We start from the raw sequence: 62,253 nt of genomic DNA on the forward strand, positions 1-62,253 counted from the left end.
ACACTCCCCGGGCTTGGCGCATCTGAATGACGTTGTCATTTAGGCCCGTAGGCACAATGGTGTTCATTTTATGTATCCAGATTTTTTCTGCCCTCTTTCTCTGCCCAATGGTCCAGCGGTCGCTGGTCTCCAAACCTGAGATGACTAAGTTATTGACAGAGTGTAGTTGAAAATGGGTTACCAGATGGGTGGTTAGTTTGCCTTCCCCAATGTTATAAAGATGTTGTTTAAGGCGAGTCAGTAGAGTGTGTTTGGTTTCTCCGATGTAGTGTTTATTGCATGTGGTGCATGTGATAATGTAAATTATGTTGGATGTGTTGAGTGAGAATGTACCAAGTGTTGGAAATGCTGTTGTGCTGTGAGGGTTGAATATGAATTTTCTATTTTTGTAGTGTGTACTATATTGTATTTGAATGGGGGGTCTATTGTCTGTATATTTAGATTTTATAAGAAGGCTATGGAGATTTTTATTTTTTCTATATGCGGAAATTGTGTTATGATTATGGAAAGCCGGATGTAATGTTTGAGTGTGGGAAAAGTTTTGTTTAATGAGGCTATGGAGTCTGGTTGTTTGATGGGAGAATGTGGAAATAAATGGTATAAGTATGGGTTTAATTTCAGGGTTGTTGGTGAGGTGATTGGTTGTGGTCTCGGTGCGGGGTTTAAGGTTAGGGTTGGGGCCTAAGTTAGGTTTAGGGTTAGGGTATGAGTTTAGATTATTGGTTAGGTTAGGGTTAGGGTTAGGGTATGGGTTTAGTTTATTGGTTGGGTTAGGGTTGGGTTTGGGTTTGGATTCAGGGTTCATGATTATGATTTGTTTGCACTGGCCTATTGATCTGTTGAGTAGTGGTGACAAGGTTGGAAGAGCTCCGCTCCCTCTAACGGGGGACCAGGGTATGATCCCCAGGCAGAGCACGTCTGCAAGGACCACGGGACAGAGAAAGGGTAAATAAAGTTGCTGCCTGGGTTGGAGTAATAATGGGCGTCATTCTGTCTGAATAATTTATGGAAGGACAAATAAATAAAAGTAAAATGAAAGACTAGGTGGACGCGGTTAGGGATTAATTTAAACTATGAAAGTGATTTTATTTAATACTGTAATATCATATATTAGTGAATAGAATAGAAAATGGGGATTTATGAAACCAAAAATGTAAAATGAATAGTAGCGTAGTGGCAGAGATGACGCCCCTGGTCCAAAGAACCCTTGATCGATTCCCCCCGAGGCATGTGTGTTAAAGTGGTGCCTTGGGGGGCCTGAGTGGACCCAGGCAGCATGGGTAGCCATAGAGGGGAGAAAAACCAAAAAGGGGGGGGGGAAAACGAACGGGGGAGCTGAGAAGGAAGACTACATGAGCGAGAAATTTGAACGGATTGTCGGGTGGGTGTCCTATGAGTATGATTAGTTATCGTTGAGGCCTGCTGGCGTGATTGTGCCTAACTTAAAAATCCATAATTTTTCGGCCCTCTTTCTCTGCCCAATGGTCCAATGGTCTTCAGATTCCAGACCGGAAATTATGAGGTTATTGACGGAGTGGAGCTGAAAGTGGTTAATGAGGGGGGTGGTCAACTTGCCTTCCCCAATGTTATATATGTGTTGTTTTAGTCGGGTGAGTATGGAATGTTTTGTTTCGCCGATATAATGTTTATTGCAGGTGGTGCATGTAATGATGTAAATGACGTTGGTGGTGTGGAGTGTAAATGTGCCTAATGTGGGAAATGCTGTATTGCTGTGAAGGTTTGAGATAAATTTTCTGTTCTTATAGTATGTGTGGTATTGGGTTTGTGTTGGTGGTTTGTTATCTGAATATTTAGAACGTATTAGTAAACTGTGGAGGTTTTTGTTTTTCCTGTACGCTGATATGGTGATGTGATTTTTGAAAGCCGGCTGTAGGGTTTGAGTATGGATGAAGTTCTGTTTGATGATGTTATGTAGTCCTTTGATTTTGTGTGAGAAGGTAGATATGAATGGTACCGGGACCTGGGGTGGAGCAATACGGGGAATGGAACGAGTAGGAGCGAGAGACGCCAAAGTGCTGGTCTTGATTTGGCGGAGGAAGCGTTTAGAATAGCCCCTAGATCTGAGACTAAAAAACAGGATGGAAATGGAAGAATGCAGGTCTATTACACGGGATGATATTCTATAAAAACGGATGATTTGTGATTTAATAATGCCTTTAAATGTATGTTTCGGATGGTAGCTAGTTTTATGAAGAAGGGCGTGTGTGTCTGTTGTTTTAAAGTAAACCTTGGTAAGTAGTTTTGAGTATGACAAATTATTTGACCGGTCAAAAAAAACAGTTGTATCTAAAAAATTAACTTGTAATGGATCTATGATGTACTTAACCTTAATGGACGGGTGGTGGCTATTCAATGTGTCAATGAAATCAGAAAATAAAGAAATGTCGTGTTGCCATATTCCAAAAATGTCATCTAAAAATCTGAGGTAGGTGAGGGGTTTATGGGTGCACTTGGCTAATGCCTCTCGCTCCCACTCGCTCAGGTAAATATTAGCGTATGACGGGGCGTATCGTTGGCCCATGGCTGTTCCGTGGATTTGCAGGAATTGTTTGTTATTGAATGAAAAGTCGTTATTGTTGAGGCAGATGGTAAGAAGTTGAATAATTGCATTGTCCGGTCTATTGTTGTCGGGGTTGTTATTGAAAGTGGATATGATAGCCTTGATACCGATTTGTGTATTGATATTTGTGTACAAACTGTCTATGTCTATTGTAAATAAATGAGACTGATTTGGAACAACCATGGGCCGGATAGTATCTATAAAATGATAAGTGTCCTTGATGTAGCTTGGATGTTTATTGGAAAGGGGTCCTAGGAAGTGTTCGATGTATTCTGAAATATGGTATGATGTACTATTACAATCTGAGACTATTGGTCTGCCGGGAGGAACCTTATAGGGAATGGTCCATGATGGGGGTTCCTTGTGGATTTTGGGTAAAAGATAGAACTGTCGGGGGCGGGGTTGGTCGGGGCCAAACAGATAGATTTTTTGCTTGTGGTTAATGGTTTTATTGTCATATAAAGATTGTATAATGCTACGAAGAAGTGGTTGAGTTTGACCTTGTAGGTCTGACAGAATGGGTTTATAATGTGTGGTGTTTGAGAGTTGTCTGTTTGCCTCCAGTAAATATTGCTGTCTATCCATGATGACTATTTTTGAACCTTTGTCCGCCGGTTTAATGATGATATTAGGATTTTGGATAAGTTCTTCTAAGGCCCTGCGTTCCGGCCCCGAGAGGTTGTCTACAACGTCCCCTGGGGGCCGGTAGTAACGCAGGGCCTGTTTGTTCTTTTGCACCAGGTTTATTGTGGCTATGTGTGATTGAGCCGTGGTGGGTTCCCAATTAGACTTGTGAATGAAGGGTGTCTGGATGTGGTCCGGTTTATCATAGAAATGACTGATGATTTTTAACCTTCTGTTATATTGGTGTAAGTCCCTATGAAATTCCTCCCAGTCAAACTGCAACGGGCGTGGGATGAATGAAAGACCCCTTTCCAATAACCGGATCTGATCTAAGGTTGGAGTAAATAATGTGGATAAGTTGAGTATATTTGCCGTAGAGCTCCACCCCAAGTCGACTACAGAGTCAGTATGGGGCACAGGGTTTGAAGTGGCGTTTGTGCCCGGTTTGGGTTTGGGTGGTACTATAAATTTAACTGTTTACACCAATAATCGAAAATGAGTTGGGCAGTAGCCGGCTTCCAATGGATGTTGTCCTTTTCTGTTAAAAAGGTGTCATGAGGGATCTCTGCTAAAAACGGGAAGTAGGTGGCTATTGTGTTGTTAATATATTTCAAATTGTATTGTTGTTTAATGCTGAGATTGTCTGAGAAGTTTATGATAGGAAAGTAGATGTCGGCATTAGGGAAGGCAAGTTGAGCTTGTTTGTAAAGGGATTTTAGCTGTTTGCAGGAAGTCTGCCTGGGGTCCTGGTCTTTATTATTGATCCCAATGGAGAGGACCACTATTTTTGTGTTGGGGTTGGGGACAGTTTTCTCACAGATCTTTAAAAAGTGGTACATGTTGGCCCCCGGGTAGCTGTCAAGTTGTAAGTCTGGGTTTTTGTGGGGGGGGATTCTGTTGATGTTTGAATCCCCCAACACCAGGACTGGTCTGCGGCCTTTGAAAGACCAGTCCTGGAGTTTCCGGGTGTGTCGTGCAATGTGTGATGTAGGGTGATAATTACCTGGTGTGGCAATGTATAGTGGTAAGCTGAATGGGGAGGAGGTGGAGGAGGGTCCTGCGGGACTATCGTCGGGGAGTGAAGGTGTGCTGGGTCCCCGAATGGCACCGGTGGGAGGTGGACTTCCGAGGAGGAGTGGTGGTAGGGAGGTCTCAGATACGGTTTCAATGGCATTGTTAGCCTTTAATTGCCCGCTCATCATGTTTGATGACCCTCCCGTTGTGGTTACCGGGGCTCCTCGCTGTTCCATTGCGCCATTCCGGGGACCAGCAACACCTGTGGGTGTAGAAGGGGAAGAGGAAATAGTGTCATGGTTAATTGTGGAGACATTTGAGTTATTCTGAGTGTTTAATGATATGGATTGGAGTTCTAGGGTATTGTTGTGTGTGTCCGGTAATTGATGGATTTGGGCTTCTATTTGTTGTGTCCGTTTTGTAATGGTAGTCGGTGTGTCGGAGGTACTGGAGCTTAGAGGTAGTCGTGTTGTAAGGGAGTTCCGTCTAGTCACTGCCGGTACGATAGGGGAGAGTTTGGGGTATAGTTTTAAGATAGCTCCTGTCTCCTGGGAGACCGGTTCGGGTCCCCAGGAGACTACTTTCTTGCCCCTCACTGTGGGAGGGGTGGAGGTGTTTGGGTCTGGAGGGGTTAGTCTGGAAGTCGGTAGTACAGGTACAGGTGCCCTCGGGGTTTGTCGAGGGCCCTTGTAGTGGTTAGGGTTAGGGTTAGGGTTAGGGTTAGGGTAAGGGTAAGGGTTAGGGTTAGGGTTAGGGTTAGGGTAAGGGTTAGGGTTAGGGTGGGTCGGTAGTCCATTCAGTAGTCTACGTCGTGGTTTGGGTATGGGGTGGTCAGGTAGTGTCGGTTGTAGGGGGGGCCTGGTTTGGGGTACAGGAAGTGTCATCTGTCTGCTGGTCTGGTATGGGCGGTCCTGTCTCAATCGTTGGGGTTGAGGTTGTATGCCATCCAGTGTTGTCTGGCACTGGGTGGGGGTGGGGAGAAGTGGTGTCCGGGCCTGTGGAATTAAATAAGGTTGAATTGTAGGGGGTAACTTACTGCTGACTGGTAGTGGTGGGAATTCGTCTTCATCCGATAGTTCCGGGATGGTGGAGAGGGAGCCCTCCAACCTGGTCTTTGTTGTGGTAGAAGGTTTATTATTGTTATTGCTGTTGTTATGTTGCCTATGCCTGTTCAAAATACCTTCTGTTGTTGTTATGGTATCTGGCCGGAGTCTCTGGCCATAACGTTTCCTCGCCCATCCAGAAGCTATTTGAAAGGCTATGGGGTTGTGTGCTGTATGACCGAGGGTATGTATTGTATTTGTGTAATGTTCCTGTAGTATCACCATGTTAGTTCTCATCCAGTTGTCTGTATTGTTTCGAACCTTATGACGTGTGGTGTCTGATGGTGTAGCCGGTTTAATGAAGTCTGTTAATCTGGTTACTTGGCGCATCATCCCGGGTGGGAAAGTGTTGCTAGAAATTGCATAGTCTGTTACCTGTTTGTGGTGTACAGCCTGTATTAGCTGGAATATTTGTTTTGACGCCGTTCGGGTTGCCGGGTCTGGTGCCTGATGTAATGTGTATGTGGGTGTTGTGTCCATGCCTGTTATCCTGCGTGGATTGCCATGCTTGCATAATGATGCTAAGTGCGTGCCTACAGACATCAGGGGTTGTGGGGATGTGTTTGTGTGTGCATGTGTGAGCTGTGGTCTGTGTCCTAAACCACTCGACGGTACGGGCTTCACTCTGTTAAAAGACATTTTGGAAAATCACTGGAGGGAGCTCTTACCCTGATGTTTAGTAGGTGGAGATCTCCCTGGACCCGTAGATGGCGTGGTAGCTTGATAGCTTGTGCCTAGGCCTCGCCTAGCTGGAGCTGGGCTGTTGTTTGGGCTGTGGTCCAGTAGGGTGAGGTTTGGGTGCCTTGGTGTCCTGTTGCCACGTGGGTCTCCCTGGTGGTGTAGGTGGAGGTCTCCTAGGTCCCGTAGTTCTCTGCTGACTGCTTGTTCCTGGGTCCCCCCTAGGTGGAGCTGGGGTGGCGTTTTTAAGGCAGTAGTCCAGAAGGATGTGGTTTCAGGTGCCTTTGGTGTCCCGCAGCCAGGTGGGTCACCTAATAACAGAAGGGAACTCCGAAAAAAACGTCTCAGTGCAGAGAAGAACGAGAGGGAGGTCTCCAGATAGTTAGTTTTTAAATTTAATCCAGAAACGATTAAAAAGAAAATATAAAAATATGTCTCTGATGTGGGTCCTCGTCCCGGCCGGGAGGAGGAACCCAAGAAAAGAGGTTTGTAATTTTAAGTGCAAAAAAGGAAAAAACCGTCCTTTTTGTTTGTTTGAGGCCAGAGTCTACTGTTGGAAAACAGGAGGACGGCCTAGGTAGTGTTTCCTCAGGTGTTTAAGACTGTTAGTTTTTAGAACAAACAAGACTCCATCTGGTCAAGGCCAGGCTGCTTTGAAACCAGAGTTTTTAGAGAGGGAGTCTACTGTTTGAAAAAACCCGGGGGAAGGCCTAGGCCGATAACTACCAGATGTTTTCCACAAACATTTGTAGCTTTAGTTTGAAAAAACAAGGCTCCCACTGGTTTAGAGCCAGGCTGCTTTAAAACCAGAGTTTTTTAAAAAAAAGGGGAGTCAAATGTTTTAAGACTTAACCAGGCCCATAGTAGCAGCCCCCCAGGACAATCCAAAAATACTAACTTTAATAATTACAAACAAATTTAAAATAGTTTAAAAGCAGGGTTGCTTAAAACCAGAGTTTTTAAAAAGATCAAAAAGTCGAAGCTGACGTACCGTTAAGTAGTGTTAAAATCCTGACGTTTCGCAGGGATTCTGCTTCTTCAGAGGATTGTGTAATAGGACTTACAGCTCGGGTGGTTATAAAGTGTTGGAGGAAGGGAAGTGTGCCCCTCCCCCAAGGCTCAAGCCACCAATCAGTAAATGTATGTGTGGGTGGATCTGATGTGATAGGGCTAGGAGGGTCGGCCATTTTGTAGGGTTTCCCTCCAGTATTTTTGAATTTTGGAGGGAAAGTTGTTGTCCCTGTCGATTGGTTCCCTTAGGGGGCGGTGGCTGGACGGTTTTAGAGAGAAAACTCTGTATTCTGGTTGAATGTTTAAGACCATCTGTGGCCTACCAGGATAGCTCCCGGTCTCTCATGTGGAGGACCCGGGTTCAACCCCCCTAAAAACTCCCCCATTAGAGCTAAAAAATGCCCAGACCCCTGTATTTAGACTGGTTGGGGGATTATTCTTTAGGTTTTTGTATGTACAGTAGTTCTTACATTTATTTTTAAGTAGTTTTAAAACGGATTGTGTGTCCAGATCAATGGCACGGGCTGGGTTAGGGTTGGGTTTGGGTTTGGATTCAGGGTTCATGATTATGATTTGTTTGCACTGGCCTATTGATCTGTTGAGTAGTGGTGACAAGGTTGGAAGAGCTCCGCTCCCTCTAACGGGGGACCAGGGTATGATCCCCAGGCAGAGCACGTCTGCAAGGACCACGGGACAGAGAAAGGGTAAATAAAGTTGCTGCCTGGGTTGGAGTAATAATGGGCGTCATTCTGTCTGAATAATTTATGGAAGGACAAATAAATAAAAGTAAAATGAAAGACTAGGTGGACGCGGTTAGGGATTAATTTAAACTATGAAAGTGATTTTATTTAATACTGTAATATCATATATTAGTGAATAGAATAGAAAATGGGGATTTATGAAACCAAAAATGTAAAATGAATAGTAGCGTAGTGGCAGAGATGACGCCCCTGGTCCAAAGAACCCTTGATCGATTCCCCCCGAGGCATGTGTGTTAAAGTGGTGCCTTGGGGGGCCTGAGTGGACCCAGGCAGCATGGGTAGCCATAGAGGGGAGAAAAACCAAAAAGGGGGGGGGGAAAACGAACCCTAACCCTCCCCTGACCCTAACCCTAACCCTTAGGGTATGAGTTTAGATTATTGGTTAGGTTAGGGTTAGGGTTAGGGTATGGGTTTAGTTTATTGGTTGGGTTAGGGTTAGGGTTGGGTTAGGGTATGGGTTTAGTTTATTGGTTGGGTTAGGGTTAGGGTTGGGGCCTAGGTTAGGGTTAGGGTATGAGTTAAGGTTTTTGGTTGGGTTAGGTTTAGGGTTGGGGCCTAGGTTAGGGTTAGGGTTAGGGTATGAGTTTAGGTTAGGGTTAGGGTTAGGGGAATGGGTGGAATTTATTATTGGGGGTCCTGTGGTTGAGGGCCCCTCCGAGACCGGAGACTGGGGTGGAGCATCTGTGTTGTTGGAGCGAGTGAGGGCGAGGGAGGCCAAAGTATTGTTTTTAATGTGGCGGAGGAACCGTTTTGAATAGCCCCTGTGTCTGAGTGCGGAGAATAGAATTGCAATTGATTTGTGAAGATCTGAGGGTGTGGAAGATAATCTATAGAAACGGATGATTTGTGATTTTATTAAGCCTTTAAATGTATGTTTGGGATGGTAACTTTTTTTATGTAGTAGTGCGTGTGTGTCAGTGGTTTTGAAAAAGACTTTAGTGAGAAGTTTACGAGGAGCCGAATTAATGGGATTGTCAAAAAAAACTGTAGTGTCCAGGAAATTAACATGAGAGGGGTCTATGGTGTATTTTACTTTTATAGATGGGTGGTGGTTATTGAGTGTGTTGATAAAATCAGAAAATAAAGTGATGTCGTGGTGCCAAATATGTCGTCTAGAAATCGGAGATAAAGAAGTGGTTGTCGGGTGCATTTGGCCAATGCCTCTCGCTCCCACTCGCTCATATAGATGTTAGCATATGACGGCGCGTATCTCTGACCCATGGCTGTTCCGTGAATTTGAAGGTATTGTTTGTTATTGAATGTGAAATCATTATTGTTGAGGCAAATGTTGAGGAGTTCGATTATCTGTTTGTCTGGTCTATTGATGTCGGGATATTTATTGAAGATGGATGTTATAGCTTTAATGCCTGTGTTTGTGTTAATGTTAGTGTATAAGCTGTCTATATCTATTGTAAATAAAAATGACTGATTTGGAACAACCATGGGTCGGATGAGGTCTATGAAGTGGTATGTATCTTTTATGTAGGCCGGGTTTTTGTTGGAAAGGGGTCCAAGGAAATATTCTATATATTCTGATATATGGTAAGATGTGCTGTTGCAGTCGGAAACTATTGGTCTACCGGGGGGAACTTCATAGGGTATGGTCCAGGTTTGGGGTTCTTTATGTATTTTTGGAAGTAGATAAAAAAGTCTGGGTCGTGGGTGATCGGGGCCAAATAGATAGTGTTTTTGTTTGTGTGTGATGATTTTTTGGTCATATAGATTTTGGATAATATTTCTGAGGAGGGGTTGAGTTTGATGTTGTTGGTCAGATTGGATGAGTTTGTAATGTGTAGTGTTGGATAATAATCTATTTGCCTCCAGTAAATATTGCTGTCTGTCCATTATAACTGTTTTTGATCCTTTGTCAGCTGGTTTTATAATTATATTTGGATTTTTGATGAGTTGTTCTAAGGCCCTGCGCTCCGGCCCCGAGAGGTTGTCTGCCACGTCCCCAGGGGGCCGGTAATGACGCAGGGCCTGTTTGTTCTTTTGCAACAGGGTTATGGTATTTTTGTGTGACTGTTCTATAGTGGGTTCCCAGCTGGATTTATTGGTGAAGGGTATCTGTATGTGTTGTGGTTTATTGAAAAAGTGGCTGATAATTTTGAGGCGTCTATTGTATTGGTGTAGGTCCCTATGAAGTTCCTCCCAGTCAAAATGTGTAGGGCGTGGAATGAATGAAAGACCCCTTTCCAATATTTGGATTTGTTCTGCGGTTGGGGTGAATAGTGTAGATAGATTGAGGATATTTGATGTGGAGCTCCACCCCAAATCAGGTGCGGGGTCAGTAAGGGGGGTTATGTTGAGATCTAAGTTGGATGGGACTGTATTTAAGCCCGGTTTGGGTTTTGATGTGATTGTAAATTTAATTGTTGCAACCAGTATTCAAAGATGCGTGTGGCAGTGGCCGGTTTCCAGTGTATATTATCTTGCTCTGTAAAAAAAGTGTCGTGAGGTATTTCGGCTAAAAATGGAAAGTAAGTTGCTATGGTATTGTTAATATATTTAAGGTTGTGTTGCTGTTTACTAGTGAGGTTGGCAGAAAAATTAATAATAGGGAAGTAAATGTCAGCATTGGGGAAGGCAAGTTGGGCCTGTTTGTATAATGCTTTGAGCTGTTTACAAGAGGTCTGCCTGGGGTCCTGATCTTTGTTATTGATACCAATTGAGAAGATGACAATTTTGACCTCTGAAGTGGGGATGGATTTCTCACAAAGTTTTAGGAAATGGTACATATTGGCCCCCGGGTAACTGTCAAGTTGTATTGTGGGATGGTTGTGAGGGGGGATTCGATTTATGTTGGAATCCCCCAGTACCAGGACTGGTTTGCGGCCTTTGATGAACCAGTCCTGGATTTTTCGGTGGGGTCTGGAGATGTGATAGGTGGTCTTAAATTTACCTGCTGCGTTGGAGTCGGACTGCAGAGGACTGAAAGGAGAGGAGGTGGCACAGGGTCCTGGGGAGCTGTCGTCGGGGGGTGAAGGTGTGCCGGAGTCCGGAGTGGCACAACCGGGAGGCGGAGTCCCCGGGCGCAGTTGTTGAGAGGAGGTCTCAGATACGGTCTTGTGGGCTATATTAGCCTTTATTACGCCGCTCATCATGTTTGATGACCCTCCTGCTAATGCGGTCGGGGCTCCTTCTTGTCCCATCGTGCCAGTCCGGGCACCTGCAACACCTAGGGGAGAGGAAGGGGGAGATGAAATGATGTCAGGAACCAAGGAAAACGCATCAGATTCTGTAATATTGTTGAGCGGGTCCGGTAGCTGGTGGATTTGGGCCTCTATCTGTTGTGTCTGTCTGTTAGGCCTCGATTGTATATTAGTAGTCGGTAAGTCTGGGGATGGTAGTGTCACTGAAGTGTTGGGTCTGGTGAGTTTTTGTCTGACGGGGGAAAGGTGGGGATCGGATGTCATTACACCCGTCTCCTGAGGGACCTGTTTGGGTCCCCAGGAGACTGTTTTTACCTTTGATAGGGAGGGGGTGGGGATGTTTGAGTCTGCAGGGGTTAGTTTAAGCTCCCTGGTGAGACTGGGGGAAGTCAGTTGTGGGTGAGCCCTCTGTGTCTGTAGAGGGCTCTTCTTGAGTATGAGCGGCTGGGGTAGTACGTTCGGGGGGGTGTTATTCTGTGATCTTGATGTAGATAGATCAAGTCGTGTGTGTTGGTGTGGTGGGGTCCTGATATGGGGGTGGGGGAAAGTCTTGTGTCTGGAGGTCGAATATGGGCCATATTGTATATGTCGGGAAGGTTGTGGTTTTTGGGTGTCCATGGCAGGTACTGTCCGGGGTTGGGTAGGGGTGGGGAGAAGAGGTGTGCGATATTGTTGAGTCCTGTGTGACTGGGGTGTCGGTGAAGACTTACTGTGGGCTGGCAGTGCTGGAAATTCATCCTCGTCGGATAGTTCCGGGATGGTGGAGAGGGAACTCCCCAACCTGCTCTTGTGTATGGAGAAAGGTTTTTGCTTGTTAAACATAATGCGGTGTTGTGTGTGTTTGTTTAGTGCATGTTCAGTAGCTGTAATTGTGTCTGGCCTAAAGCGTTGCCCGTATCTCCTCCTAGCCCAACCAATAGCTATCTGGAGCGCTGTAGTGTTGTGTGTTGTGTGGCTGAGAGTGTGTATGGTGTTGGTGTAGTTTTCCTGCAATATTGTCATGTTTGTCTTCATCCAGTGTGTTGTATTGTTTTGTATCTTGTGTCGTGTGGTGTCAGAGGGTGTGGCTGGTTTAATGAATTCGGATAATCTGTTGACCTGCCGCATCATTCCGGGTGGAAAAGTGTTGGTTGCAAGTGAGTGATCGGTTGTGTGTTTATGGTGTATGGCCTGTATTAATCTGAATAATTGTTTGGCTGCGGCTCGAGTTTCAGGGTCAGGTGCATGATTGAGTATGTGGATGGGTGTTGTGTCTGTGGTCCTGGGGGTAGTGTGGTGTTGAATGTGTGTTAATTGACATCAGTGGTAATGGAGTTGTGTGTGTGAGCTGTGGTCTGAGCCCTTGCCCACTCTACGCTACGGCCTTAACTCTGTTAAAAAACATTTTTAATAGTCACTGGTGGGGGTTCTTACCCTGGCAGCATCGGTAGAGGTCTCCTAGAGGTCCAGCAGTGGGCTGTTTAACCTGCTCCTGGGCCTTCCTTCTCCGAGCTGGGGTGCTGTTGTAGGTGTAGTTTAACAGCTGTGCTCCAGCCAGATGGTATTCGGTTTCTGGTGCCCTGGTGCCTGGCGGGGACACTGATACAAAGGAGGAGCTCCGGTGTGCTCGTCCCAGTGTGAGATAAAATTGTCCGGGAGGTCTCCAGAGGTCTCTTTCAAAGTGTTATCCCACAGAAAAAATGCACAGAAAAACATGGGTCCAGATGTAGTTCCCTGTCACAGTTGGGAGGAGATCTCAAAAAGTTGTTGGTAAAATAAGTAATATCTACCCCCGAAGCAAAAAGGAGGTCCTTTTTGTGATGTAAAACTGTGTATTTAGGGGAATAAAAGGCCTCGGGCAGAAGCCCCCCAGGACGATTAAAATTCTATCTTTAAATAATTAAAAACCAATAATCTCAATAGTTAAAAAGCAAAGCTGCTTTAAAACAAGAGATAAAAGATAAGAGTCTAAGATGACGTACCGTTGAGTGGTTAAAATCCCTGACGTTTCGCAGTAGTTGTAGCTTCTTCAGAGGAAAGGCTGTGTAGGGTTAGGGATGCCCTCCGAGGCCAGGATTTGGGGCGGAGCATTGTGGGGAGTGGAGCGAGTTGGAGCAAGAGATGCCAAAGTGCTGTTTTTTATTTTGCGGAGGAAGCGTTTAGAGTAGCCCCTTTGTCTCAGACTGGAAAATAAAGTGGAGATGGATGTATGGAGGTCTATTGCTTGGGATGATATTCTAAAGAACCGAATAATTTGAGATTTAATTATGCCTTTGAATGTGTGTTTTGGATGATAACTTTTTTTGTGGAGAAGAGCGTGTGTATCTGTTGTTTTAAAATATACCTTCGTTAGTAATTGTGTGTATGGAAAATTATTTGATTGGTCAAAAAGACTGTTGTATCTAGAAAGTTTATTTGCAGTGGATCTATGATGTATTTAACTTTAATCGACGGGTGGTGATTGTTCAATATATAAATGAAGTCAGAAAATAATGCTAGATCATGATGCCAGATGCCAAAGATATCATCTAAAAAACGGAGGTAGGTGAGTGGTTTATGAGTGCACTCGGCTAGTGACTCTCGCTCCCACTCGCTCATGTAAATGTTGGCGTATGAGGGGGCGAATCGCTGGCCCATGGCTGTTCCATGGATCTGGAGAAATTGCTTGTTATTGAATGAAAAATCGTTATTGTTGAGACAGATGGTCAGAAGTTGAATGATTTCTTTGTCCGGTCTATTGTTGTCGGGGTTGTTATTGAAGGTGGATATGATAGACTTGATACCTGTTTCTGTATTGATATTAGTGTACAAACTGTCTATGTCTATTGTAAATAAATATGACTGCTTTGGAACAACCATGGGTCGGATACTGTCTATGAAGTGGTAGGTGTCCTTGATATAACTGGGATGTTTATTGGAAAGGGGTCCCAAGAAGTGTTCAATGTATTCTGAGATGTGATATGAAGTGCTGTTACAATCTGAAACTATAGGTCTGCCGGGGGGAACTTCATAGGGTATCGTCCATGATTGTGGATCTTTATGGATTTTTGGTAGTAGGTAGAATTGTCGGGGTGGAGTTGGTCAGGGCCAAATAGGTAGATTTTTTGTTTATGAGTTATGGTTTTATTGTCATAGAGACTTTGTATGATATTCCGGAGAAGTGGTTGAGTTTGTGTTTGTAAGTCTGAATGAATGGTTTTATAATGTGTAGTGTTTGAAAGTTGTCTATTTGCCTCCAGTAAATACTGCTGCCTATCCAGGATAACTATTTTGGAGCCTTTGTCCGCTGGTTTTATGATGATGTTGGGATTTTGGGTAAGTAGGGCTAAGGCCCTGCGTTCCGGCCCACACATCAAATTTGGGGAATATAGCTGATTGGGTTAGGGTTAGGGCTTGGGTTATGGAGGCAGGTAAGGTTTACTACTGGGGAACCTGTGGGCGGGAGACCCTCCGAGACAGGGTCCCGGGGTGGAGCATTTCGGTTGCTGGAGTGAGTAAGAGCGAGAGAAGCCAAAGTGCTGTTTTTGATCTGGCGGAGGATATATATATATATATATACACACACACACACACACACACACACACATACACAATCAGCAGGATGACAGGAGACAGGCAAGTGAATAGCGTGTATAAAAAAAAAAGGCAGTCAAGCCTCCCCTTCCAGAAAAAGATTATGAGTTATGGTTTCTGTAAGAAGGAATGCACCGGTTCCCAGATCCTCCAAAACTTGACTGATTTGTGGTTAAGTTCATGAGTCAACTTCTCAATAGGAAAAAGAGCAGAAATCTGTGATATCCACATGTCGACTGTAGGGACCTGGGGAGTTGACCACCTCAGCAAAATACATTTTTTACCCAGAAATAAAAGAATTATCAACAAAGATTTGGTGTCCGCATCAAAGAGATTGTCTAGGGTATGACTGAGGAGACAAAAAGAAGAAGTCAGCAAAAATATTTTACCCTTGACCTCCTGAATTACAGATTGTTCCCCCTTCCAGAAAGTCTGGATACGGTCGCATGACCAAAACAAGTGAATAAATGTACCTTTGTGTATTTTACATTTAAAACAAAGGTTAGAGGGGTCAGGGAACATTCTCTGGAGGCGAACAGGTGTGTAATAGGTTCTAAAACAAAAATTCAAGTTCTGTTCATGTATGGAAATTGAGGTACATTTAGGGAAAACCCCACTCAAGATCTTGTCCCAGTCTATAGGTTTAAACGTCCCCTCCAGGTCGCGCTCCCATAACGGCTTCAAAGAGTCATAACCTGAAGATTCAAAATAAAGAAACATAAATCTTTGATATCAGTTTTTTGGTAGACTTAGCCAAAATTATTGTGTTTTCCAACTCTGACAGTCACATGTGAATCTTGCCTGTCCTCAGAAAAATATATAAAGTGACGAATTTGGAGATACTTATAAAAGTCTTTGTGAGGAATATTAAAATCAGCCGTGATTTGCTCAAATGGTTTAACAGAGTCGGAGTCCAACAGGTCCTTAAAGTTAGATAAGCCCTTAGATGCCCACTCCATCAAGACCAATACACCTAATCTGTGCTGGTAAATCTGGATTCAGAGCCAGGGGAGATCGGAAAGAGAAGACAGGAGGAATATTCTGGTATTTCCTCACGTCACGCCAAACTAGTAGTGTGTTATAAACAATTATGTTATTCTTGGGATGATTTAAATGATCTATATTATAATCTTTAATCGTCTGTTGTACTGATGTAGGTCCCTATGAAGTTCCTCCCAGTCATATTGTGTCGGGCGTGGGATGAATGAAAGACCCCTTTCCAATAGATGGATTTGGTGTGTGGCTGGGGTAAATAATTTAGTTAGGTTAAGGATGTTGGATGTAGAGCTTGTCACACCCAGGGTAGAAATGACATAAAAGAGCGGACAGAGTAGGTTTTACCATGTACAACAATGGTTTTATTGTAGATTTCGAGCGGTGCAATTATCCAACCAAAACACGTAAACAAAACGTCTGCATCAAATCCAAATGACAACGCACAAAGCCAAAACAAATGATCAGCACAACACGCCGATGCTGGCCAAGACCCGCGGCTTAGGCAGTGTCTGCTGCAGGTCGAATCCCCTGAAGAAGGAGGAGCCAGAGCTTTTAACGAGTCAGGTGAACCTGCGTGCCAGGTGCACACGATTAAGGCTCATCACCTCCAATCAGCCAAACTGCCCACAGAGACCAGAGGGCACCAACAGACGGTTAGATACAGGGCATGGAACAGCACAGGCCAGCAGGCCATCACACCCTCCCCCTAAAAAGATGGAAACCCCCAGGTTTTCACCTGTCCCAACAACTACCCCTCACCAGATGTGTACACAATAGACATAAACAAAATTCAGTCAAAAATATAAACACTACATACATCGACTAAAGTGGATTTAATTACACCGTCAATTTATTTAGCCTGTAAAAGTGAAAAAAAAACTACTACCCTGACAAAGTTTGTCAGCGTAGTAGTTTTTTTTGCGCGAGGAGCAGTCGCAAGCGCTCCAGATGTGATGACCAGGTATTACTTAGAGTAACCACATCATCCAAATAAACAGTTACCCCTTACAGCCCAGCCACAACACGATTCATTAATCTCTGAAATGTCGCTGGGGCATTACGCAATCCAAATGACATGAAACGATATGAAAAAATACCCATGTGTCAGTGGCAAATAAAGGTGGCAGCGATTTGGAAGCTCACGTACACTCTGCAAAACACAAAACTGCAGCAAGAGGAGAGAGCTCGTCGAGTAAAGTGATAGACTTTTTTGTGAGTAAAACCGACACTTCTGTTACGGCTGCAGAGGGTACCCTCGCTTTTCACACAATAAAGCATCACAACAGCTACAGATCAATGGACTGCACATCTGGTTTGCTAAGAAAGATTTCCCCAGATTCGGTGACAGCTCAAAAAATCTCAAGTGCTCGCACCAAGACAGAAGCCATTGTTAATGCCGTGATAGCCCCACATTCTGTCGAAGTTGCTCTGAAAGCACTCGAAGAAATCCCCTACTGTGGCGTGTCTACTGATGGCAGCAATCATGGAGCTGAGAAAATATTCCCTCTGCTCATTCAATATTTTGATTGGAAGAATGGTGGTCTGCAAAGTAAATTAATTGAAATTAAAAGCACCCCAAATGAATCAGCTGACACCATTACAGAATACATCCGAGAAACACTGGAGAAAAAAGGGATATTTTCGAAATGTATTGCATTTACAGGAGACAACTGCAATACCAACTTTGGGGGAATCCGGCGTCCTGAGGAAGGGAGGAATGTTTTTGCCAACTTAAAAAAGTCCTTGCAGAACAAATCTTTAATTGGTGTGGGCTGTCCAGCACACATTCTCAACAATTGTGTTCACCATGGAGCAGACACACTGGATGTTGACATTGAGAACATCATATTTAAAATGTATCAACATTTTCATATCTATACTGTGCGCACAGAGAACCTGAAGGAGTACTGTGAGTTTGCTGATGTGGAGTACAGAACTCTCCTCTCTCACAGCAAGACACGGTGGCTTTCATTATTCCCAGGTATCGAGAGATTGCTGCAGATGTATCCAGCCTTGAAAGCCTTCTTTTTGTCTCAGGAAAAACCACCCATGCTGCTCAAAAAGTTTTTTGAAGATGAGTTCAGCGAGATTTACCTATGGCAAATGCATTCTCTCATGTGTATATTTCAGACGCACATTCAGGAGACGGAGAGGGAGAACAATTCAGTTGTGGAAATTAAAAAAATTCTTGACAAGGTCCACACCATGCTTCATGAACGGAAGACAAACAACGTCATGCCTCTTAAAGTCAAGGGCATGCTGGCACAAAAGCAAAAGAATGGATTTGGTCAAAGGTGTGACCATTTCAGTGCTGAAGTACAGGGCCTGTACAGTGCGTGTCTTGGTTACTTGGAGAGATGGATGGCGCCCATGGAGGAGTTCTCCACTTTCATGTGGATGGATCTGAGTGAGATACCTGACTGGAATGATGTTGAGGGCTGTATCAGGCACCTAGCTGAAAACGGGGGGTGGCAATTGATGATGCAAAGTGCTTCGATCAGGTCACCAATCTTAAGAGATTCATTGAGAGAAGTAACAGCGATGAAGAATTCAGTGAACTTCAAGCACACCAGAGGTGGACCAAATTCTTGGAAAAATCCCAAAGTGTAGATTTTTATTCAGAGCTGCTCAAGATTGCACAGTTTTTTTTTGCAATACCTGCTCACAATGCAAATGTCGAGCAAATTTTTTCACTGATGCAAGCCCAATGGACCAAGGAGAGGAATCAGTTGTCTGTTGAATCACTGAAGGGGATTCTGTGCACCCAGTACAATTTCAAAAACATGACCTGCAAGGACTAACATACCTATTTGATAGGCAATCGCCAACTCCTGGGTAAGATTCAGTCTTCAGAGAAATATGGCCAACCACATGAGGAGGACTGAAAAGTGTCTTAATTTTCTTATTTTAATATGTGGCCATATAAGTAATTTTTTATTTGGAATATTGTATTTGTTATCATTATTGCTTTAATATATGAGGAGGACTGAAAAGTTTCTTAATTTTCTTATTTTAAAATGTGGCCAGATAAAGAATTTATTATTTAGAATGTTTTATTTGTTATCATTATTGACACATTTAAATGCCACAAAAAAGATTTGTTTTACATTTGCACTTTGCAATTTTGTTAAAGTTCAATAAATAGATGTTCATATAGTCATTTGTGTCATTTTTGTCATTTCATTTGTGACATTTGTATGCATTCACATGGTGCGGCATGCTATACACTACACCTCCCCACGCCAACAACCCCCCCCCCCCCGCGACGAAGTGTCCTCTTTTTTACAAACTCAAATCTGGTCACCCTACGTTAGCCCGCTGCTGCTAACCGTAGCGGGACACACACAGGGGACACACAGGCTGGAGATTTGTCACAGATCGATAATGATCAATGATGAAAATGAGACATACCCTGCAGACGTCGGGAACCTTGAGCCGGTGAGACGTGTCCGGCTCTCAGGTGTGTGAAGTCAGCGGGACCATCGCCAGCCTCGCAGTGAGCTGCCGGGGACCAACCTGTCACCAAGCAGCCGGCTGCGGCTGCCGACGACGCCGGCCGGCAAGCCGGGCACTGATTGCTATGAGGCTAACGCCACCTAGCTTAAATGTCACTTACCGAAACAAAACAACAAGGGTTGTGTGGCTTGGTCCTTGGTCCTACCGGGTTGGAGCTGGGAAGCTGTTGTTTTCACTTGGAAGCTCCGGGCCCGCACAACAGATGTTTTTGTGTCGTTCCTGGTGCCTGGTGGGGATAATTGTGGACATGGAGCTCCAAGAGCCCCGTTTGAGTTTAATAAAAAGCACACAGAGAAGAAAAATAATCTGTCCAAAGTGTTAGTTTTCCGTCGTATAAAAAAAACAAATCACACAAGAGTTAGCCAAAAAAAAAGGGGAAGAACGGGGGGGGGGGGGGGGGGGGGGGATTTAACTCTTTTTAGTCTTACAACTAAAACCCAGAGTTTTAGTTGTAAGACACACAGAGAGTCCTTCCGGTTTTAAAACAAGTTGTTTAGAAAAAATGAAGGCCTCAGGCAGATAACCCCCTGGACGATTAAAAATACAACTTTTAATGATTAAAAAAACCCCATAAAACTCCAAGTTGGTTAAAAAAACAGCTATAAGCCTATTTAATTCTCTCGGCTGCTGAAACGCAAAGGTAAGTGGACCACATTTTCATTTCCTTTGTCACATGTGTCAGATCCAGTAGAACATTACGTGCTGGTTTTTAAATGTTTCAGTAGCACTTCCTGTGCCGTGTGGTCTGGAACACACTCTGATGCTGCTTACTTTAGTCCTGCCACAAAAGATTTGCTTTGCAAGTCAGGAGATGGGGAAGATGGTCGGCGGCATCAAGTCTGCACTTTCCATGCACTGCATATACGAAGGGGGAAATTAAATTGGTGAACCTTACCTACTTCATGAGCAGTAACCGGTCATTCTTGAGGTTGAGTCCTTGTGATACAAAACTGTTTGTTGGGCTGTTTGTGCCGCTTACACCACAGCTTGATTCACAATGTTATGATCATAGTTTGCGTCACGTAATTGTAAATATGTATATGCTTTATTTTAAGACTTTTCATCCACATACAAAAGTTTGTATGCCATTTGCATATCTTTATGATCATAAAGCTTACCTGGGTGATATGGCTTCATATCATATGTTATTATATTAACATAAACAGTACTGGTAGCACATTGACATATAGTACCATTACATTTCATTTGGCTGACGCGTTCATCCAAAGCGACTTGCAATAAGTGCTTTCAACCATGAGGGTACAAACCCAGAACAACAAGTCCAATTTCTTCAAAAAAAAGCTAAACTACAAAGTGCTATAAGTAAGTACCATTTAAGTGCCACTAAATTGTTAGTTCAAAATTTTATTCAAGGTATGGTCGGAAGAGGTGCGTTTTTAGTTTGCGGCGGAAGATCTGTATACTTTCTGACGACCAGATGTCGATGGGGAGCTTATTCCACCATTTAGGAGCTATGACAGCCAACAGTCGTGATTTTGAGTGTTTGGCCGAAGCAGAGCAGAGTGAATGGGCTGGGGGTGTAAGAGTTGACCATGTCCTGGATGTAGACTGAACCTTACCCTTACCCTAACCCTTCACAATTTGGCTTTTTCCCTTCCGAAGGTCGTAGAAGCTAGGGGATGGTACCATACGATCGGGAGTGCCCGCAGTAGTGGGGGTAGAGCCTACTTGCAAGTCTCTACAACCTTATTTTATCATTAACCCTAAACCTCACCCTTCACAAATGGGTTTTTCCCTTCCGAAGGTAGAGGAGGTTGGGTATGGTACCAATCGATTGGGAGTGCTTGCATTAGTGGGGGTAGAGCCCACTTGCAATTCTCTACAACCTTCTATTATCACTAACCCTAACATTTATTTCCTTTATTTTCATATCTCTGACTTCAATGTGTTTAGGAAAATAAATAACTTTAGATTTTTTTTAAATATTTGACAATCTTTTTTTCCTGCCAAGAGTTGTTTGGAGGTTTATCTGTGATCCCAGCAACCTCCAGAAATCAGCAGAACACATTATCTCCATGGTTGTTGGTTCATATTAAATATGGTGGTTAAGATAATGGAATGACTGCGTCTTTGCTAAATGACTTGGAATGGCAGCTGAATGAGGACATCTCTGTTGAAACAAGTAAATAACTATTTCATGGTCAAATTGAATTGTTACTGACCCATCCATCCATTAGCCTGACCTGAGCCTTTTGCTCCTGTCACAAATACTATAGCTATTAGATGGGCTTTTTATTAAAATATAAATATAGATCATTTTGGGCCACTAGCTCAGTATCTGAGTCTGCTCTTGGTCAGACCATCTTTGCAGTCATCCTTTCCCTCATTTCTTTTCACCATCATCAGCGGAGCCGGTATTGTCTTCACCTTGTAAGTTTTGTAAGTTTGTATCTTAAGCTGTTTTTAGACAACTCTGCAGAAGGCCAAACAATGAGGTCTGGACTTTCCCTTTGACATATAAACAGCACAGCAGGAGATTCACCGCTCAGAGACACACGATATATTAACAATATTTCACTTCAGAGATCACATGTTTACGTTTATAGCACATCGATATTAAGATTAAGATTAAGATACATTTATTTATCCAAAACACATGCACAGGCACACTCATGCAATTTTAGGGAAATTTAACCTCTGCTTTTAACCCATCTGGTGCAGGACACACAGAGCAGTGAGCAACCATGTACGGTGCCCGGGGAGCAGATGTTGGGGGAGTAAGGTGCCTTGCTCAGGGGCACTAGACATGGTAGGGACAATCCTCTTGGATTTTTGGACAGATCAATCCAGGTTCGTCTTTTTTTTTTTTCTCCATGGAGTTGAACCAGAGACGAACCAGAGACCTTTTCTGCCCATAGTCCAAGTTTCTGCCACTAGTGTTGGCTCCCACCAAAACCTCTCTTGACATACTTGTCAGGGTCTTCTCCATGTAAGGCTCATCTTCATCCTGAGATATTTCTATTCATTTTTGTTTTTTCCTGTTTTGCATCATGTTGTGTGTCAAAAACAAGGAGAAATCTCATCTATATATCCACTTAAGCTGTTGTTGCATGATGTGAATAATATGCTTCCTATGGTGTTGTACTGCCTCGTTCCGGTAATTTGGCAAGTGGTGACTTTGTAAACGTGGTATTACTGCTGACGATTGGAATCTTTGTAATGACTCTTATTGTACCCATGTTTGTCAAAATGAAATATCTAAACGGGCAAGTGCTATAAGTGTGGGTGGAGATGACTCCCCCACAGTTTATAATGCAGCGGTGTGTATTAGGTCCAGAAATACATTCTGTGATAACTGGTATTAGGGAAGCAAAGTTGCTCTCTTCTTTGGTCATGGTTCTAATGACTTGAAGTGCAGTGCTGTGGACCATGCTTCATAAACATGTCTGTATTACACATGTGTTCTGGCATTTACAGTCCTGTCTGTCAGTATTAGTGGCAGCTCAAAGAGCTGGAGTGCTGGTTACTCCTCCTCCTCCCCCTGTATTTACACATCCAGTCTCCTCATTCCTCTGTGTTACACTGACAGAAATGTGGGAGTGGTATTTATGAAGCAAGAAATAGATGCAGCCTGTGGCCGGATCCACACCACAAAACTATTGAAAAAATCGAAAAAGTACATCTCAGCTTGTCTTACAATATTATTTATATATATGCCCCTGCAAAAAAGTTGAATTAAATAATTACATACATAACCAATAAATGAATGTGAAAATGTGTGAGTTCCAAATCTCGGCTCATCAAGAAAAACAACATATTGGCTTCACTCCTCTAGCTTCAAAGAGTTATTTCTATTAATATGTTCGGAATTATGAAAGCAATACATAATGCAGCCAACGGAGGAGAGCAAATCTGGACCAAGTATTGAACCTTGTTGCACACCAGGTTGTTGACTGAAAGCTTAATGATAGCAGAAGAGAACGCCTGCCAGTAACAGCCAGTTACAATGGTCAGGAAAAGAAAGGAACAAAACTAAATCAATCAAATGCAGGTAAATTACGTTCATGTTGGTAACCGCCGCTGCCGCCACGTATCGTATTTTTTGTGGTCCGGGTGTATGTGGTACAAGGTATCATGCGTATATGTATATATATAAATATAAATGTGCATATGTGTACATTTTGTTTGTGCTATGGCTGTTATTATTACTTTTGTGTATTGATATTGTTAGTGATTAGAAACGGGGACATTTCTTTTGTTAGGGGGGGTATGTAAGCTATTTTATTTAGTGACTTTTATTTTGAAGAGGGGGTTTACCGGAAGGATGTTCTGTGAGGAGTGTTGTTGAAATGTGACGGGTAATAAACGGGTGCTATGTCCCGAGTTGATGACCCTCTCCTGTTTTCTTTTGGCTTATTCGATACAACTAAACGCTCGGCTACACTGTATTTATCTGCAACACCTTGAAGGCCGGTCCGTGAAAATAATGCCTACATTAAACCGGTCTGTGGAGCAAAAAAGGTTGGGGACCACTGGTCTGAGGGACAGCTGGCAGGTCAGGAGTAAGTTTGGTGCCACCTAGTGTTCAAACTAAGAAGTTCAATACAGTGGGCCATAGTCCATTATATTTTTAGACTTTGATACGGGCCAATTAAAAGTGGATGGTTGGTCGAAGTCGAAGATGGACACCCCTGGTTTAGACCAAAGAGTGTTAACTAAGGTTCTTCAAAAACAAAAGAGTTGGACGTATCAAGAATGACAGTTGATCCATTAAACCACTGCAGAGGAAAAGGGCCCAACTAGATAATATATTTAACAAGTAGCTCTGCCAAGGATATAGAATATGTTTTCATTTGTGTGAGTTGTTTGTCTCAGTGTTGGCCCTATGTAAAGCTGCCGACTTGTCCAGGGTGTAATCCCACCTTCTTCCCAATGTCATCAGGGTCTGGCTCCAGCCCCTCCCGCTACCACCGAAGGATGAGCTGGATGGATTGACTTCCGTCACATTGGCTGATTAAATAACACTAATAATAAAGTGCTTACAAGTGTATGTTTACCAAAGTATGTGTCAATGTACATAAATTAATCATTACTGGCTCCATTTAAGCAGAACGTGTTGCAGTGCTGTTGTGTTATATCTTCATATTGTTTATGTATGAACATGCTACCAGCTTTTTGTCATTGCTTGAAGAACCCACACATAAATAACACTATCTGAGATATGTCTTGTGTGTTCCTGTGTTGATGCCTCCTTGACGCATTAATACATTTTTATAAGAGTACCTGACAAAAACATACAGGCCTTACAATAAGATAATATGCTATGACACGATGATGGCTCTAACTATGGAAACTCGTAATGAGAATATAGCCGCGAGTTGTATATTATAGCCCAGGCATGCAACATGAAATGTGTTTTTGTTGAAAGAGGATGCTTTGCTCTTCTGACACATAAGCAGGTGGATATCCACAAATCACACAAGCTTTCCTCTGAGCTTTGACATCTGCTTTTAAGTTCTGATGCTGAAGGATTTACTTGAAGAGACCTGGAAAGTACTGGGAGTAATTTCCTTTTTCACATCTTCCCCTGACATGTGCTATGAAGTGAATACAGGGGAGTGAACCACTGCTGTAGGCAGAGCCGGATTAAATAAATGGACTACACTAGGCAGACTGTATTTTTTGGGCCCCCCTCCATTGATGTTATTTATGAATTGAAATCTGAAACTTACCCAAGTTACTAATAAGAAGTTAATTCACATTTTACATAGCGTAGTCTTTGGATGTGTCGTACATTAAACAGACTATTTTTTGATTTTTATGATTTATACGTTATTACATGGCTCTATTAAATGCTATTAAATTATCCTTGTCCTATCCATTGCGAGTGTCATTGTTAAGGCAGTAGTACCAGTAAATCACCAATAGGTGTCAGCATTGCTATGTAAACAGAGCAAATCAGATAAATGTTGTAAGCTATTGCATTTTGCAGGGTATATTTTCTTCAGCTTTTCTGTGGCTGCATGGATTTGTTCAATGTCCATTGATTTCGTTTTAGTAAGGAAACCAAATTTCTCCTCCACATTTTTGTATGCGTCTTTGCGTCGTTTCAATTCTTGTGACAAGCAGTCACAGATGACATAATGTGAGTCAATCAGGAATGCTTCACGGCCTGAGCGCTGCACCTCTGGACCTGCAGACTCACCGAACAAAACTTTCTTCACTCGTCTTCTTTGGCTATCTGCTTTGTATCCCTCTGTTGCTGTGAAGGTTTTGGCCTCTGCTTCATAGACATCAAAATCATTTCTGGCTTGTCCTATGAACTCTATGAGTGAACTGTACAGAATAGGAACAGTACATACATCAATTTGTACCTGCTGCAATGCATTGCTGGTTAAATTGATTCTTCTCAGCAGGTCATCCCACACTACTGTCATAACTGCAGTTTCAAGGGTGTCCATCACTGTTATTAATTGACACGCCTCATATTGAGCAGCTCTGGGGGTTCCATGGTCAACTTTGATTTCATTCAAAGCATCTTGAATAGCTTTGTAGCCAAATCTCAGAGCTTTTGTTGCATCAGCTCTCGCAGACCACCTTGTGCCGGAAAGGCTCTTCAGTGTCAGACCTCGCTCGCATTTTGTGAGGTGGGCTGTTAAAATCTCCCACCGCCGAGTTGAAGCTGAGAAAAAGTTGTAGAGATTTTGAATGAAGCCAAAAAATGAAACTGCTTCTAGGCAACATTCTGCTGCACATGCACCAACTAAATTAAGAGAATGTGCAGAACATGGTATGAAGTCAGCATTAGGATTTTTATTTTTTATTCTTGCCTGCAGTCCAGAATATTTCCCTGCCATATTACTTGCATTGTCATAGCTCTGCCCACGACAGTCCATCAAATCAATGTCCAGTTCTTTTAACTCAGATTTGAGTGTTTCCTCCATGTGTTCTGCAGTATGACCATGTAGTGGTATGAACTCCAAAAATCTCTCGACAGGCTCCCCACTTTTCTTCAGGACATAGCGAATGATCAAAGAGAGCTGATCAACATGTGTGATGTCAGGTGTTGAGTCCACAATGATGGAGAAATACTTGCCATCTTTAACTTCTTTTACAATAGCATGCAGAACCTTCTCAGCCATCAGCTGAATAAACTCATCACAAACTGTAGAGGACAGGTAACTGGTATTTCCCCTGCCCTTGTTTCCGTATCTGGCTAGATGTTCTGACAGTAGTGGATCAAAGCGACTAATTAACTCCAAGCAGCCCAAAAAGTTCCCATTGTGGGGTGATCCTACTACCTCATCGTCCCCACGGAAGGGCAGTCCTCGCGAAGAAAGAAACTGAATAGTTGCCACTATACGTTTCAGAATGTTGAGCCAGTATGCTCTCTCAGACTCCTGTTGCTGTACTATGTTTGAATCTATGCGAGCATTTTTATTTCCAAGTGATGATAGACTCAGCACAGCAGTGCGATGATCCATACCATTCTCATGTTCATGCAAGCGATTAGCACAGTTTTTCCAGTCATTAAATCCAGTGACAAATTGATTGTCTCTTATACTGAACAACTTGCAGCAGTAACAGAATACAGTGCCAGTAGACGGTGAGTACACTAACCATCTTCTTGACAGGGTTTCTCCATTTAGCTTTTTTCTAAAGAAATGTTCCTTAGTTAAGCTTCGGTTAATGTCTCCATATTTTCTCTGTGATGCAGAGAAATCTCCAATATTTTGACAGGGATGGTTTAGTGCAAAGTACTCACGCATCCGCATCCTGTCGTCAATTTGGTCCCACTTTGCAGGATCAGATGGATAGCTTGTCAATACCCTTTCCGGGTCTAGAGGCTCCGTCAAAACTATATTGGGCTCACTTTTTCTGGCCGGCTGCTGTTCTTCCATCATTTTGTCATTCTCCTGTGATGGCGCTGATGTTGAAGGCGCCGAAGCGTCTTCCGCTGCGTCTTCCGCTGCGTCTTCGGGCTCGGCCTCTGGCTCTGCTAACACTAGCAGGTTTACAGCTGTCGGGCGGCTGCCCGACAGAAACTTCTGTATAGCCCCCCGCTGTCTCTTCTTTTGTTCCTCTTCATTTTTCTTCTTTTTACGTTTTGCTGCACCTGAAAGCATCTTGAATGTTAGCCTACTCAAAAAACGACCTGGCTGCCTGCCTGCTAGCTTAATTGTCCCGCTTAGTCCTGACCGGCGGACCTCCGCACTGGACTTAACTGACTGGCGTTAATGTGACGTCACGTAACGTAACGTTAAGAGATAAACAACGTCACTATTTTTAGTTAATTAATAAATATTGATATATTAAAACTGAAATAAATTGTAGATAGGATATTTGTATATTTTTATTTTATTTTATTTTATTTTATTTTTTTTGGTCCCTCTGTCTGCCCCTCCCTGCCAATCAGGCCCTAGGCACGTGCCTAGTTTGCCTTTGCGTTAATCCGGCTCTGGCTGTAGGAGGAAAAATGTATGCAGGTCTATAAAAAATTGATCAGACTCAGGTGTTCTCCGTGATCATTGTATCACTATAGTGAATGAAAAAACAACAGAGGCATTATAAATATTTCCTCTTTAATGAATAGTTAGTTATATTCTAAATATGTATGCACTTGGCAGTCAAAACATTTTTTAGTTTTCAGAGTAAATGCACAGGCCTCAATAATCCTATCTCAGGCCCTCACACAAGTCTTCATAGAAGTAAAGATGACAGTTTGTGTAAACAGTTTTCATCATGACAACATGCCAGCATACTTTCAGTGACTTGTTTCAGCCACATTCTTTACTGTGATCCTGACAGCTCACTGAATTATGTTCAGGCAGATATGTTTTGGAGTAGAATATGCAGATGACGTCATCGATGAACGGAGATGTGTTTTATCTGCTTTGTTGTAGTAAAGAGTCCTTTATAGCTTTACTATATATCTACTTTTTTAAACTTTGTTATTGTTATATGATTTACACACCACGCACTTTAATAGTTTTCAACTCGATTCTCAACCACAGTAGCTGGATTCCTGCTGAGAATCATGTTTAATACATTCAGTGTGTGTGTGTGTTTCTCAGTGAATGAGAATCTTTATCATTTGTTTACCAGGGCCAGGGTCTATAATTGCATTACTAATAAAGAATGTGCTCCCATAACCTCCGCCATAAGGGTAAATAAGTGGTAGAGAAAGCAGACTAAAGTCTTTTAAAAAGAGATGATTAAACTTGGTTCTGGAGATCAACGTGTATTGAGACGCCTCTCTATTCACAGCACAGGCAGAAAATTACTCAGCACAGTGAAAATCCAACTGGAGTCGCGTTTTGTTTACTTTCGTCAGGTATTTCGATTGCGCCGTGGACGACGAAGTAAGTCGTCCACAGAGTGGGAAATTATAGTCTATGACAGAGGTTAAGACTCGCTCCATGCAGAGCCATGTCAGAAATGTCATCTGCTACTCACAGTGCTCTCACTTGAAAAATTCAATCAGAAGTTTGTGGTCATCAAGCTCAGAAGTTTCAGCAAGAACAAAGTCAGAGGGAAGCAATCACATATCCTGAATGGAGGAAAAGTCATCAGCAGAGGTAATGATTTTTGGATGTGCAGTATGTGGTGCCATTAGTTGCTTATATATTGGAGGTCTGCTCCCTCACTCAACCTACCCGAGAAGTCACACCATGTCGGAGGCTTTAACGGAAACGCCCCTCATTCACTATGAATTGAGTAACCGTATGCATTGACGAACTGCAATGTGGTTTCGTTGACTCACTTTGCCTGCGTTCAATCATATCAATTTGTGTTTATGCCGATAAGGGACCTTTCTGATATTAGACATCTCTCTTTTTCTGTGTTTCCATTAAGCATTGCATGGACAGCTTACACAGTATGAAAAGCAGTGATGTGTGTACAAAGCAAGGCTAATGATTTTGGGCTGTACAGTATGTAGTGCCATTAGTGCTTATATGTTGATGGTCTGCTCCCTCACTAAATCTTACGCTGCACTTTTCTGTGCGACGGCTACAATGTACATTGAACAACTGCGTTGGCAAGTAAATAGCCATAATGTTTGTTTACGTAATGTTTTTTACATGCTGGGAACTATGTTCACATCGTGCAAAACACCACCAAGACGGCGAGGTGAGAGGGCTACTCAGTTTCTGACACATTTTTGATGTCGAAAACCAGAAAGGCAAACCCTTTATCTGGGGGGATATGTCAAACTTTTATTAGCTCAGACCTGTGCCCTGTGTCTTAGAGAACCAAGCAGAGGAGCAGTTGGAGTTGAGGCTGAATTTGCCAAGTGGGAAGCCTCCGTTGTAGCTGTCCTAAAAGTGTCTGTGTCATGTATGCATTTTTGTGGTGACTGCAGATTGACAGTAAATAAGGTGGGAGAGCAATACCCATGGCTTCAGGTTGAAGTGCAACCCATTTCTGGGGTAAGACATTCAGAGTCCGGCGCTGTACCAACCAGTAGACAGAATAAGTGATCCCAAACACTCACACAACGATTTGTTTATTTAGAACTTCCTGGTGTTAGGGGCGTCTTCCAGAGTAGTGTGGATAATGTGCTGCAGGGCATCCATCTGTACAACAAAATACGATACAAACAACTTCATCAATCCCACGGGGGGCAATTTGTCTGGAGCAGCTTGTTGCACACACAACTCAAAAATATCATAACACAATCACATCAATAATACAACATTAGGTAGTATGGAATGTAAGAAAAGACCAGGGGAAGACAGTGACGTTGTCAGCATTTAGTATTCAACCTGCAGGATAGAACGATTTAGAAAAGCAGGTTAAACATAAAGATACAGCAGTGTGGGTCAGGGAGCGGGGAACTTCATTGAGAACTCAAATCCAAATACGTTCTGGAGAGTTTTTTATTTGCAAAAAGAATGAATATGACTTGAATAAAAGAAGCCTCAATAACAGTTTGACAGAAAAGAAAAGTGGGTTTGCAGAGAAGAGGTTCACTTTCAACTCAAGGTGATCATTGAAAAACAGTTCCCAGCTCAGCTTTATTTCCAAATGATCAATACATCCATAGTTTGAAACATAATGTGACGCCTGCAAAGGTATTTGAACGAGAACCATCTACTCTGCTTGTTGCTTTTGACTGGAGCGGTGGACATTAAGGGATTAAGGGACATTGAGGATGCCCTGCATGTCGACACTAATACAGACAAACTGTATCCTCTGTGTTTGGGCCTCACGTCAACACACAAATGGTGCTTTAAGTCAAAACCTCTTGTCTTGGATTTTTTAGCTTTTTGACGTTACTACTATTAAAGAAGTAAAAGCTCACTGAGCATGCTCCGGATATAGACTTTATCACTGCATACTTGCCCAGCATGATTGTTTAATGGTCCTCGTCTGGACGGTAATTTTCTGTCATGTGAACAGAGCGGTTTCTTGTGATATCGGCTGCTGCTTGTCCTATCATGGCCACATGGGTGAATGGAAGAGGTGGGATGACAACAGCAGGAGGTGCGACTGTGACAGCCACTTGACTAGGTCTGATTGAGATCATGATTAAATGAAGTATGAAAGATAAACTAAAAACTTGACTTAATTTTGAAACTTGGATCTACAGAGGTTCTGAGGTTTGTTTCAGGCACCAGGTGTAACGTATAGTACCCGCATCGTAACACTCTGGACATTGTTAAGCATTGTAAACTTTTATAGGAATTTCATATCTGACCTTTTTTCCTGCTCTGGTCTCTCTTTCCTACGAGCCTAGAGTGGTTATTCTCAGGGACATTAGGAAGGTCTGGCTGTAGTGTTTGCTGTCAGACGTCTTCATCAGTATCTCTATGGGTGCCCGTTTACCATCTGCACACACTACAAACTTCTGATAAGTTTGCTGTTGCACTACTGGCCTCAGGTAGAAGACGGGCTCTCCTGCTGTCGGCCTAATGGCCCATCCATTGCAGAGCATGTGAAGACCATGCATTGATATAACCTGAGTCCATCCCCCTGCCAGACATGCCAGCTGCAACATATGTGTCATGGCATGTTGAACAGATTGTCACGTAAGCATTTACAGACAAAGCAGATCAGACAGTGATCTGAGAACCAGTGACTGAGAACCATTATTGACTCAGGTAAATGGTTTCCTCTCTTCAGACACTGAGGAACTAAAGTTAAAAACATCCAAGCTGGATGTACCCTGCAGGGTTTGCTGTGCCACCCTGTTGTCTTTATTTCCTGATCGTGCTGCATGATTCCCAACCAAGTACCTCTACGTCTCCAAATCATGTCTGGTGCCCTGATATAAATCTTGAGTTGGAAAATAAGGTGATATCCAGCTTAAATTGCCAGACTGACACAGAGAGACAGATCGGACACATTTAAACTGGAAGATGGGTGCATCTAGGTCATATAATTGGCCTCTGTGTAAAGTGTGGCTCCTTTAAGGACCCAGATTTACAAAATTCCCAGATCCGCCACTGGTTTCACCATCCATTGACTCCAAGACACTGAGTTCAATTAAGTGAAATATAACTATTACTTCTGAGGCAAGTAACTGCCAACGGCAACCGTGACGTCAATAGTTGGTTCGTGTTAATGCTGAATTCCAGGCACCTCGGATTTGTCGGATATTCCCACTTGAAATTATTTTTTTCTTTATTATTACTATTACTATTATTCAGGGAAATTATTTGGCTTTTTGAGGGCTTTAACATGCTCAAACTCTTACCAAAATCTGCAGAATTTGTTAATTGTCTCAATGGTGCCCCCCCGAGACCCCTGGAACGTGTTTACATTAACCGATCTTCACAAAAATAGATACACAGGTGTATCATGACCAGACAAACAAAAAAGTCTTTAGATGCAATTGGAAAAACACAATAGGAAGCCTGTTTTTTGCATTAAGTGGCCATTTTGGCCATATTCCACATTTTTACTTTGATATACTTGTATCAGGGGTTTCATCTGATCAACTTCACATTGAGATCAGTGTCATCACAACAAGATAGAGATAAAAAGTTATTAAAAGATCGATTATTCGTCAAACGGTGTGACCGTGGCGTGGCACCAAATTTTGATTACACGCCCCCATATTCACAAATCACAATTCGTCTCATAGGGCTTTAACATTGGTGTGACATCCTCTGTCCTTAACCCTAAACAAGAGTAAGGAAAAACTACTAAAAACCCTTTTAACAGGGCAAAAATACGTAGAAACCTCAGAGAGAGCCACATGTGAGGGATCCCTCTCCCAGGACGGACAGAAGTGCAGTAGATGTCAGGTGTGGAGGAGAACATCATCAAGATTCAAGTTTTTAGCAGCATTGATGAGGGTAAACATTTTGAAGGATAACTTCAATACTATATATAAAGCAGTCCTGCTGCAATAATAGTCTATGGTCAGCAGCCAGCAAGATCATGATCCGCCATCCACTGCCGCTTATTGTGAGGACATTATAATTTGTCAGGACATTTTGAAATCAAATTGTTTGGGATCAGGGAGGACATTGGAGAGAACCTCTTCCTAAGTGAGCTCAGTTCTGGAGACATAAGGTTAATGTCTTTGGAAGACATCATCAGCAGTAACCCTGAACTTCTCCAGATTTTCAAGGATAACATTGTTCATCTCCTTCTCCTCCTGGAGATAGCTGTTGAACTTCTCCCGGTTGGTTTCATGACTTTGATAGACCTCGTGATAAGAAGCTTTGACCTTCTCCAGCTCTTCTTGGAAATCTTTCTTCTTCTTCTTCTCCTCCTTGAACTTCTCCTGGTTGGTTGCAACACTTTGGCAGACCTCGTGGTGGGAAGCTTTGAGCTTCTCCAGCTGTTCTTGGAAATCATTCTTTTTCCTCTTCTCCTCCTGGAGCTCGGTGTTGAACTTCTTCTGGTTGGTTGTGTGACTTTGGCAGACTTCATGATAACAAGCTTTGATATTCTCAAGCTCTTCTTTGAGAGAGTTCCGCATCCTCTTCTCCTCCTGGAGCTCAGTTTTGAACTTCTCCCTGTTTGCATTGCTGTACTTTTGTAACTGCTCCAGCTCTTGCTCTCATAAATGGCCGCGGGTTGGAGTCTAACAGGCTTTCCTCTTCGGGTCAGCAGCTCTACCAGCTGGCTAAACGCCACCCCAAACAGTTCTCTTCTTCCGGAACATTCCATTTATTCCTTGATTTCTTTATTAGGGCCCGAGCACCGAAATCGGTGGGAGGCCCTATTGAAATTGAAATGATTATAATTTTTTTTTTTTTCGTCAAATGAATTGGCTTTTTGAGGGCTTTAACATGCTCAAAAAGTTTCTAAAGTGTGCAGTAAATTAGAAATGTGTGTAAATTTATGTATTCTGAAGTATTTGGAAATGGGCGTGTCAAAATAGCTCAATAGCGCCACCTACGGAAAAGCCCCTCATTTAGCATTCAGCGATCCTCACGAAAATGAGGATAGTTGTGTATCATGACCAGATGCACAAAAAAGCCTCAAGGAGCATTATGAAAAACGCAACTGGAAGCCCGCCATCTTGGATTTAGTGGCCATTTTGGTCATATTCCATATTTTTACTTTGATGTACTTGTCGTAGAGCTTTCATCAGATCCACAACAAAATGGAGATCTAAAGTTATCAAAAAAAACACTTTTCGTCATACCGTCTGACCGTGGCATGGCGCCAAAGTTTGATGAAACGCCATCAAAACACGAGCTTCTGTATCTCAGACATATTTGGTCCAATCAACTCCAAACTAGACATGTAAGACAAGAGTCACGACCTGAAGCGATCTACACAGAAATCGTGACTTAAAATCACAGTGCCCCCTGGTGGCAGCAGGAAATGTCTTGTTTTTGGTACGTCTTACACTTTGATGTACTTGTCGTAGGGCCTTCGTCAGATCAACTTAAAAATTAGATGAGTCTCTTCACAACAAGATGAAGATCTAAAGTTATAAAAAAAAAAAATTTCGTCATACTGTGTGACCGTGGCGAGGCATCAAAGTTCATCAGCTCGCCATGACACACGAAATCGCTGTAACTTCGATGTTCATGGGTCCATCTCCCTCAAACTATGTGTGTCAATCTACAACCCCCGCTTGAAGATATTCAGATTGGTGTCAGGAAAGGGTGTGGCAAAAAAACTGACTAGCGCCCCCTAAAGGGAAGCCCTGGCACTACGATTGGTCTACATCTACAAAAATCTAGAGGGACATGTGTCTTTTCATGACAAAGAAATAAGTCTCTTGAACAGATATGCTAAACCATACAGGAAGCCTGCCATTTTGGATTTGGTGGCCATATTCCACACTTTTACTTTGATGTACTTATTGTAGAGCTTTCATCAGATCAACCTAAAATTAAGTGCAGTGTCATCACAACAACATGGAGATAAAAATGTATTAAAAGATTGACGTCCACTCACACGGTGTGACCTGCTGGCTACAGGAAGTGAAGCGTTTATCCTTGCAGCAGTGCGCAAATGCATGCAATGCAGAGACAAGCGCTTGGTCATTGAACGTTCTCTCTTCACCGACCGCAACAGACTTGAAATTGCCTGTGCTCGGGCCCGTTAGTGCTACAACGTAGCCCTAGTTTTTACATGTTTCCTTTCAATAGTCATATTTCATCACAAAATGCAAAAATCTAGATTAATAATCGTGGATTCCAGCAGTCCCCTGAATGTATTATTATTCTCTGTGAAATCAGTGAAAATGTAAAATAAATCTTTTGTCTCACATTGTTTAAGACAATGAAATAAAACTGTGAATCCACAATTACTGCTGTTTGGAAATGTCTTAAATCTGCAAAAAGTATTACATATAAAGTATATTTGCCAATATATTGGTTCATTGGATTTTGTATTCCCCACTATCAACATTGGCATCTGCACCACATGTCCACAAAGGACGGGCTCTAAGGTTTTAGTTTTTTGCGGACTGGACAGAGCAGGTAGATGAGTCGGTTCGGGTCTTAACCTAAACCTAACCCTAACCTTAAAACAAATTCTTAACCTTCAAACAGTCCTTTGAATTTGTGAGGAACAGACAAAATGTCCTAATAATTATGGTATTGGACAAAAATTTGGCTTCAAAACTATAGACAGACATGCACCAGTTTATCATAATTATGAATCTGACCCAGGACAAACGAGATCCCATGAAATTTCCACAGTGGAGGAGGCAGAGCGAGATTTGAGGCTCCGTCATCGCTGATTTTCTTTTGACCATAATTCATTGACAGAAAAATCCGTCAATGATATGAATTTAGTTCATTAATCATCTAGAGTAGCAGGGCTTCATCTTCATCGAGCAGGTGGCGCTGTGGCTTTAAGTCATGATGTCTTTGTTGATGTCATTAGGTCGCGAGTCTTGTCTCACGTTTAGACTTGATTGGACTCAATATGTCTTAGATTCAGAAGCTTGTGTTTGATGGCGTGTAATCAAACTTTTATTCCACGCCACGGCCACACGGCCTTAAAACCATGTGAATATCTTCAAGGGGGGATGTTAATACACACATGTAGTGTGAGTGAGATAGCACCAAGAACACTGAAGTTACAGCAATTTTGTTTTTCACGGCGAGATGATGAACTTTAATGCCACGCCATTAATATGTAATTTGATGAAAATTCACAGTAAGCTTATGCCTACATTATAAATGTCTTGAGACCAATTTGACACAGTTTGACATGGTTGAGGAGGAATACATCCAAGTGTAAAGGCCTGTTTTGACGGACACGGACAGATAGGACCCCCCTCTCCGTAGACTGGATGCCAGACGAACCCCGCCCACAACATTTTTGGTCGGGAAGTTCGGTCTGTAGTCGCTCCGTTGAGGAAAAATTATGCCCGACCGGGCCAATCAGATTGTTAGGGCGGGCTTTATACGATGATTGACAGATGATCAACGGTAACGTAATCAACCACGTCATCAAAGTGCCCTTGGGTTGAATTCGTTTTCAACAAACATGCCTGCCGCTGGCGAGCTGAGATGTGTAGATGCTGCCATTGAGTCTGTTTTAGAAGACATCGACAGCGCATTCATTTTGAAAGATGAACACAGAACGTGGAGGCTAGTGATGTGTCGGTCGTGAACGATTCGTTTGTTTTGAACGAATCTTTACAAGGACTCGGGAGTAACGAGTCCTCTCAAAGAGTGATTCGTTCATTTTTTTTTCGTGGCCGCGCATCGGGACTGTTGCATAGGCTGATGCAGGTCACGTGACAAATGATCCAAAGACTCGTATCCGGCAGATGAACGAATCACTGATCCGAAGACTCTGTTGGCAGAATCTGAAGACACGGTCGGGAGGTGAACGATTCGTTCATCTGCCGGGTACGAGTCTTTGGATCATTTTCCGGGGGACCTCCATAGGCTCAGAAGAGGAAACAGTTACCTCATTCCCTTTCGCGTGACTGCTGTTTTGGGAAGACGTGAATGATATTCGTTCACAAGTCATACTGACTGGTTTTGTTATTTCACTTTACATTTTCACTTACAGTTTAGTGCAGTGTAATTGTTTGCCATGATAATTAAATGCCAGTGTGATAATAAATGACAATTTAAAACCATACAAACTGTCCTGTTGTACTGTGTTTAATAGAGGTTTTCTTTAAAAAAATATGATCTGCCACACAAAAGTTGTCAGTCATGGCTGTCTCCAAGGGGACCGTAGCCCTTCCCTACCCTCCCCCACAGTTTTGCACTAGGTGACTTGCAAGCCATCTAGAAGTTAGTGTGTCGCTTTGAATGAAATGACATATTAATCAAATGTGATGTTAAATGTTGTTATTGTAACCCAAAATCCCAATATTGCACCATTATTTTTTTATAATTTACACTTTGCATATAATAATAACACACTTTACATTATAGACAAGTTTACAACAGTATGGTTTTTTAAAGTTAAAAAAGTTTGTCAAGAAGATATTTGTAACAAAATATATACATAAATGAGGTTAAATAAAAATTAAGTTAAATCACACTATTCAGCCACACATAGATAACAATAACAGTAATTAAATCACACTAAAAACCAAAGGAAAGTTCTGTAAAGGCCCTAAAACGGCTGTTTAGGGCCTGCTCTAAGGCAGGTTCGCATTTAAGAAAACAAGCTCCCGGACCTTGGATGGGCTGAGCCTTTTTCTCCGATCTGAAATTATCTGCCCGGTTTTAGAGAAAACTCTCTCAGAAGGCACAGATGTGGCCACAATGCACGGTCTTGTCTTCATGACCTCACTGAGGCTTTTGTAAACACCTAAACACCTCATCCACCATGCCAGAGGGTCTGATGTGCGGGGTAAAAGTGGCTCAGCAAGGTAAGCCCGCATCTCCATCATGGCATTAGTAGAGACAGTTGGTGTGGAAGTAGAAGGCCTAAAGGTTGCAACCCTCTCATCAAAGTCCTCCAAAAACATGGCCCCTGTACTGGCAGCTGTAGCAGAATGTGGATCCTCGGCTTCCTCCCTATTGAGGGGGTTAACACGTGCTGCAGCTGATGTCAATCTCTTCACTACTTCGTCTGCTACTTTGCTGTTGACAAAGGCTTGCTTTTTGAACCTCTGGTCCAAGCAGGTAGCATCAGCAAGCTTCTCAATGTACTCCACTTTACTGAACCTCTTCAACATTTCTGTCATCAGGCTGTCCACGAGACCTTTAACAGGTTCATGGATGGAGGGATTCCTTTGATTGCGGGCAACACACCTCTGAAGGCCTCTTGCCATTAAAATGACTTTGGAGGCAGTCACAAACCTAAAGAAATGAAAAAAAATTTAAATATAATTAATACAATGTATTATTAAAAAGCCAATACATACATAAAAAACAGGTATGAGTTTGCAATCTTGATTTAAAATAGGTGTTGATCACTTAATCTACATACCTCTCAGCGCTCACTTCAGTTGTGACCTCCTCAAAGGGCTTGATAACGTCCACTGTTTCTTTAACAATTTCCCATTCTTCTAGGGACAAGGTTGGCAGAGACGCATTCACAAGTGCCAGGGTGGAGATGACAGGATCTTTGACCTCTAAGATTATTTTCAACATGTAGAATGTTGAATTCCACCTTGTGGCCACATCCTGCTTTAGGCGTAATTGCTCCTGTCCCATCTGTTGCTGAGTGGCCTTGAGCTTCTCTGAAGCCACTGTGCTCCTGTGAAAAAACTCAACAATGGCTTTGACCTTTTGCAATATGCTTTGGACCATCTTCAGGGCAGTTCTGACAATAAGGTTCAGAACATGGGCAAAACAGGGGGTGTGGTCCCAGTGAAGGTCTCTCACAGCTGACACAATGTTGGCAGCATTGTCTGTGACACAGGCTACAATTTTGTCCTTTACACCCCATTCTTCACTAACCCTGGTCAGCTCCGTTGCAAGATTGCCAGCAGTGTGTCTTTCTGTCATGACAAAACAGTCCAGGAGTTTTGAGGTCACTTGAAAATCCTCCATGAAATGACAAGTCACAGACATGTAACTTGTGGTAGTTATTGAGGTCCAGCAGTCTGTTGTGAGACATACAGCCATGGCAGACTTGATTTTGTCCATGACCTCAGTTCTGAGTTTCTTATACATCATTGGTAGAATTTTTGTGGAAATTGTTTTTCTACCTGGTAGGCTGTATGATGGGTCCAGAAGCTTTGAATATTCCCTGAAGCCTTTGTCCTCAACCACAGAAAGGGGCTGGAAATCACAGGCAATCATTTTGACCAGAGCCTCATCCAGTTTACTCTGTCTTAACGGATCCATTGGCCTTGTAACAAAGCTGCCCATTGAGGTTTGTTGTTGTGGCCTCCGTGGCCTAACTGCTGCTTGGGTGGTGGTAAGTGCTGCTGGAAAGGTGGATGCTGTGGACATGGTCAACATAGCAGTTGCAGGCCCAGTTGAAGAGGTGCTGCTGGTGGAAGCAGCTCCTGCTGCCGCAGTACCATCATCACTGTCTCCTCTAACTTGTGCTAAGAGCACAGTTGGATGTGCACATTTAACGTGCCTTCTCAAGTTGGAGGTGCTTCCTCCTTGAATGGATAAAAGCTTGTTGCAAATTTGGCATTTCGCTTTTGTAGAAGAAATGCTTTCAAAATGAGACCAAACATCACTCCTTTTTCTAGTGCTCATTCTCTTAACCTAATCCAAGTAGTGTCTCTCCTGTCCTGACTGCAAGTTTCATCTCATCTCATCTCATTTTCGTCCGCTTATCCGGGGTCGGGTCGCGGGGGGAGCAGCTCAAGCAGGGGGCCCCAGACTTCCCTTTCCCGGGCCACATTGACCAACTCTGACGGGGGATCCCGAGGCGTCCCCAGGCCAGTGTTGAGATATAATCTCTCCACCTAGTCCTGGGTCTTCCCCGAGGTCTCCTCCCCACTGGACGTGCCTGAAACACCTCCCAAGGAAGGCGCCCAGTGGGCATCCTTACCAGATGCCCGAACCACCTCAGCTGACTCCTTTCTAAGTAAAGGAGCAGCGGCTCTAGTCCGAGTTCCTCACGGATGGCTGAGCTTCTCACCCTATCCCTAAGGGAGACGCCAGCCACCCTTCTGAGAAAACTCATCTCGGCCGCTTGTACTGCAAGTCACTTAATGCAAAACTGTGGGGGAGGATGGGGAATGGCCTCAGTCCCCTTGGAGACAGCCATGACTGACAGCTCTACTTCAATACTGTCTCCACCCTTATTTGTCACCTACATGAAGTGCAATAGGCCCTACATGTGTAACCTGATCTCTTTCAATTGGTGTGAACTGTGAACTTACTGCATGCCCCCTTCATGTGGACATCTCACTCAAAGTTCACAGACTTAAATCAAGTTTGTCTTACACAGACTTTTCCATATAATATAAGACCATTTTACTTGAATTTCACATTTGTGTGGCAGATCATATTTTTATTAAGAAAACCTCCTCTATTAAATACAGTAAACCATGACAGTTTGTATGGTTTTAAATTGTCATGTATTATCACACTGGCATTTAATTATCAAGGGAAATAATTACATTGCACTAAACTGTAAGTGTAAATGTAAAGTGAAAATTTGGGAAAATAATCTAGCTGCGATTTTCCCCCCAAATATTGCGATTAAGATTTAATATGCGATTTTTTTTATTTTATCCTCTTTTTCTCCCCTAAAAAAGTAAATGAATGATTTAAATATGACCAACACAATATTAGATACTGTACAATATTCTTTCCCACATTTTTATTTAACTGCTCATTACAGAAAGAAAAGATGGGGGAGCAGCTGGAGATGAACGACGTGCGAACGAGCTGAACACGTTCTTCAATAGGTTCAACTCCAACCCCCCCACCCCCAGCGGACCCTCCGCTGACTCTATGACTGCCTCTACTGCTTCTCTGAGCAACAACCCCCCACCACCTCCTGCAACACACACATCTCTGCACCACCCTAAAACCCACCACTGACATCCCACACCCCCCAATCTGGACTCCACATCACAGCCAGCCAGGTGAGGAGAGAGCTGGAGAGGCTCAAACCGAGGAAAGCTGCGGGGCCGGACCGCATCAGCCCTCGTGTGCTGAAGGCCTGTTCCAGCCAGCTCTGTGGAGTTCTCCAGCACCTCTTCAACCTGAGCCTACACCTTCAGAGAGTGCCAGTGCTCTGGAAAACATCCTGCCTGGTCCCAGTGCCCAAAAAAGGACGTCCTGCTGCACTGGAGGACTACAGGCCGGTGGCACTGACTTCTCACATCATGAAGGTCATGGAAAGACTGGTCCTGGCCCACCTCAGACCGCTGGTGTGCCCATCGCAAGACCCCCTGCAGTTTGCATATCAGCCCCATGTTGGGGTTGATATATTATATTGGTATAATTACTATCATATATAAATATATATTATATACTGTACTATTTTTTATATACTGTCTAACAATAACATTTACCATCATATCATCAGTACTATTACCATCATCTGCCACTGCACCTTATCTACCTATTTATCTTATGTTTCTGTTCTTATTCTTTCTACTGCAATATTTTATATTTTATTCTATTGTATTGTATTTTATTGTATTCAAATGTACCGGCTGCTATGACGACTTAATTTCCCTTCGGGGATAAATAAAGTAATCTATCTATCTATCTATCTATCTTACTACTCTCAAGTCAGTAACATTTCCAGTGTTGGGAAGGATACTTTAAAAACGTATTCCCTTACTGAATACAGTAACGTATTCCGTTACATTAACTAATCTGAATAACGTATTCTGAATACTTGGATTACTTCCAAATTGAATTGTATTTTATAATTGTAAGAATACGGCGTTGTTATGGTCAGGCCCTGGATGTGAGGGAAGGGCAGCTCCGTTCCGGTTCATTTCCGGGTGGACGTGCAGCGGTATGGAGGCGCCGGGCCTCAGAACACCCCCATGCTGAACACCTCCGTCTCGCAGATGTGCATGTAGGTGACCGGGGGGCTCTGGAGCCCCGCCGCCCCGGAGCTCGGCTTGCTTTTCCGGGGAGCGATTCTCAGACACACCGGAGGCTGAAGCACCGCGCTGCGCCAAGGCTCCCTCGCGGTGCTTCAGCCTCCGGTGTGACCGGCACAAAGTTTAAACATGGGAGTGGATGGGAGCCAGCTGTTATTTAAGGCTTGGCGCTGCGCTGAAGCGTCCGGTGTGAACCCGGCGTTAGTAAATAACTCACAATGCCTTGCTTAGCATACGTCACATACTACGTTGCTCTGATTGGTTGTAGGTCTATCCAATTGAGCGAAGAGGAATTTTACTTCCTGGTCAGTTGAAACACGCCCCATAATCACAGCCCAATGGAGCGGTCTCAGACTCACATTCTGACTAGAATTGTGAGTCTGACAACGTCAGGCTATCCTCTCCGGGCTCCGCGGATAGCTTTTTGTGCAGCTCTGATTTTTCTAACTACACGTCGGCATGGCGGAGAGCCTACGGATAGCCATTGGCTGTGATTTGTCTGCTAACGACAGTATTTCTGAACGACATCATTTCCGGACCTCAAACTTCCTGTTTCATTTCCTATATCACAATAAACCCAAACACAACTACGATTCTACGATTATTATGACAAGTGTGTTAAGCCAGCGGCAGGGGTGGACTGGCCATCTGGCATACCGGGCATCGTCCCGGTGGGCCGTTGACCAAATGTGGGCCGGTCTGGTCCGCTATGGTTTTTTTTCCGTTTTTTTTTCTCTTCTTCCTCTCTAAATTCCCTCCAATTGGGCCGGCCAATTGGCTACAGAGGGCTAGCAGTGTGTTGCCAGCATCGACACATATTATTGGTCTATTGTTTGTAATGGTCAATCAATCATGGGCTGACAGGCTCAGAGAGCCCTGACAGTGCTGTCAATCACAACACAAACCAGGGTGGGGCGGGACCTCATGCTATTGGCGGGGGAGTCGCGGGACGGGCTGCTGCTGAGACAGAAACTTAAAATGGATAATAAGAGTTAAAAACGCCCGGGTGGCACTGAGAAGCATCGGAGAAAAAAAGCTGAAGTCTCTGGAGGTGGAGGCTGCTACATGTGCCAAACTGACGGACCTGTTTGGTGCCGGGTTCACCAGCCCAGCAGCAGCAGCAGGTGCGCCGGGAGACGAGCGAGGAGGACTCGACAATGATGAGCGAGTGGAGGCAGACATGGTAAGTAACGTTGGCATGGGGCTGGCTAGGCTACATTTTTTAGACATGTCCAAAACAAAGTAGAAAACGTTTTTGATTTTGTTTTAATATGCCGAAATGTGATATTATGGGTTATTATTGTTCAGATGATTTAGCTAAGCTAGCTAAGAGCTGCTAACGTCGTTTACTGTTGCCATAGCAACAGTAAACTTTCTGAGCTGTAAATAGAGATGAGAGTGCCTATGTGTTGATCCTTAATGGTGTGATCATGTACACTAAATTATCAATTATTACAGGTTGTTGTGATATATTTGAGGAGTCGTTCTCCCTCTGTTTTATATGTGGACATTTGGGACCACTGTTAGAATTTGGTAAGTTTATCATGTATTTTTTAATGTATAAATTCATACTTTATAATTATAAACATTTTCAAAAGGTTTTAAAAGAAACACACATCCAAAAAGTTCTCAACTCTAGGTGCAGGACAGAGGAAAACATTTTCTTTATTTTTCAGACATTATAATGTATCCATGTCCTTCTCAGGTTGACCACTCGACATGTGAGAGCCTGAGGAGTTGTTTTCCAGACACAGGTAGAGCTGGCAGGGGCGTCACCCTGGGCCTGCCCTTTTGGGCTGGGCTTCAGCTGCAGATCTAAAGGCTGCTTCCAGGGGCATGGGGCCCTCAGCCTTTGTTTTTCTTTGCTTCTGCACCTTACAACATACATCACACCTTATTTTCACACATCCAAACACTGTTAACACCACTGACGCGTAACATATTTTACACATCCCACTACGTAGTTAGAGCTATCTTGATTTGGGGTTAAATACATTTACTTTTGGCTTGAGAGGTTTGTGTGTGGCCTCCCTTCTTGTTGCCATCTTTGAGATAGGTGGTAACAGTAGTATGCATGAGAGAAGACGCCGCGAGATTTGTGGACTTCTATGTGGTGTCCGCTGATAATGTAGTGGGCTGGTCTGGACAGACAATGCCAGGGCTGAATTTTTGTCCCAGTCCACACCTGGCCAGCGGAGTTTCTCCGGCTGACATTGGCTGGTTAGAGCCCTGACGCCATTTGTGTACGGTCACATACGGTTATAACCAACTTTCATAACGCTGCTAGCGTCCTAGCCACCATGCTAATTGTGGTGGTAACTGTGCAAAAACATGCTGTCACGACTTAAATTCCACGGCTATCATGACACTGTTTCTCAAACACCGTCAGGTTAGAAGCAAACACTTGGTAGTAGTTAGTGTCGGGAGTCCCTGCTGACTGTGTGTGGAAGGTGTGGGGGGGGGGGGGGGGGGGGGGGGGTAGCTAGCTGCTTCCGTGTAGCTTCAAGTAGTTGAATTAGCAACGCAGTTCGGAAACAAGACCGGGGAACCGCTTCGCTAAGTAACGAAAACATAAGCAATTTGACCCTCTGGGTGTCGCTTTATTTTATTTTGTTGCTATCGAACACATATATGTGAGGAAAGCCGGGAGGAGATAAATAATGAACGTGGACTTCTTCCGAGAAGTGGGAGAGCGTGGCCTAGGGGATAGAGCGGGTGTTCTGCAACAAGAAGGTTGCTGGTTCAAATCCCACTCTTTCCCATCTGTATGCCTAAGTGTCCTTGGCAAGATACTGAACCCCTAAAATGGCCCCTCATAAATGTTGAGTGTAAAAAAAAAAAAGTAAGTCAAATGACATGTAATGTAATGGAATGTAAAACTCGTGCGGTAGGCTTCTTTAAGCTCGTCTTCCCCGCGCCACCTACTGTTCTGGCGCCGAATTGTTTTCAGCACCGGAGAACTATAAATGAAAAAGTGTCCGTCCGACCGTCCGTAACGGACTCGGAGAAGCATACAGAGGCCTTAACTGATCACTGGGGGAAGCCCAGCAGAACTGTAACACTTCAAATAAATAATGACCGAATAAGGATTTAAGGACCTTAGAGTTTCCAGTCGACAGTTTGGACTCTCTAGTCCAGAACACAGCAGCTTCACTCCTGAATCCTGCAGGCTGTTGAAGCTCAGATCCAGTTCTCTCAGATGTGAGGGGTCCGTCTTCAGAGCTGAAGCCACGACTTCACAGTGAGTCTCTGAGAGTCCACAACCAATGAGTCTGTAATTAAAGAAAATAGCGCATCTGTTAGAATTAGGGGGACTCACACTGCACTGGTTGGTGGTGGCGTACAAACGCAGGGTGGTAATTCTAATTTGAAAAGAAAGAAGAATAAACAATTTTTCCTGCTTATTCAGTTTAAGGAGGAGTCAGTGATTCTCATCCAGAACACTTATTCAGTGATTGTCTCCACACACTTGACTAGCTGTTTGTTTATATATATATATATGTGAAGTATATATACAATAATCTCTCTTGCACCGCACACGCACATGGTGGTCTGAACCCTCAAACTCCAGGACAGTGATCACATTGAATTTCACTCTCCATATCTGATCTAGTTGTTCTGTATGTACATGAGACCAATGAGAATGTATATGTATACATAATAATAATATCTTTATTACACACAAACACCAGACACACACACTGAATTTCAGTCTCCAATCAACCTAACTCCGATCTACATGTCTTTGGGTTTGGAAAGGAAGCTGGAGAACCCAGAGAAAACCCTGCAGACACAAGGAGAACATCCGCCTCACAGAACGGCTGCACTAACAGTGTTGACCACTGCAACACCATGCTATCCAAAACAATGACAATCATTTAACACTGTGTGTATTTGAAGAACGACTCATCTACACTGATTGAACATGTTATTGATCATGTCTGGACTCACATAGCCTTCCTGCAGTTCCTCACAGCTGGGATCAGTCTCCGTCGACCCTGGTCTGGTGTGTTGAATTTTTTCAGGTCCAACTCATCCAGAACCTCCTCTGACATCTGCAGCATGAAGGCCAGAGCTGAGCAGTGGATCTCAGAGAGTTTCTTCATTGATTTGTTCTCTGACGTCAGGAACTGTTGCATCTGCTGATGAACTGAGTGGTCGTTCATCTCAGTCAGACAGTGGAAGATGTTGATGCTTCTGTCAGGAGAGATGTCACCACTCTCCATCTTCGTCAGGTTGTGGATGACTCTTTGGATGATCTCTGGATTGTATTCTTTCTGACCCAGCAGGCCTCCTAAGACTCTCTGGTTGGACTCCAGACTGAGGCCGTGAAGGAAGCGAACAAACAGGTCCAGATGACCATTTGTACTGGTGAGGGATTTCCTCATCGTTCCCTTGAGGAAGTCATCCAGGGAGAAAGTACTGTCTGTGTCCCCATATGTTCCCAAGAAGTATTTGAGTTCTTCTGTGTTCCTCTTGGTGTAACAGTGGAACATGTACGCTCAGATGAACAAAGCAGTAGACTGATTTCTGGAAGATCACACACTCTCTTCTGAAGATCTGAGTACAAACTCCTGAGTACACTGAGGCCTCTGTGACATTAAGACCACACCACTCTAGGTCTTCTTGGTAGAACATGATGTTTCCTTCCTCCAGATGTTTAAACGCCAGCCTCCCCAGCTTCAGAAGAACGTCCCTGTCAGCCTCTGTCAGCTGCAGTGGAGTCATCTCATGTCCCTCACCGTACTTGTTGTTTTTCCTCTTTGTCTGAACCAGCAGGAAGTGGGAGTAGAGGTCAGTCAGGGTCTTGGGCAGCTCTCCTCTCTGGTCTGTGGTCAACATGTCCTCCAGAACTTTAGCACTGATCCAGCAGAAGACTGGGATTTGACACATGATGTGGAGGGTCCTGGACGTCTTGATGTGTGAGATGATTCTGCTGCACAGCTCTTCATCACTGAATCTCCTCCTGAAGTACTCCTCCTTCTGAGCAACAGTGAAGCCTCGTACTTCTGTGACCCTGTCAACACATGTAGGAGGAAACTGATTGGCTGCCGCAGGTCGGGAGGTTATCCAGATGAGAGCAGAGGGAAGCAGATTCCCCAGGATGAGGCTTGTCAGCAGCACGTTGACTGATGACCTCTGTGTGACATCAGACACAAGCTCCCTGTGGTTGAAGTCCAGAGAAAGTCTGCTTTCATCCAGGCCATCTAAGATGAACAAAGGTTTACAGACAGTGAGCGTCTCTGCCGTGAGCTTCTCTAACGTTGGATGGAAAACACTGAGCAGCGTGAGAAGACTGTACTGCTCGTCTTTCACCAGGTTCAGCTCCCTGAAAGAAAGCACAATCAGCAGACCCACATCTTGGTTTTCTAAACCCTCTGCCCAGTCCAGAGTGAACTTCTGCACTGAGAAGGTTTTTCCAACGCCAGCGACACCATTGGTCATGACGATTCTGATGCTGCTCTGCTGGTCAGTTAAGGCTTTAAAGATATCGTGGCACTTGATGGGAGTGTCGTGGAGGCCTTTCATCTTGGAAGCCGTCTCAAGCTGCCCCACCTCATGTTGAGTATTAACCTCTTCACTCTGTCCCTCTGTGATGTAGAGCTCAGTGTAGATCCTGTTGAGGAGGGTTCTACTTCCTTTTTCATCAGTTCCTTCAGTCACATGTTCACATCTCCTCCTCAGACTGAGCTTATGTTCATCTAAAAACCCCTGCAGACTACGATCTGCTGAAAGACAAGAAACAATGTCAGAGACAGAGAATCTGCTGATTGTTTTTATCAGATACAATAAAAGCTTTCTAACTCTGTGGTTTTATAACGATGTTAAATGTTGATGTAGTGCAGCTGGTAACCAGAACGATCGTGCATTTTGTGATAAAAGCATGAAATTTGGTACACTTATAGCCAAAGGCATTCTCAAAAGATTTGGATATGGAGCCACAATGAATTTTCAAAATGGCGCCCATGGCAGCCATCTTTCAAAATGGCTGTCAGTAACAACTGTTCGCTTATGAATGATGGATATAATATGATGTTTCAGGCTTATTTACCATACATAGTACTTGGTAAATGTCTTTTGGATAATCTAAATTTGTCATTAAATATTCAAGATGGCTGACATCTTCAAGATTGCAGCCATCACTTTTATGACTGTCTGATATGGGTGATCTCGGTGTCAAACCAGTATTATTTTTTATTTCCTTTTCTTTGTGCAGAATTCAAATTTGGAACTTTACAATTGGCCAGAAGCTTCCTTCTAACTCAGAAATGGTGACCACAATAGTCACACTTGGTGACCACTGGTCACCTACAACAAGATGGCAGCCATATTTCTGAAATTAAATCTATAATTTCAAGTACACTATCATCTATTTTATTGTAATTGAAATGTTACCCAATGAAAAAAAAAAAAAGTAATAGAGTGGATGTTGAAGCACAACCAGGGCACACTGGTGACACCACTGCTGTGAAACTCAGCATGGGGTTCAGTGCCAGCTAAACACACTCCTCTTATGGGTTTCCCAAAGGAAAAAAGCACGTACTTAGCCTACGCACGTGCCCATGCATCACAATGGGCACAAAGCACGTGCGTAGGCTAAGAACATGCTTTTTTCCTTTGGGAAACCCATCCATTGCCCTTTTCTGTATTTAATGTGCTAGTTGTGGTGTAAGTTAAGTGGTAGTGTAGTTTAGTTTCCTAAATGCTATCTAATTCTAGGCCCACATCTGCTTAGCTTACAGAGTTAGATGTAGTTAGATAGCCGCACCTGAATGGACAGGATGTGCCAGCGCGGGAGAGCCGAGCCAAGGGTAACGGGGCTTTATATGATTTTCATATAGTTACCCGGATGGTGTACAGATCGCACAGGAATTAAATGGTACTGGATGAACGATCGGGCTAGGTGTAGGGTAATGTTATCCGAACCTAGTTGTATCCCATACTTGAATGTGTTTCCCTGTAGTAAAAGGTGGTAAAAGGATAACCCCTCTGCCTTTACTGCAGACATTGTTTTTCTTACCTGACAAAATGTCGAAGAAGTTCCAGCTTGTGAATTTTGATGGTCAAGGACCATCAACATCTTGCACAGCCAAGACTGACTGGAATCTCTGCATTATATGCCAAGAGCACACGGCAGAGGCATTGAGATGTCCTTTGCAGTCCACGCGAGCAGACAAGGGGAGTGGATACACTTCACTTGCGGAGCAGTTAATCCAGTTTAATGAACTTGGTCAGCTCTCTTCAACGTTGTCAATTGGAAGACTGGATGAGGGCCATGGTATTGAAGCTGCCATGATTGCAAACAAAGCACAATACCATCACACATGCAGGCTGAAGTACAACGAAACCAAGTTGCAAAGAGCAAAAAAGCGAGCTTCGGGTGAATGTCCTGATCAACAGTCAGAATCGAAACTCAGAAGGTCCCAACCGATCCGGACTCCTGAAATGAGACAGGAAGACATCTGTTTTTTTTTGTAAACAGCCTGCTGGCAATGAAGGCCTTCATGAGGCTGCAACCTTCCAATTGGACAATCGGGTGCGCGCTGCTGCAACCCTACTCCAAGACACAGAATTGCTTGGACGACTTAGTGCTGGGGACATGGTGGCTATAGAAGCCAAGTATCATACCAGATGCCTAATAGGTCTCTATAATCGTGCCAGAGGGGCAAACTTAGAAGGTCTTCAAGGTAATGGCCAGGGACATGCAGCGTCAACTTCTAGTGTTGTGTTTGCTCAGTTGGTGCTTTATATAGAAGAGACCAGACAGCAAGATGGGTCGGCACCTATATTTAAACTAGCTGAACTTGCCCAGCTCTACAAGTCACGGATGGAACAGCTAGGTGTAGAGGTTGATAACAGAGTTCACTCTACACGGCTGAAACAGAGACTTCTTGCAGAGTTCCCCGATATGCGAGCTTACACCAAGGGGAGAGATGTCCTAATGGCCTTTGAATCTGACATTGGCACTGCTCTTGCCAAAGCCTGTGAGCAGGATAACAACGAAGATGCTATGCACATTGCACGTGCTGCACAGATTGTCCGACGTAACATCTTCGGTGAGGCCAAACCATTTAATGGTTTCCCTGAAAAATGCCAAGAGGACTCTGTGCCACAGCTGTTGCTTACCCTTATTAACATGATCTTAGAGGGACCTAGCATCAAAGACCAGATGGAAGAAGCAGCATCTTCTGCAGCACTTACTATTGCTCAGTTGCTGAAATTCAACAGTGTTAAGCACAAGCGGGCATCAAACACAGCAGCTTTTGTCAGACACAGTACTGCACAGGAGACGCCAGTTCCATTATACATAGGACTGATGCTGCATGCCCACACACGTAAAAGGGAACTTGTAGATAAAATGGCACATCTGGGCTTGAGCGTATCCTATGATCGTGTTTTACAGCTGTCAACTCAGATGGGAAACCATGTCTGCCAGCAGTTCCATAGAGAGCAAGTGGTATGCCCTCCACAGTTGCGCAGTCATGTGTTTACCACTGCTGCTGTTGACAATATTGATCATAACCCCAGTTCAACAACAGCTAGGGATTCTTTCCATGGCACGGCAATCTCTTTAATCCAGCATCCGTCTTTTGTGGGTGAAGGAACTGACCGAAGCCTTGTTGTACTGAGTGGCCCTGATGGAGGATGTTCCAGGACCATTGACCGATTGCCAGCATACTACACTGAGGTTCCCCCTGTTGCTAGCAATATCAAGGTCTCACAGGTTCCAGAAATGAAGGTACAATCACTCACTAGAGATGGCATCGGCCAGCATACCAAGGAAGAGTACCAGTGGTTAGATAATGCAACTGAGGTCATTGAAAACAAGAGAACTGCAGGTGATTCATTGGATACCTCTTGGGCTGCCTTCCATGCTAGCCGCCAGACACCAGGAGTTCGTGCCACATGTTCCACTGTTCTTCTTCCACTTTTTCAGGAAAGTGCTCATACTGTGGCTATAATCAAGCATTCACTTGATGTCATAAGTAAATCGGTGGAACACTTGAATCCTGGCCAGAGTCCAGTTGTCACATTTGACCAACCATTATATGCCCTGGCAAAACAAATCCAGTTTAAATGGCCAGAGAAATATGGTGAAGATAAACTGGTGGTAATGTTTGGTGGACTACATATTGAGATGGCAGCTTTGAAGATGTTGGGGAACTGGTTGCAAGGAAGCGGTTGGGTTGAAGCACTAGTGCAAGCTGACATCTCATCTCCAGGCACAGCTGACTCCTTCCTCAAAGCAGCCCATGTATCACGCACCAGGAGAGCCCAGCAGCACCGAGCTTATGACAACTATTGTGAAACTCAAACAGATCAAGTTCCTCTAGCTTTTGAAGTTTGGTGCAGCCAGAGAGCAGAAAACATCCCACAATTTCAATACTGGTCTATTGTTCTTGAGCTAGAGCTGCTTGTCCTAGTATTTGTGCGATCCTTGCGAGAGGCATCTTTCTCCATGTACCTTGATGCATTAACAGAACTAGCCAAGTGGTTTCATGCAATGGATCACACCCATTATGCAAGATGGATTCCAGTTCACCTGAGAGACATGGCTGAACTACCAAGGACACACCCTTACGTAGCTCAGGCATTCAAGGCAGGCAAATTCACTGTCCAGAAGACAAAAAATGTGTTCTCCTCTATGGCCATTGACCAGGCCCATGAGCAGATGAATGCTTGCATTAAAGGAGATGGTGGTGCTGTGGGCCTTACTGACAACCCATCTGCACTATTGCGATGGATGGTAGCAGGACCAGAAGTTGCACGATCCATACAGGAGTTTGAGATTGATTCCAAGAAATCAGATAACACACGTCACCATGACCAAACAACAAGTGTCCAGGTCTCATTCATCAAAGATGTACAATATCTGGTCAGTGCAATGGAACACTTTGGAAATCCATTTGAAGAGGAAAGCAAGGACCTGATTGTTCTCCACTCAAAGGAACTTGCTGGACCTTCAGCTGCTGAGGTAGTCAGAAAGGTGAAGCAGATAGGAGAGCACCAATTTGAAGCTTTCACCAAAGAACACCTTGTTGAGAGAACAAAGACAGTGGACAACACCATACCAAGAAATAAGCTTCTGGTGTTTGGTACTTCAACCGTGAGGAGAGTATCAAAACCGAAACAGAAAATGGTCTCTCTCAAACAGGACATGGAGCTCTTTTCAAGGTTATTCATTGCTTGCCAGACCCGAGATGGAAACCTAGAGGAGTTCTTTCGACACGAGAACCAACCATGTCCACCAGCGCTTTCTGATGGGGGAGGTCTCCGACTGGGAGTGAAGAGTGATCTGCTTCCATGCCTGGAACAAGTTCACAGTGCATACTCTGACAGTCCAAAGGTTACCTGCACCATTGTAGATGGGGCAGCCATCATCCAGATGCTGAAACCAAGTTCAGTAAAAACCTTCAATGACTATGCCCATGTAATCTTCATTCCATATCTGACCAGAAAGTTTGAAACTGTGTCCAGGCTTGATCTGGTGTGGGACCGCTACTTTTCTCACTCTCTGAAAGCTGCTACGAGAGCAAAGCGTGGCACTGGAATTCAGAGACGTGTGGTAGGTGATGCAGCCATTCCCAGGAACTGGCAAAACTTTCTTAGAGTTGACAGCAATAAGACTGAGTTGTTTGCCTTTCTCTCGGAGGCTCTGCTCAGATGGTTTGTGCAGGAGGATAAACAGCTTGTCATCACAAGTGACATGGAAGTCCTTAGCAAGCCACCTCTCCCAGATAGGACATCGATTGCTCCTTGCACGCATGAGGAAGCGGATAGTCGCATGTTATTGCACGTAGCCCATGCAGCAAGAAACGGCCACCACAAAATTATGATTCAAACAGTTGATACTGATGTTGTGGTGCTGGCTGTGGCAGTGGCTCAGACTCTACAACCAGAGGATGAGCTTTGGTTGGCTTTCGGTACTGGTAAGAATTTTCGATATTTGGCAGCCCATGAAATTGCAGCAGGGCTCGGGCCCGAGAAAGCATGTGCACTACCAGTGTTCCATGCATTGACGGGTTGTGACACTGTGTCAAGCTTTGTTGGCCATGGGAAAAAGACTGCATGGGCTGTATGGTCTGTGCTTCCAGAACTTACACTTGCCCTGTTGAAAGTGTCTTCAGCCCCAGATGACATACCACAGGAGGTAATGGCCACAATTGAGAGGTTTGTTATCTTAGTCTATGACCGAACCAGCACATGTACAGAAATCAATACGGCAAGGAGGAAGTTATTTGCAAAGAGGCACAATGTGCAAACAATCCCCCCTACCAAGGCTGCCCTAGAAGAGCATGTTAAGAGAGCTGTATACCAAGGAGGGCACGTGTGGGGTACAGTCCTGGTGTCAACACCAGAACTACCTTCACCGTGCGAATGGGGCTGGTCAAAGTCACCTGAGGGGGACTATGAACCCTTCTGGACATGCCTACCAGATGCAGGCCAGTCAAGTTATGAACTTGTCTCATGCAAATGCAAGAAAGGTTGTGTTGGGCAGTGTAAGTGCAAAAAATCCCACTTACAGTGCACAGCCCTTTGTGTCTGTGAAGGCGAGTGTGACTGGTCTTCCCTGTGATAGACCCTAGGTTTCCCTTGCTTAACATGAGTATTTTGAGATAGAAAGAAGATTCTTAGAAATTCCAAAGTTCCCAAATCAAATTCTGCATCAAGATAAATGTATAATTAAACATAGAGATCATCCATATCTAACCAGTTGGCGGCCATTTTGAATTTTCAATGAAAATGTTCCACTATCCAAAAGACATTTACCAAGTAGTATGAATGGTAAATAAGTCTGAAATATCATATTAAATCCATCATTCATAAGAAAACAGTTGTTGCTGGCGGACATTTTGAAAAATGGCTGCCATGGGCGCCATGTTGAAAATTCATGATGGCTCCACATCCAAATCTTTTGAGAATGCCTTTGGCTATAAGTGTACCAAATTTCATGCTTTTATCACAAAATGCACAATTCCTTTATATTTTGGAACTAACCTCTTGTACTAAAATGAGTAGATGCAAGTTGATGGAAATACCTCAAAGGAACAAAGGTTTAGTCACGGTAGGACCAGGCACAATCTCCATTTATATTTATTCTCTCTAGGCTGAAATGTATTCAGGGTTTTACAAGACAGCAAAGAGAAACTCACAACATTTTATCAACTGCATATAAACCATTCACAGTTTTATTTACTATCATAAGTTGACTTTGGCCCAAATGTTTTCCTCATGACAGGACCTCAGGCATTCCAAGGACAAGAACATTTAGAATATACTTATTGTTACTCCTTCAACTTCAAAACATTTCATATGAGTTATGGACTTCTATGGTGTATAAGCATCAGTGCATATACTAGAAAAATTAAAAAAGAAGTTCTACAAAACAAAATGCTGCGACTGTTTTATTTTCAATTCTTCAGTATTTATGTGAATTCAGTTAACTGACAATTACTTAATTTACAGCAATATTGAAATAGGCTGGCTTATCCTGTTAAAATATAATAAAATGTACTGATATTGACGCAAGCTGTTATTTATACTTTCCTCGCTAACCAGTAATTTTTAAGAACATCTCCACCAAGGTTACCAAGTACAACTTGGAATGTAATTTGTGCAAATGCAGATCATAATAACTGAATCAAAGCATTAGATGTTAGCATGGTTTATTGTAATGACATATTGTGTCAGTGATGGTAAATCTTAATAATGGAATTTTACGTCCCCAAAGCTGTCTAGGGGGAGGGACGAACAATTAGAAAATAAAACCGGGAACCAAACAAGGAAGCCAATACGTTTTTAAGTTTTAACAAGTAAATAAGGATTTATCGAATGAACACGTTAACAAATAAACACCCTTCCTCCAAAGGAAGGGGGAAAAGGAAACACCAACCAACAAACCACAATAAAGCACAGAACACAAAGCACACGGTCCACAGCTAACAGCAAACAGCTAACAGCACACAGCTAGTCTCCCTGCCACGTCTGATTCTCGGACGGCTGCCTCGCTGGGTGTCACTGCTCACCGGCTCACCAGCTCACCAGCTCACCGGCCCACTGGCTCCTGAACTCCTGCCTTCCCTCACTGGCTCACCGGCCCACTGGCTCCTGCCTTCCCTCACTGGCACACTGTCACAGCTCACCAGCTCACCGGCCCACTGGCTCCTGAACTCCTGCCTTCCCTCACTGGCACAGCTGAGGGTCTTTATTAGCCACGCCCTGATGACAGAGTGGCATCAGCTGCGCCAGTGGAGGTGCTTGTGAGGCTCCCACCTGGAGGAGACATGAGAGGGGGAGAGAGAGAAAACACGGCACGTAACACCCCCTCTCATAAGAACAAGCCACACCCATTTGATTAATCAAACATTTGACCATATCCCCACATACTTTCACAATTTTCCTGCTCTTACCCACAGGATAGCACGTCAGCTACCACATTGTCTGTCAGCCTCCCTGGAGTGAAAAAGTTTCAACATGTTAGTTTTACACAAACGGGTTTTCCGTCTACGCTCAGGCGTACGGATGATGTAATCGGTGTCTGAAACTTTACTTTCCACCACATAAGGACCTGAGAAGCGGGCAGTAAGAGCGGAACCAGGTGTGGGCCAAAATACCAACACCTGATCACCTGGCTGAAATTGTCGCTTAACTGCTCTGTCAAACCGTGCCTTCCTGCTGACCTGGGTGGAAGCGAGTGACTCTTTGGCCACTTTGGTGGCAAAGTGTAGCCGCTCCCTAGCCTGAGAGACAAAATCAAACACATTGGTTTTGGGAGGAGAACTGCTCACTAGCTTCTCCTTTAACAATTTCAATGGATCACACACATTGTGACCACGTACCACATCAGGGACTGGGTAAACTCTACCACCTGCAATGTCATTTCCCATGATTAGGTCAATACCATTAATGGGAAAACATGAACGGACACCCACAGTGAAAAAGCCAGTAATTATCCCCGACTTCACATGGATCCGATGCAGAGGGGCGGGCACACAACCCATTTCGATACCCCTTACCACTGCACATGCACCGGAATGAACACCTAAGGGCAAAACACCTGACAGGATAAGTGACTGCGAGCAAGCCGTGTCTCGCAGTATCCTAACGGGACGCTGGTCCTCAGCTTGACCTGTTAGAGACACAGACCCATAGAAAATAAAGGGTTTAAAACATTTCTGATTCACCGCAGAGGTTCCACAATCCACAGACTGACCTCTGGGAGAACTTGTTATTAACCCCACCCCCTTTGATTGTCTCGGTACCGCCTCTGGCTGCTGCCGCTTCCAAACTTCACAATCAGCCACCAGATGACCGGACCCACGGCAAAAAAAACATAACTTTTCTGTCTTCGGGCCTGAGGGAACACTGTTAGGCACCCAAGTTTCAGATCTTGGTGAGAACTCGCGGCTAAAGGAATCACGGGTTTTAAAAACAGTTTTATGTATGAGCGCAAACTCTTCCGCAAGCGTGGCAGCCTGATGTAGCGTGGAAACCTTCTGCTCGTTCAGATAAACAGTTGTGTGCTCCGATAAACAGTTTTTAAACTCCTCGAACAACATTAACTCCCGAATTGAGGACAGATCGTCCGCCCTGCATGCTGTACACCATCGGTCAAAAAGCATCTCCTTCTCTCTGGCAAAGTCAAGATACGTCTGATTGGTACCTTTTCTCAGATTTCGAAAACGTTGCCTGTAAGCCTCCGGTACCAGCTCATACGCCCGCAAAATAGCGTTCTTGAATTTGTCATACTCCAATCCATCCTCCACCGACAGAGAAGAGCAAGCCTCCTGAGCTTTACCTGTCAACTTATATTGTAACAGGATGGCCCACACATTTTCCGGCCAGTGCAAAGCAGCAGCAATCCGCTCAAATGCACTGAAGTACGACTCAATTTCCGACTCACGGAAAACCGGAACTAATGAGATGTGTCTGCCCACATCAAACGCCACAGCAGAATGCGCAAACTCCGTGTCAACCCCTGCAGCACTACGGGTTCCTGCCGCCTGCAGTTCCAACTGCCGCATCTTAATCGCCGTCTCTGCCTCAAGCCTCTTTAGGTCTAGCTCCGAGTCTAACCGCTTTAACTCCAGCTCCAGCTCCTTGCTCCGGAGGTGAAACTCATGTTCCCGCTCCTCCTTCTCTGCCTGAAGGCGAGCTAAACGTAGCTTCAATCTGACGTCCAATTTAGACCCAGGCGACGAATCCACGGACAACGGGTCATAATGTGGCAACGTGAAGGGCTTAAGTGTCGTTCCCTCAGGTCGGACTACAGGAGTTACAGGCCGCCCCGTCCCCTCACTTACCTCTGGATCGGAGGACGAAGATAAACTGATAATCCCTCTACTAATGAGGATATCCAGGAGAACAACTTTCAGCTCCGCTTTGGCAAGAGAAATAGATACGGATATCTCATAATACTCTGCCAGTTTATATAACTCACACTTTTTACACCGGTCAAATTGACCTAATGTTGGGTTGGAAATAAACATATCTAAGTCAAACGCCGCCATCTCAAAGATGCACCGCAAAACAAATTTCAGCTATATGAAAATATGAATGTCTGATACCCCGCACACAGTGAACACCAAGCCTTGGCCCCACAGAAACAAAACTTCCCCGGCACCTGCCTAATAAAAACTTGTCCCTAACTTGTCTTCAGAAGCCGTGCTGGGCTCGAGGCGATTTAAAGGCACAAATCAGCGGCCAAAACCCTGACACGCCTGCCCCCTTTGGAGAGCGCAGTCTCCGCCCAGGATTGACTTCAAAAATAATAAAGGAAAAACAATAAATGAGTGCCCGAAGGAAAAACTTGATCAGCTCAGCTGGACGCTACACCGAGGAAGCTGGTCACACATCACAGAAAACTACCCACTGGGCAATATCAGACACCAATTTATCGCAACACACTGAAATTAAATACCTTATATGTAACTTTTCAAAAAAAAAACAAGAAACCCTGCTCTCAGAAAGATCCCGGACGAGCCCCCAAAACTGTTACGTCCCCAAAGCTGTCTAGGGGGAGGGACGAACAATTACAAAATAAAACCGGGAACCAAACAAGGAAGCCAATACGTTTTTAAGTTTTAACAAGTAAATAAGGATTTATTGAATGAACACGTTAACAAAAAAACACCCTTCCTCCAAAGGAAGGGGGAAAAGGAAACACCAACCAACAAACCACAATAAAGCACAGAACACAAAGCACACGGTCCACAGCTAACAGCAAACAGCAAACAGCTAACAGCACACAGCTAGTCTCCCTGCCACGTCTGATTCTCGGACGGCTGCCTCGCTGGGTGTCACTGCTCACCGGCTCACCGGCCCACTGGCTCCTGAACTCCTGCCTTCCCTCACTGGCTCACCGGCCCACTGGCTCCTGCCTTCCCTCACTGGCACACTGGCACAGCTCACCAGCTCACCGTCCCACTGGCTCCTGAACTCCTGCCTTCCCTCACTGGCACAGCTTAGGGTCTTTATTAGCCATGCCCTGATGACAGAGTGGCATCAGCTGCGCCAGTGGAGGTGCTTGTGAGGCTCCCACCTGGAGGAGACATGAGAGGGGGAGAGAGAGAAAACACGGCACGTAACATGGAACCATAAACAGGGCTACAGAGCTGCGATAACAGACATAAACAGCAGGGTTCGCATGTGTCAAATATAGAAAAGGTATTGTAGTAAGCACTGGGTTAAAGTGACATTAATATAAAAAAAAAATTGAAGTCCCCAAGGCACAAACATTAATAACAGCTTCTCACCATCATTTCAGGTAGAGGAGTAAAGTCAGAGCAAATTTGAATCTTTTTATGTAGCTTATTGAAAAGAAAGCAGTGTTGCAGTTTCTATCATTAAGCATCATATTCCATTGACATCACTGCCAAGTCCTACCTCATTTGTGTGTAGCAGATTGTTGTACATCATTTTAACAAAATCTCAACGATCTATCCACATTAAGTTCTCTGTTCACGAAAAATAGGCGCAACATGCAGAACACTGTACAGGGCGCCACTGCAGAGGGGCTGAAGAGCCGCATGCAGCTCCGGAGTCGCAGGTTGCCGACCCCTGCCATAGCGTAAAAAGTGCTGCAGCACACAGACTTAAGCCTGGTTAGAAATCTGTAGGATTCTGTGAGTTGATCACAAGTTTAGCAAACTCAATATTCAACTTGATAACTGTTGTGTAGTTCCAAGACGACATCCGGAGGGTTGTGAGCCATTGTCTGTAGGTCTCTGTAGTTTTCAATGTCCTCAAAGATGAGAGTTATCCTATGTGGGGTTCAGAGTGGTCCTGATGACTTCTGTGGTCTAACTCACATGCAGGAATGACTCATGAGCGCAGGGATCTGGAGAAAACAAGGGGAGTGTTTGCCTGAAACTACTGACTTTTTAATAAAATGCATAGAACTTTTCCGAGGAACAATGTCTCTGGAAATCTTCCACATTATTTCCAGGATTATCGGCTTTGATAACAGAGACGACAGACCAGCTTGGCGGCAGAAAGACAAGCTAGCTGCCATCAGGACAGTATGGGACAAGTGGGGGCCCAGCCTCACCCTGTTTTACAACCCTGGGCCTAATGTCACTGTTGATGAGCAGCTGATGCCATTTATGGGCCGCTGCCCCTTTTGGCAGTACATATTGTCTAAATCCCGCAAAATACGGAATCAAGATCTGGGCTGCCTGTGATGCTGCTTCATCATATGCTTGGAACTTGCAAGTGTTGCTTGTGTTGTGTAGACTGCCAGTGTGTGCTCAATTTATAATTGAGTTCCAAGAAATAAACATCAATACTGGTGATGTTAGTTTTTCCACTTTTTTAAATGCATTTTATCAGAAAAAACGAAAAGCACTCTTATTCATAAATTTGATTTAACAGGATTAAATAACAAATATTAACCAGATATGCTGTCTATATTGCTTGTTATTAGGATAAAGAAAACATCTGTTAAGTATTTTTACATAAATTGTTATAGCTGTATTGATTGAAAGACCCAATAATGCATTGGGTCCACCAGACCCGCAAACATTGGCTGAGTGACAAAAACATGAACACCACACAAGGGTTAATTGTGTTTATGAGGTGCATCTGGACTGTGGCTGGTACAAGCACTGTGATTGCTGCCACTTAACAGAGAAAAGGGCTAAACATGAACAGGATTCTGGTAAACTACACAGGGACAACAGGATGGTTGTACTTGAAACTGTGGGTCTTTGTATGTGTGTGCTTGTAAGTTACAAAGTGATCTAATTAAACTTACCATTGCTCAGGGTCAACAAACCAGTCTTCCTCCCATTCCCATCCTTGTGGTGGCATGAAGCGTTCTTGTTTGAGTTTCACTTTTCCAGTTACATCTGAGAATTTAAGGCGACCGACCAGTCCAGCTGTTCCTCACTTCCCAGACATCTGAGCTTGGTTGTCATACTGCAGTCACTTTATAAAGATGCTCCGGTCATGTGGGCCCTGACACCTGGGGGGGGCCCCCCTGATTTACACAATTCCCTAGATGTACCACTGGTTTCATCATCGATGGACTCCAGGACCATGATCAGGGAATTTAGTCTGAACTATAAGAGGAAATTATTTTCTGGTAACATTTTAGAAAGAAAAGTTGAAATTTTGCATTACATGCCTGTCATTTGACATTGCATGTAAAGCAAAGGGCTGTCAGCTTGTAAATTTGCTGAAATGTGCTTCAAATTGTCATTATCTTGAGAAGCCTGGGAAACTAAAGTAAAAATACCCAAACTAAGTTTCTTTCATGCAACTAAAAATAATCACAGAAAATATAAATGCCATCTTTGTTATCAGCTACAATAAAACTAGACATTTATAGAAGCAAGAGCATTTCCTTGTCCTATGTTTGTTTTTATAATTCGGACATATTCTACAGTAACTCTCTAAGAAGTAGAGAAAGAACTACACAGTGTTTTGCAGGGAAATTTTTTATTCTCGTCATCGTGAACATGGTCCAGAGCTAATGTCGTGATCACGGCAGAGAGATGGCTGCTTGCTTCATGAGAACTATCACATCCTTGTTTTTAGTCACGTGTTGGACTCTCTGCACATAGGCTACTCAAAACAACAGATTTAAATATTATAGGCTACTGAATTTCCATCTATCGCAGACACAATGCAGCATTAGCGGCTCACGTGAATAGAGGGAAAAGTCACTCAATACAGTACAGTCATGCTGCTTTGTTCTGCTGCAGCTGAATCAATCATTATAAACCGAAAAATGCATCACCACAGATGTTGTAAGGAAATTTAGACCAGAATTGAAGACGATCAAGTTGTGAACATTTTGGAAAATTTGTAGATAACTAGTATTCTCTGAAAGATCAAATCAAAGAGCTGAAAACAAGGTTTTCTTCTTCAGCACCATTTACTGCACACTAACCAGGATGGGAAAAAAACAATAACACGTGAAGCAATAACACTGAGTGGGATTTCATTGTTATTCTGTGGCAGTGAATAGGAGAGAAATATACTTGGGAGAGTTTTCAAGAATAAGCATCCCAGTTGGTCAGACTGCATAAAATTCTGTTCAACAAGGGATGATTATCCTCGATCTGATGGTCGATGCTCATTCATCACAATCGGAATCCACATTGTCAAATCGACATGTGACTGCAACTCATCCCAAAGCATAAATAAGTTCAATGTGTAGGTTTGCATACAACAAATACATCAGCAGCAGAACAGTGATCTTATGTTTAAACCCAACTAAATCTACATTTGCCACGTTGCTGTACATTAACACCAGAATTAACCAGTTAAGTATGACTTACTTAATGCATAACAACACCCCGCCACCTGCACTAATGCATTTGTTCCACACACACACACACATTTTAAAGTGCAGAGCTATGATAACCTGTGCCACATGTAGGGTTGCATCTATGAAATAAATTCACATCAGCTACAGGCATGAAATGTCAAATCCCCAAGTTATATTATCACTTTAGACTTTCCCCCCCCTCACGTCTGAAAAGTTGACCACCCTTATAAAACACAACTAGGAAAAAAAGATAAAAACTAAAATACATTTTCAATCACAGTGCAATAAATTATGAGATTAACCAAATCCAATCTACCATCTACCCAAACGGTGTTTCACATTGATCTGTCCCCAGTTATACAACCAGGGACCACTAGAAAATCTGCAAAGGATCGCTCAGTCATTTATATTAATGCTGTGCTTTAACTATCCTCCAGCAGGTGGCAACAATGCACCGTGCTGCTTATGACGACGTCATAAAAATAAAATATGAGACTGAACGTAAAACAAAAGCGACGCGTCTCAAAAGCCCAGGGTTGTGTGAGCTAAAAGAAATAATATCGCTGATGCATAAACTGTTAAGAGTTATACTAATATTAGTCTATTAAAGAAAAAGGGATGAATGTCATCTGCTAGATTGATCATTGGCTGATATAATTTTTGTTCCTGTTTGTCGCATGAAATGAGTCACATTTAGAGATCACACGTGTGACTTATGCAACATTAAACTAATTTCACGTGAACCGGATTTTATTTAACGTTCTGATTCCAACACTTCCATTTTCTTAGTTACCAAGGCCACTATGGAACGTCATAAGAAAACTTAAATCCTCACATTTCGTATCTTACAAAACTACAGAATTATGAAAACCTGTTCGATAATATAATTATGCACTATCCAATGTATTAATAAATGACTTGAGTCGAACTGTTTCTAGTAACTTTTCTGAGCTGAACCTCTGAGCATCAGAAGGTGATTCTGTCACAGTTTATCATCAGCATCTTCAATGGCTGAAAAACTGCTTCACTTGTGACATAAAATATTTACAGGCGCATAACATTTTCAACAAGATACTCAATTTTCTTTCTTACATCGTGGACTTCAGCAGCTCCCCCCCTATTTTAAACTTAGACACCATCCTCATC

At 43.6% G+C, this 62,253-nt stretch overlaps 1 protein-coding gene across 1 annotated transcript; it reads right to left on the bottom strand.

The window, feature by feature from the left end:
* Positions 1-5,135: 5,135 nt before the first annotated feature.
* On the bottom strand, positions 5,136-47,307 carry LOC128455246 (NACHT, LRR and PYD domains-containing protein 6-like). Its single transcript, XM_053438929.1, is given in 10 exon segments — positions 5,136-5,214; positions 6,068-6,311; positions 10,675-10,950; positions 12,338-12,490; positions 37,139-37,650; positions 37,781-38,116; positions 44,429-44,602; positions 45,282-45,827; positions 45,829-47,059; positions 47,229-47,307. Coding segments are annotated over 10 exon segments (3,630 nt in total).
* Positions 47,308-62,253: the final 14,946 nt, after the last annotated feature.

The sequence above is a fragment of the Pleuronectes platessa genome, chromosome 13 (assembly GCF_947347685.1).
Source record: "Pleuronectes platessa chromosome 13, fPlePla1.1, whole genome shotgun sequence".
Taxonomy (NCBI): domain Eukaryota; kingdom Metazoa; phylum Chordata; class Actinopteri; order Pleuronectiformes; family Pleuronectidae; genus Pleuronectes; species Pleuronectes platessa.